Source organism: Nothobranchius furzeri, chromosome 5, assembly GCF_043380555.1.
Source record: "Nothobranchius furzeri strain GRZ-AD chromosome 5, NfurGRZ-RIMD1, whole genome shotgun sequence".
In the NCBI taxonomy this organism is placed as follows: Eukaryota; Metazoa; Chordata; class Actinopteri; order Cyprinodontiformes; family Nothobranchiidae; genus Nothobranchius; species Nothobranchius furzeri.
Genome location: NC_091745.1, coordinates 11,306,298 through 11,363,723, shown reverse-complemented (window position 1 = coordinate 11,363,723; position 57,426 = coordinate 11,306,298). Strand labels below are relative to the sequence as shown.

The 57,426-nt window shown below is 44.6% G+C and overlaps 2 protein-coding genes and 1 long non-coding RNA gene across 5 annotated transcripts; 1 reads left to right on the top strand and 2 right to left on the bottom strand.

The window, feature by feature from the left end:
* Window positions 1-13,261: 13,261 nt before the first annotated feature.
* Window positions 13,262-16,283, bottom strand: LOC139069956 (uncharacterized). The gene is made up of 2 exons (XM_070551415.1): window positions 15,948-16,283; window positions 13,262-15,887 (listed from the first exon to the last, which is right to left on the bottom strand). Exon 2 carries the CDS (start codon window positions 15,484-15,486, stop codon window positions 13,264-13,266), a length of 2,223 nt encoding a protein of 740 aa, XP_070407516.1. The 5' UTR covers window positions 15,487-15,887; window positions 15,948-16,283; the 3' UTR covers window positions 13,262-13,263.
* Window positions 16,284-29,217: 12,934 nt separating this feature from the next.
* Window positions 29,218-57,021, bottom strand: kcnj19a (potassium inwardly rectifying channel subfamily J member 19a). Of its 3 annotated transcripts, none has more exons than XM_054740244.2 (3): window positions 55,969-57,021; window positions 38,351-38,420; window positions 29,218-30,417 (listed from the first exon to the last, which is right to left on the bottom strand). In XM_054740244.2, exons 1-3 carry the CDS (start codon window positions 56,632-56,634, stop codon window positions 29,753-29,755), a joined length of 1,401 nt encoding a protein of 466 aa, XP_054596219.1. In that variant the 5' UTR covers window positions 56,635-57,021; the 3' UTR covers window positions 29,218-29,752. The 3 variants fall into 3 exon arrangements, with proteins under 3 accessions (XP_054596219.1, XP_054596220.1, XP_015804307.2); XM_054740245.2 differs by having other exon boundaries at window positions 38,378-38,420; XM_015948821.3 differs by having other exon boundaries at window positions 38,204-38,420; window positions 55,969-57,015.
* LOC129163285 (uncharacterized) lies at window positions 38,419-44,109 on the top strand. Its single transcript, XR_008563145.2, has 3 exons — window positions 38,419-41,923; window positions 42,013-42,066; window positions 42,380-44,109. It is a non-coding gene; the product is annotated as an uncharacterized lncRNA (long non-coding RNA).
* Window positions 57,022-57,426: the final 405 nt, after the last annotated feature.

Sequence of the window (57,426 nt, the reverse complement as noted above, 5' to 3'; positions counted from 1 at the left end):
GTGAGTGTGTGTGTGTGTGTGTGTCTGTATGTGTATCTGTGTGTGTGTCTGTGTGTGTGTGTGTGTGTGTGTTTGTGCATTAGTGTCTGTGTGTGTGTGTGTGTGTGTGTGTGTGTGTGTGTGTGTGTGTGTGTGTGTGTGTGTGTGTGTGTGTGTGTGTGTGTGTGTGTGTGTGTGTGTGTGTGTGTGTGTGTGTGTGACACAAGATTATGAGGACACACACACTGCAAATTAATAAAACAATGTGGTTCAGAGACTCCAAAAGCAACACAGCTATGCCCGCCTTTGTTTACCTTATTATAGAGAACACCACAGACTTTCCCACACGTAATAAACGCCGCTCACACGCTCGGGGATTTCTGCATTCCTAAGAAGTCCCTCGGGTTTTGATGTGAACACTACACCGCCCGTTCGAGACCAAACTCATGCCATCCAGTCCCACCAAACCCTGACCATGCCGACGCTGATGTGTAAGCGCCATATTGCTCTGGAGAAACGGTTTCTTCAGAGAAAGCTGGTTTAACACATCATAAGCAAGACACACCACCTTCAAATAACATGTCTATTGGCTACTTCAACAGACAGTGGCTAAATGTTAGTCACAGTAATGCTAACAGCAGAATAATGCTAGCTCAAGTCAGTGCTAATGTTGGACAAGAAGAAATCAATGACGAAGAATGTTGGAGCACCGCTCAGGTTCCAGGATGGGAACATCCAGACTGCATGAACACCAGATAGATCCACAGCTTGTGCTCAATCCAACAGAGTACAGCTGCGCACTTTCTTGCCCACACATCATTGTTACATCGGTCTTGTCTAATTTCTAACTTTTTTATTCAATTCAATTCAATTTTATTTATATAGCGCCAAATCACGACAAGAGTTGTCTCAAGGCACTTCACATAATAAACATTCCAATTCAGGTCAGTTCATTAAGCCAATCAGAAAAAATGCAGCAAAACCCAGCAAATTGCATCGAGTCTCTGACTAGTGTCAGTGACTTTACAGCAATCCTCATACTAAGCAAGTATGCAGCGACAGTGGAGAGGAAAACTCCCTTTTAACAGGAAGAAACCTCCAAATAATCCTGACTCAGTATAAGCAGCCATCCTCCACGACTCACTGGGGATCGAGAAGACAGAGCAGACACACACACACACACACACACACACACACACACACACACACACACACACACACACACACACACACACACACACACGCATAACATATACACCAAGTAATGTTTCTATGGTTACATTGTGATTTCTTAGTAAATATTCTATTCGGTGAGAGACAGGGGCAGATTTAGGACTGAAGAAGATCCGGGGCTTAACACACACACAGGCACATGACACGCACTAGTCAACATCATATATGTCTTATACCACATAATTTTTAATCTGAAGCTACACATTAAGCATTTTCAGGCCAGAGTATTGTTCCTGTTAGTGTTTAGTGTGAGATGATAGTAAATATTCCCTTTCTTTCTCCATCAACCTTACCTGATAGTAAGCTAACTTTAGGCAAACCAGCAGCAGAACAAATATTTTCAAATAAGACTCACAAACCTGAGTCAACACCAGTCTCATCAAAGCTGGGGTTCTGTTGTTGTACTTTTGGTCTAAAAAAACGTCCTTATGTCCATCTTCACTCATGCGTTTCAGGCAGAGTGTAGAAGAAGCCGGCTGCTGAAGGGCTTCTTCTGCAGTGGTGGAGGCTCAGGCAGGCTGTATACAAACTACTGCCAGCTGCTCCCTCTCTGTTGGACTTTGGTACTGCATGTTACTTCCGCGATTTAGATCCGGGGCTTTCCATGAAACATCTGGGGCTTCAGCCCAAGTAGCCGGGCCTAACGCCGCCCCTGGTGAGAGATAAACTTTATTGTATTTATCCTAGTGAATCTATTGTTAAACATGTAAACTAGCAGTAGCACCTCTGTATCACACAAAGATCCACATCAAGATTATTTATTCGTGTTTTGATAATATTTTGAGAAATAAGACAAGTGGTTCTTCTTTTTGTGAGGAAACTGACATTCAAACAAAATTTAAACTTAAACAGCGCTCTTCAAACTTCAACCCACACAATGGCTTGTTGACAGTCATAGAAAAGATGAGTTCAGCATTTGCATACATGAAACTAAACTGATCCATCCCATCTGGGGATGTGAAGACAACAATAATCGGCTTCCAGCAGAATGTCTCAAACATAATCTTGGGTTTCATCATGAGCTGTCTCCATGCTTGACTTGATCACCGTTCTTTTTTGTTATTTGGTAAATAACACACAACAAGAGGAATTGGATGAAGCCAGTAGAAATGTGCAAACACTCCGTGTTCTGTTTGCAGCTGAATTATCGGAGTCAACCACAGGAAGCTGATTTGGGTTGTGTGTAAAAGGAGTGGGCGGTCGAAGCTGTGGGTTGGTGATGGTCGGCGGGCTCTGTGAGTGTGGCGATGAAACAAAAAAAAGAGTTTTCTCTTTTTGCTGCTGTAGTAAATGCAACCCTCGTGTCCTGTTGGTGCTTGACATGTCTTTTGTAGGTTTACAGCTACGGGTTTAGACTTGGACAGTGGTAGCATCTTCTGCTTCTCACTCTCTGTATTACAAATTACTTTGAGACTGATTTTTAACTGAAGTTCTACCCTCTAAATTCACCTGTTGCACTACAATGAAAAAAGATCAGCAAATATCAATGTTGAATAAAAATCTCCCTGGACAATATACAAAAGGTCACACCCCCTCATCCAGCCTGGACTATTATGGTGTGTTTGCTGCACAGGATGACTTATCGACCACATTCCTACTCATTTCTGGTGCAGTGGATTGACCAAAATGTATCTACAAATAATAATAATAATAATAATAATAATAATAATAATAATGCATTGAACTTATATAGCACTTTTCTAGACACCCAAAGACGTTTTTCACACACTCTCACATTCACACACTGCTAATGATGGTAAGTTACTTGTAGCGCTTTGTGATTTATATCTGTGAAAGGCGCTATATAAATAAACTTTTACTTACTTACTTACTTACAGCCGCCCTGGGGAGGTCTGACAGAGGCGAGGCTGCCATTTGGCGCCGTTGGCCCCTCTGACCACCATTAACACAGGCAAGTTGGGTGAAGTGTCTTGCCCAAGGACACAACAGCAGGATACCCCTGTCAGGAGCTGGAACCGAACCCATGACCCTCCGATCATGAGGCAACCCGCTCTACCACCTGAGCTACTGCTGCCCCAAATCCCAATGAACCCTTTCAATTTTGAATTACGGTTAGTGCATCTCCTTTATGCATGAGGCTTTAGTGATGGACATTTTACCACACCTGCAAATGTGTCATGTTCTGTGTCACTGTGGTCTCCACCCCCTTCCAACGGCCTGTACGGGTCCGGGTTTTCCGACTCTGCTCCCGTCCAATCTCTTTCGGTGTGTATGGGACAGAAATCTAGTGGAGGCGCCAGGACTGCTATGCAGGTGGAGAGCCGTGGTGCCACGAAGAGGGACCAAGGGGACTTGTCACCGGATGGCGTAGTGGCGGATGGCACTGCTAAGCAGCTGAGATCTAGTGGCGTTGGAGCGTCGGCACTGGTCATTCGCTTGCGAGCGTCTGGAGGGGAGGGTTTCTCTTCCTCCAGTCTTCTTCGGGTGTCTAGGTAGCTGCAGGACAAGGTTGGTGATGTGGTGAACGTCACAGTACTGCCCGGTGCTGTGTTGTCTGTTGTGTTGTGTGTTGCCCACATTCCTAAGAAGCGTGTTCCTACTGGAAGGTCTTTGGTCCCCGTGGTGGTCTGAGGCCTGTGATGCAGCTATTTGGACAAGAAACAGGGCGTTTCAGAAACTCAGGGCGCATCCCTTGCAGGTTAACATCCTAGCTTATAAGAAGCTGAGTGCTCAAGCTCGCAGGGTGGGGAGAGCTGCAAAGTGGGCAAGATGGAGGGACTTCTGCAACGGGTTGGCCCCCCGGACCAATGTGCAGAAGTTGTGGGGCATGGTCCGTAGGATGTCAGGGGCACAGGCTCTTCCTGGATTTCCTGTGTTGGGAGATGGGGGTGGGTTGGCGATAAGGAATGTGGAAAATGTGAATCTGCTGGCCGTTCACTTCTATGGGGTTCATAGCTCGGCAGGCATCTCGGCTGAGCACCGTGCTACCAAAGAATGGTTGGTTGACAGTTATGCAGCTGACATGTGGGGGGCTGAGGACGTGCCCTGTGACTTGGTCTCTATTTTTCCATGGACGAACTGAAGTCGGCTGTTTAATCTGGGAGGGATACGTGTCCTGGGAGGGATGGTCTGGGGTATCCGCTGCTTCAGCATGCAGGCGACATCTTCTTGGAGGAACTTTTGGCCTTATATAACACTGTGTCGGATTCAGGTTATTTTACTTTTATTATATAATTGTTCTTCCTTTTTTTAAGCCGGGTAAGCCCTCAGGGCCCCTGGACTCCTACAGACCTATTGCTTTGACGTTCGTGGTCTGTAAAGCGATGGAGCACATGGTTTCCTGAAGGTTGGTGCATTTCCTGGAGCACAATGGCTTTTTTATGTGGTACCAGAGGGGGTTCTGAAAGGGGTGTTCCACGATGGATGCTGTAATGTCACTGGATTCGGAAATTAAGCGAGCTATGGTGAATAAGGAGGCAGTGTTGGTGGTGTTTGTTGACACTGAAAAGGCCAATGATATGCTGTGGAGGGACGGGCTTCTGATTTCCCTGTACAGGGCCGGAGTTCGTGGGAGGATGTTGCGCTGGGTTAGGGGGTTCTTGATGTTGGGGTTATTAGGAGCGAACAATTCGCAAGCGTTAACTTACTTTTGGATTCTTCAATAAATTCTGTAAATATGTAAATATTTACTGATTTATTAATTAATTAAGATATTCTTAGATATACGGGGCACCATTCCCCTTTTTCCGGGGAAAAATTGAATCCAAAACTCTTATCAGTCTTTCTTGAAGTTCGTAGAATCCTTGGAGCAGAGACTTCTCTTCGACACAACAAAGCTACTGGAGACGAAAATCTGAATTTTATAACGTTTAATTAACAATTTGTCAAATGAATAAACAGTGGAATAGATGAATAATAACCGTGTGATATGATTGAAGATGGATGTGTTTGCATGTGATGGAGGATGTATGAATGGGGTCCTTTGTTCTCACAAAGGAGTAGTGTGTATGTGTGTGTGTGTGTGTGCGTGTGTATGGATTCAAAATGGAGTCTTGAATACAAGATGGCTGACCCCTTTGTCTGGCTAAAGTGTGGGTGGCAACTTGCACTTTAACTTCCAAAGCACTTAGAATCAGTAGTAACTTAACCTTAAATCACTCAAAACATTTAAAAAGATCATGAAACAACACAAAAGATTAATCACAAATTAATATCTTTTAGTTTCAGCCTGGCCATGACAGAAACCATTTTAAGATACCAAACAATGATCAATAAGCAGTTTATTCTTTCAAAATGACCCGACGGACGTGTTTGGGACGAAAGAGGAAAACACGAAGCTACTTTTTAAGCAATAGACGCGGTTTATTGCTTATTTGAGACTATAGAGGAAACGGGAGAAGAAAAGGAGAGGAAAAAATGAGTTTCCTGATCACCAAAGCAGCAAGGCGTCCCCCGCTGTTATGACTTGACGGTTCTCCGTTTTTCTCCGCAGTTTCCGGCGTCATCCGTCGGTTTGATGCTTTCTCCGTTGTTTGGCGTTCACGAGTGTTTCTCCACGGGCTGGACAGAGACAGCAAAGTTTCTTTCTGTGCTGAGTTATAACTTACAGCGTTTCTGAGAGCTGGATGGAGTTGTTGTTTCCCTCCGCAGTTCTGTGTCCTCAAACATCAGCTGGAGGGGAGCAGAAACGAGCAGATCTGATGGGCTTGCAGTTTAGTTTCCAGCAGTTCCGTGGCTCAACTTGGCACTTAGAGCTTCCGCGTGCTCAAGTTGTCGGAGCGTCGATAAGCGTGTCCTTACCGCCAGGTATCCTGGGCAAAAGAACGAGGTTTCTTTGTCTCTGCTGAAGATTTATGGTCTTAGTTCGCGGGAAAAGTCCACGGCTTCCCGCACATGCGCAGAACGTGTTTCTGGTACTAGGCGGTGACGTCATCACAATGCTTCCGTGTGCAAAGCATCATGGGAAATGAAGTTTCTTGGCGCTGATGTGATTATTTGCTTTTCAGAGCAATTTAAGCACAGTCATTTTGGAGAAAATCACTGCATAGTAATTTCCTCATGAGGTCAGACCCTCAACATTCCCCCTTTTGGTTTCGGGGATCGCGCCCAAAGCTCGATCGTCGGAAGCACAGATGGGTTTGTTCCTCATGAACGTAGGTCGACTTGATTGTCGGAAGCACAGGTGGGTTTGTCCCTTAGGACATTGGTCTCCTTGGACGCCTTTGTCTTTGGTCTTTGTCTTGGATCCTGGCGCCTTTGGTCTTTGATCCTGGTCAGGCACAAAGAGGATAGGAAACGGGATAGTCCCCAACGCGCATAACGAGAAGAAGCCACTCACGCAGGTGGTACGCAATGATGATGTCGTCCATGCGAGAGGTAGTAGTGTAGAAGGAGGAAGGTCGGTGGGCGGTTAACTCCACGAGGGGACACAAAGGCATCTCACCGCCGGCCATACAGTTCAGTTTATGGAGCACGCGGTGATGTACGAGGTCCATAGTTCGCAAACGCGCATTGACCTATGTGGTCCCAAGATTCCCCCCTTTTTGGTCCAAAGGGTGGATCAGGACAGTCTTTGGGCTAAAACAAGGACCATAAAACTAAGAGGTACTACAATGTGCTGGTGCGTCAGACAGAGTCATTGACAGACTGAGCTGGGCCGGCACATAACCACTAGTTAATATGTGACCAAGTAAGAAACAAAAAAATACAGAAAACCCAAAAAAACAAACATATAACATATAACATCCAAGAAAATTCATAGCAACCTTGAGGTCTCATAAAATACATTCTTAGGTAATACATTCAGTGTGTAGCTTATAAAGAATGTGACATAATGCAACACTCAGATAAAAATGTGAGGTAGACTAAAATGAGAACTACTCTTAGGTTTACAGAATAACAAAGAAAATGTTGCTCACCCCCTTTAGACAGGTGTGGTACATTCACGCTTGGAGTCTCCCCGAACGCGGTTACGAGGCACACCGTAGGTGAGCAAGTGCATCTTATCTTGGAGTTTATTAACACGCCTGTAGGCGGAATAAGCAATCACGGCCGTGATGAGCCATTCCATCCCCAGGGCGACCAATGTGCAGATTAAGGTTGTATAATCTGTGTCAATGTAGCGTCTTGGGCGTCAAAGTAAGTTCACGCGGGTTTTGTGTGAACTTAGCAAATTTGGTTCCTTCAATCAGTAATTGTTGGTCAATTTCTAAATCGATGGTAAAGTTATAACCCTGGAAAGCGTCCATGATCTCAATCTCCGAATCATGCTGTTCGAGGTTGAGGTGATGGAGTGCCAGGTTTTTAGTTCAAGGTGGAAATGCCTACCGTCCTTTCAAATACCAATGTTCAGCATCGACCTAAACTTATAGATGTGAGGTGTCACAATTATGGGAACGTTTAACAGGAAACCGAGTTCTAATTTTTTTTTTCCAACGTGAATGGGCATTGCACTACTTAGGCTGTACGCTAGGTGGATTTGTGAAAGGTGCACAGTAGAGGGGTAGCAGCTGTCAAGCTAACTTTGAGCAGGTCCAGTGGTACCAAGTACGGGGAAATACGACTTTCAACCAAGCTGTCCAGCGTGGAACTTACTTCCCTGAGCAGGTCCTACATCAAATCTCTCACCACTCGTGTGTACACAATATCCTGAGGTATGGTTTCAGACAAAGTCTTGATTGCACGTAGAGATTCATTAATCAGAGCCTAGAATAGGTACCAGAGCACCCTGTAAGGTTTTAGTAGGTACATCCTGTTAGCGGTCTAGGAAGGAGTTTCTCTTGGTTAGTGAAAGTGACGGCGGGGGGGGGGGCCTGGTTCTTTGTCGGTTAGTACATGTTAGTGGGTTAAACGTGCACTTCCCCCCCTTTTTCATTTCCATGCATAGAACTATGTAGCGACTACGTCTACCTCCTGCGGGGAGTCTGGTCTCTGTACCCGCGGGGATGGTTTGACGTAGGGTTTGATTTGGTTTGCATGCACCCATTTGTAGACAGGCTCCTGTCTCGCTTTGGTGATGCGTAACCTGTATGCAACTGGAGAGAGTTTTGCCACGATCTCAAATGGTCCTGACCAGCAGGGCAGGAACTTCTTAGCTTTGCGTGCCGGTTGGGCGAACCGAAAGTAGAATACTTTGTCACCCACCTCGTATTCGCGGCTGGTTGTCTTTTGGTCGTAGTAGGCCTTAGCGCCTTCTACGTTGGTCTCCAGTTTCTTCTGAGCGTGCGCGAACGTAGCTCTGAGGTGTGTTTTCAAGTCTGCCACATACTGATGAGCGGTATAAGCAGTGGCAACACTGACATCCTCTGGGTGATACAGGAGGTGCAGTGGTAGAGTCATCAGTCTGCCGGTCATCATCTCAAAGGGCGTAACCCCCGTGGATCGCTGTGGAGTGGACCGTATGGCCATCAGGACCAGAGGGAGCTTGACGTCCCAGTCCTTCCCAGTGGAGCAGACGTACTTTTTGAGCATAGAGACGACCGTGCGGTTCATCCGTTCGACCTGTCCGGATGACTGTGGGTGATAGGGGAGGTGGAATCTCACTTCCACTCCCAGAAGTTCAAACAGGGACGTCATTACACTGGATGTGAAATGAGTTCCCCGGTCAGAGTCAATGCAGAGTGGAAGTCCCCATCGACTGAAAACGTGGTTAATCAGCAGTACAGCGGTTGTGACGGCTGTATCGTTTGGCGCTGGAAGGCATTCCACCCACTTTGTGAAACTGCAAGTTACAGTTAGCATATATTTGTTTCCTCTTGCCGATTTGGGAACCGGTCCAACCCAGTCGATCTGCAGGTGGGACCAAGGGAAGGTTATTCCCCTACGTTGTAGTGGTGCTCTAGCAAGCGGCTGGGAGGGTTGAAACTGGGCACAGATGAGGCAGCCTTGGACATAGCTGTGTACGTCCTTGGACATCGACGGCCAATATGCTACTTCTGTCAGTGACGCGAGGGTAGCTTTTGCTCCGCGGTGACCTCCAACCGGAGTGTCGTGGGCGTAGGCAAGCATCACTCCTCTGTGGTCGAGTGGAACAACCCAGCGCGGCGGGCTGTGATCGTCACGCATGTAAACTAACAAATCGTTTTGTAGTTTCAGGTGCGTGAGTTGACGATGCAGGTTTACCAAATCTTGGCTTGCACCAATAGGTGGTGATGGTTGTTTAGACGTCGGGCCCTTTTGGAGAAGCTCGCGGATGAGCTTCAGGTCAGGATCTTGTTCCTGCATGGTGACTAAGTCCGCGTCCTGTGGTTGTCTGCCTAGAAACACGGGTACCTCAACGGTCCGAGGTTCGTCTGCCTGTTTAGCATGGCGACGAGTAATCGTGCAGACCTTGTGAACGGCCTTGGGTGGAAGCCACTCGTCTTTGAATTCCCAGCAGGTTCCCTGGTCAGCACCGAGCTTAGCAAGGCGGTCAGCTTCGTCATTACCATCTTTCTCTGGACCTAGGGTCCTGGAGTGACCTTTGACCTTTTTCCAGTAGACCATTATGCCTTTCTCAGTGGTGAGCAGATCACACGCTAGGAATAACTCCGAGTGTTTCACGTCTCTGTTCCTGGCGTTTTTCATGTGGTTCTCCTTCCACATGGGGAAGTGAGAAATGAAGCTGTGTCTAGCGTAGTTTGAATCAGAGCAAAGGACGATTTGAGTGATGTCCAAGGCTGCCGCCTGCTGGAGGGTTATCAACACTGCAGCAATTTCGGCGTACTGACTAGACTTTTGGCCCAACCGGTAGTGATTTGGTTGCTTAGTGTCACAGTCCACCCAAACGACTCCAACCCCGGCACGGAGCTGGCCTTCGTGAAGGTAGGCGCATCCGTCAGTGTAAACTTTCGGAAGCCCTTGGCAAACATTCTCATCAAAGTAGCGATGATTGGATGCGGTTGGGTAGACTGCGGCAGGTGTGTCCAGGGGGCCCATGACGGAGTCAGAGTCACAGTGCTGGCAGCCTGCTAGCCCTTGTCCTAGTGCTAGCTTGGTGTTCTGACCATACTTGACCTCAATGTTGTATCCTTGGAGCACCATCATCCACGTCGCAATGCGGCTGTTTGACACTCTTCCTTCGCGCAGACGCTGGCTGTTTAGGAAGGTAACAGGCTGATGACACGTTTCAATGATCACTTTCTGTCCACCGATGTAACTACGAAAGTGTTCGACGGCCCAGACTGTAGAGAGGAGAGCTCTCTCGCAGTCTGAGAACTGGAGTTCCACCTTGCTCAGAGGCTTGCTGGCGTATGCCACAACTCTCATGTCCTGATCGTGTTTCTGCTTCAAAGCAGCGCTCAGGCAGTGAGAGGAGAAAGTAGCCTCTATGTAGAACTCTTTATCCTTGTCTGGGTAAGCCAGACAGGGTGCGGACGCCAACTTCTGTTTTAGGAACTGGAAGGAGTGTTCTTGGGGTCTGTCCCACACGAAAGGTGTGTCGTTCTGAAGCAGCTCAGTGAGGGGCCTCGCTATTTCAGCGTACTCCTCAATGAACTGCCTGGAGTAGTTGCAGACTCCGAGGAAGCTCCTGAGTTCGGTCAGATTAGCTGGGGCTTTGATGTCCTGAATGGCTCTAATGCGTCCCGCTTGGGGCTCGACTCCATTAGGGCCAACCAGCAGTCCAACATACTCCACTTTGGTTCGACACCACTGTCCCTTGAGAATCGCCAATTTAGCTCCGGCGTCAGCGAGCTGTTGCAGCACGTGACGGAGTTCGGCCAGGTGCTCCTCGAAGGTTCGACTCCTCATCAAGATGTCATCGACATATATGAGGTTCCCTCTGGAAGCAGCATCTGACATGGCTTTGTGGAGGAAGATGTTGAACTCGGCAGGTGAGTTAGAGTAGCCAAAGGGGCAGCGGTTCCAAGTATATTGGCGATTTCCAAAGGAGAAAGCTAGTTTATACTGGTCCGCCGGCTCAACCTTCATGGTCCAGAAGCCGTTGGCTACGTCAACCGTAGAGAAGAAACGAGCATCTCTGACTCTGGCTAGCTCTTGATCTAAATGGATCATAGGCCATCTGGAGAGAGGTACTTGTTTGTTCAGTGCATGATAGTCTATGGTGAGACGCCATTTCCCAGTCGGTTTCAGAACCGGCCAGATGGGAGAGTTGTAAGTGGAGTTACACTCTCTGATGATGTTTTTCTCCTTCAGCTGATCGAGGATCTCCTGGATCGACTCATAAGCAGCGAGGGGAATCTTGTACTGACGTACAAAAGTAGGAGGGGCATTCGGGTTCGTTGGAATGCGAACCGTGTGCAGGTTTGTGAGTCCACAGTCCAGGGAGTCCCTGGATAAGACGGACTGAAACTCATAGAACAGGCTTCTAAGCTCTGCTCTCTGCTCCTCTGACTCCAGCGCATCCGCTTTGTCAAGCTGCTGGCTGACTTCGGCCTCGAAGCCGTCATAAGGTTCAGAGGAGGAGGGTCTCTGGTGTTCCGGGCTTTCAACCGGTGACTCAGAGGGTTGAGTATTTATTGCAAAAACCGTTAGATACTGACCGCCGTCAGTATCTAAGGTTGCACTGCAAATAGGTTCCTCAGGAAGGGCTTCATGCCGCTTGATGGTAATCATTTGTGAAGGGAAAGTACTGAATGTGTCTACACCAACCTGTCTGTCGTTCAAGAACAACGGAAGTTGTCCGATCACGGGGACTGAAAGTTCGAAGTCATGGAATGAGCTATCTATCAGCATGCCCAAGGGCTTTCCTGCCGGCAGGTGGATAGGACTCTGGGTCGGATTTTCGACCAACAAGTACGCAGAACGATTGTTCAGCTCCAAGAGTGGCGTGCCACAGACGGCTAAGTTGAGCTCCAAGAAGTGTGGTGATGGCTGGAAGAAGGCCTGTGTGCCTGGCAGCTTCTGATGCTTCATCAGAGTCAGACGAACAGGCACCCCTTTGACCAATGGGGGCAGAACCGTGCTGGCTTCAACCACTGCACGGCAGGCCTGTGGAATGGTCTGACCGGACAGCAAGTGTTCAGGGCCTTCTGAGCGGGGCTCAGAGGATGGTGTGGCCCGGGCCCAAAGGACTTGATTGCAAGTGTCCAGCTGGGCACCGAGTCGGACCAGCAGATCTGCTCCAAAGAGTGCAGGTGGATCAAGCTGTGGTATGATGCTGAATGTATGTGTGAGCTGTCTTGCTCCAAGTTGGATAGTCAGAGAGCAGACCTCTGGCGCTTTCAGGAGCCTCTGCGGCCAAGTAGGTGACAAGAGCCGATGGCTACGTGTCACACTGACCAGAAGGGGGTCCTTCTGACGCAGGTGTTCAAACGTCTGCTGGCTGATGGCTGACTTTTCAGACCAAAGAGCAAGGCGAGCATCTGAGATGTGGGTGCAGTTGATGGTAAGACCACCAACTATGTGTGGTGCATATGGCTGCAGGCTGACGTTCTTCAGCGAGCAGAGAAAAGATGAATGTGTGCGGAACGGAGTTCCAGGAGCGGTTTCATGCCTTTGCAGGCGGTCATCGTCTGTGGGAGCCGTAGGGAGGGGCATGACCTTGGAACAAGGGATTTGCGGCTCACTTATGCTGACTTCAAGAATGGAGGATGGTCGGCTGCTATCTGGGTTCCAGGGCTTAGGTGTGTCCACCTGGGCCCACAGTTGACCCTTCTGGCAGTCGATGAGGGGAGCTAGACGTTCAAGCAGGTCCTGACCAACGAGAAGTGGTTCAGTGTCTAGCTGGCAGACATAAAACGGGTGAACCAGAGTCATGTCTTGGAAGGTGATGTCCAGCCACGCCCGGTGAGTGATACACTCCCGGGTCTGGGTGTAGCTGGTGATTTTCAGGTCACAGGGTTCTACCTGGACTGGTTTCCCGAGCGACCGCATGGTGTCAGACACGCGATGGAACAGTGTGGAGCACATCAGGGTGATTTCTGAGCCGGTATCCAGCAGAGCATCAACCTGTATGCATCCACCTACGTTGGTGCTACAGTACAAACGGCGAGCATGATCATGGTTTGTTAAGTCACCAAGGAACTTCAGAAATTTAGTATCAGGTTTCTCTGGGGGGTAGATTTCAGGAGACTCCTGTGATCTACCAGTAGTGTTCCCCCAGCTGATCAGGTAGGTCCTGGCCACGCTGGGAGGTTGAGCCACGCCTAGTCATGCTGACGTTGGCTCTGGGTCTGGCTTCTTAGAAGCAGACTTTGGTGCAGGGGTCTCATCTGCAGATCTCAGCTGTTCCTTCTGTTTAGCTAGGAACTGCTGAAACATCTCCTGGAGGTCGGCTTTGGTCAAGTACTCACCTGCGGACTTGTGTTCGGGACCTACCTGTGGGCGGCGCTCCTTAAACCTTCCACTGTTCCGACCTGCCTGCCGTTGGTTTTGGTTGGGCCACTTCCTGTCTGATTGTCCAGACCTAGGCGGCCAATCAGCACCCCCCTTCCCCTGTTGAGGAGATTGGGACTGCTCTCGCGGTTTAACAGGTCTAGGTTTAGCAGATTTTGGCTTAGTGGGTGGAGCTTCTGTGCCTTCAAGCTCCAAACGCGGCTCGGCGTCGGGAGCTAGGTGCATGACGCGGTGATGTGCGTCAGGCTTTTGGGGCTTTCCGCCGGCTTCCCAAGCCTGTTGAGCGTATCTCCTAATCTCCTGAGTTGTCAGTTTTTTCATCCGACAATACATTGAGACTTCGGAGCGAACACACTCGTGCAGGTTGTGAATGAACAGGGATCTGAAGGCAGGGTCTTCCTCGAGCCCAGGGCCGTTTCGACCTTGGAAATAAGCACTTTTGAGTCGGCGATAATACTCTCTGGGGGGTTCGTTCCTCCCGTGTTTGATGGAGAAGGCCCCCATTGTAGCTGACGCAGAGTCTGCATACGTGGCGTATTCATCTCTCAACGCTCGGCAGAGCGAGGAGTACCGATCACGAATGTCAGGTGGTAGAGTTTCCATGAAACCGTGCACCGTTCTAGATGTGGTTTTCCAAATTAGCTTGAGCTTTTCCCTTGAAGAGGGTGCTGGAAGATCAAGCAGACAACGTTCTATCTCCCTGAGATAATCGTCGACATTGGATTCATTGGTGTTAGGATCAAAGCGTTCTATGTCTTTAGCTAGCGATTCAATTTGACGTACACGGAGCCCTGACTCACGGTACGGCGCGTCATCCTCTGACTCTGACCCACGGTCTGTCTCAGAGGGCGCTGGATATCGCTGGTGTGCTCTGGGCTCCCAATGTTGACTCCTGGGGCCCAAATCGGGGTCCGGCATGTTGTGGCGGGCTGCTGGCACGTCACGTGGGTGTCTTGGGAGGTCCTCCTCCCGGGGCACGTCTGCGAAGTGCAGCCTGCGTCTTTCAACTGGGGCTTCTGCGTAATACGCTCTGTCCGGGTACGGACTGGCGTATGATGCTTTGTCCCGCAGCTGGTTATCGGCATGCCGAATACCGGAGTAGCTAGGATGGGTGGATGGTGGAGGTGCAGCTTGGGGTGCATAACCCCAATCGGCACCTTGCACCCTTCGTGGACTGGGGGAGCGGTCTAAATAGAGGTGCCGCTCAGCTGGTCGACTTCTCACTGATTGAGAAGGCCGTGAAGATGAGGGTGGTGGTCCAACCTGGGGTTCGAGGGCGAACTGCCCTCGGCCCCTAGATGGTCCTGAATGCCCTATAGTGTGTGTAGGGAACGGGGCCGAAGGTTGGGACAGATAAGCTTCATCTCTCCCCTGCGGCGTGCGTCCGTCCAGAGAGTCCCACACCACATACTGTTGATTATCGTATGGAGCCGTATCAGGAGGTAGCCTACCTTTACGGCGGGACGGCGGTCCCTCGCTACCTTGGGTGGAGGGAACCAATTGGTCTTTGGCGATCGTCCTGGGCGGACCCTGGTTGGCTTTGCCGGCTTGCTTTCGTACCGGTGTGGGAGAGCACTCTGGCTCAGCCTCAGAGTCACGGTGTTCCCCCCCTTCCCACTGTCTGTTGTCATCAGCAGAAGGGGGCGGGGTCTTCTCCCCATCTTCCCCAGAATCGGTGCTGGCTTCCTCCTCGTCATCCTTCTGCCTTCCATTTTGCTGCCTTTCAGCTAGCATGCTCTGGAGCTTCATGATCTCTCGATCATGTTGGAGTTCTCTCTGATAGAGGATCAAGGCTAACTTAGCTAAGTGAACCTGGATTGGTTTTGTACCATCCGGGTTTTCTATTTGATCAATTACAGCTTCTAGCTCGTCGCTACGCTGTTCTTCAGTGAAATCCCTAGAAGGGTAGTCGGGTTCTCGAGCAACCGCGACCAGTTTGGACAATATTTGTCCAGAAAGTAGGCCAGGTTCATAGTCGTGGGCCGCAGCGCCACCTGGTTGCCGGGAGTTGGTCAGTTCACTACTCTGTCCCTCCATTTTAACAACCGAACCAAAAATAGCCTAGTAGAGCTTCTGCAGATAGCTCAAGCTGCACCTTTTGGGCAGCAACTGCTAGCTTTGTAGCAGAAAAACACTAAATTAACCTTTGTGCGCACAGGTTTTAGCGTTTTAAGATTGCACGGAATGCCGTGACTGATGCTTAAAATACTATTCCTTTCAGTATTTTAGCAAAAGCTGGTGCGTTGCCGTAGCAACGTCTTACAACACTTGCAGTGTTAAATATGCTAGTTATTCCTTCAGAATATTAGCAAACAAGGTGTTATCAGTCTTTGAGTGAAGGTTTCAGTTAGTTACAATAGCCACTGTGAGTTAAAGTCGCTAAATTAGCAGTTAATTTTAGCCTAAAAGGGTTAGTCAGAATTACTTACACGCTGCACCTTTAATGAGGAACTGAATTTTAACCTAAAAGGTTAGCCAGAATTAATTACACGTTGCACCTTTAAGGAAAAACTGAATTTTAACCTAAAAGGTTAGCCAGAATTAATTACACGTTGCACCTTTAAGGAAAAGCTGAATTTTAACCTAAAAGGTTAACCAGAATTAATTTACACGTTGCACCTTTAAAGAAGCACTGAGTTACTGGTGAGAGTTCGATGCAGCTTCCTGCTCAGCGAAATCAGCACCACTCTGTTGCTGGTTCAAGGCTGAACAACGGATTATTTTTAATTCAAGCTCTTTGGATTTATTTGTTTGTTTGTGCCGGATAGAAATCTCTGTGTATCCAAGCCTCACACGGGGCACCAATAAAATGTTGGGGTTATTAGGAGCGAACAATTCGCAAGCGTTAACTTACTTTTGGATTCTTCAATAAATTCTGTAAATATGTAAATATTTACTGATTTATTAATTAATTAAGATATTCTTAGATATACGGGGCACCATTCCCCTTTTTCCGGGGAAAAATTGAATCCAAAACTCTTATCAGTCTTTCTTGAAGTTCGTAGAATCCTTGGAGCAGAGACTTCTCTTCGACACAACAAAGCTACTGGAGACGAAAATCTGAATTTTATAACGTTTAATTAACAATTTGTCAAATGAATAAACAGTGGAATAGATGAATAATAACCGTGTGATATGATTGAAGATGGATGTGTTTGCATGTGATGGAGGATGTATGAATGGGGTCCTTTGTTCTCACAAAGGAGTAGTGTGTATGTGTGTGTGTGTGTGTGCGTGTGTATGGATTCAAAATGGAGTCTTGAATACAAGATGGCTGACCCCTTTGTCTGGCTAAAGTGTGGGTGGCAACTTGCACTTTAACTTCCAAAGCACTTAGAATCAGTAGTAACTTAACCTTAAATCACTCAAAACATTTAAAAAGATCATGAAACAACACAAAAGATTAATCACAAATTAATATCTTTTAGTTTCAGCCTGGCCATGACAGAAACCATTTTAAGATACCAAACAATGATCAATAAGCAGTTTATTCTTTCAAAATGACCCGACGGACGTGTTTGGGACGAAAGAGGAAAACACGAAGCTACTTTTTAAGCAATAGACGCGGTTTATTGCTTATTTGAGACTATAGAGGAAACGGGAGAAGAAAAGGAGAGGAAAAAATGAGTTTCCTGATCACCAAAGCAGCAAGGCGTCCCCCGCTGTTATGACTTGACGGTTCTCCGTTTTTCTCCGCAGTTTCCGGCGTCATCCGTCGGTTTGATGCTTTCTCCGTTGTTTGGCGTTCACGAGTGTTTCTCCACGGGCTGGACAGAGACAGCAAAGTTTCTTTCTGTGCTGAGTTATAACTTACAGCGTTTCTGAGAGCTGGATGGAGTTGTTGTTTCCCTCCGCAGTTCTGTGTCCTCAAACATCAGCTGGAGGGGAGCAGAAACGAGCAGATCTGATGGGCTTGCAGTTTAGTTTCCAGCAGTTCCGTGGCTCAACTTGGCACTTAGAGCTTCCGCGTGCTCAAGTTGTCGGAGCGTCGATAAGCGTGTCCTTACCGCCAGGTATCCTGGGCAAAAGAACGAGGTTTCTTTGTCTCTGCTGAAGATTTATGGTCTTAGTTCGCGGGAAAAGTCCACGGCTTCCCGCACATGCGCAGAACGTGTTTCTGGTACTAGGCGGTGACGTCATCACAATGCTTCCGTGTGCAAAGCATCATGGGAAATGAAGTTTCTTGGCGCTGATGTGATTATTTGCTTTTCAGAGCAATTTAAGCACAGTCATTTTGGAGAAAATCACTGCATAGTAATTTCCTCATGAGGTCAGACCCTCAACATTGAGTAATAGGACGATCCGGGTTATGGTGGGTTCTGAGTTATCACTCTCTGTGGGGGTGGAGAACAGGGTTCCTCAGGGGAGCGTGATTAGCCCGGTGCTTTTTAATGTAATGGTGAATGGCTTGTTCGACATCTCGGGCGGTGTTGTAGGGAGGTCCTTGTTCGCAGATGAAGGAATGTTTTGGATGCGGGGCAGGAACCTTCAATTTTTGTTCTGATGGATGCAGGATGGATTGGATGATGTAGTGGCTTGGTCGAGGTGTTGGGGCTTTAGGTTGTCCCCAGCCAAATCTCAGTTTATGGTTTTTGGGTTTAAATGGAACGTCCCGTCGGTGGGTTTGAGATTGGGTGGGCAGCAGCTGGAACGCGTGTCCACTTATAGGTACCTGGGCATATGGCTGGATGAGAGGCTGACCTGGGCTGTCCATGTTCATTACCTTGAGGCCAGATATGGATGTGTCTTGAATGTGATGTGGTGTTTGGCTGTAACTGATTGGGGGATGAGCCGGAGCACCTTGTTGATGGTGTACAGAGGTGTGATTAGGTCAGCCCTGGATTATGAGTGTGTCCTGTATGGGTCGGCTGCCCCTACTGCCCTAAAAAGGTTGGACGTCTTACAGGCATCAGCTTTGAGGGTGTGTGGTGGTGCGTTTCGGTCGACCCCAGTGGAGGCACTGCTGGTGGAGGTGGGCGAGATGCCTCTGCATTTTCGTTGGATCAAACTGGGTCTTCAGTACTTGATGAGGATCAGGAGTATGGGAGTGGCTTCCCCTGTGTTGGGTCTGTTGGACTGGCATTGGGGATTTGGAAGGCGGGGTCGGTCGGGTGGGGGTGGATTTTCTGTCTGGTTAAGGGACAAGGCAGACTCACTGGGCTTCCTCAGTTGGCCCGTTAGCTTGCACGTGGTCTGGTCTGACGTTCCGCCATGGATGTTGCTTGTGCCGGAGGTGGATTTGTCCTCTATGAAGCATGGCCGCGGAGGTGGGGTGGATGGAAATTTTCGGGATGTTATGGGGTTGAAATGGGGCTCTTATTTGTAGCTATATACAGACAGTTCAAAAGATCCTGACAGTAGACGGGTGACGGTGGGTTTGGTGGTACCGCACATGTGCTTTAGCTATGGTAGTCGGCAGGGGCGTAGCACCAAATTCTGGGCCCTAGGTACAAGTCTTCTAGGTGGGCCCCATGCTCAATTGTGTAATATCTCTCTTACACATTTTATGCCATGCTATAAGACAAGATAATAAATATGATCTCAGTTTAACCTCTATATTGAGCAAATACAAATGCCAGCATAATAAAAGTGAAATGCCCAGACTTCACATATAATTATTTTTATTTGCCAACAATGTGTTCAAACATTAATCCTGGAATTTATTTTCCAGTAAATGCCCACTGACGGGTCTTCATGTTAGCAAAATCCCTTATGAGATCTTTAAAGTCCAATCCTTTGGCTAATTGGCTTTCAATAGAAAGAAGAGCTAGGCTGTTCAGTCTATCCTGGGACATTGTTGATCTCAAATAATTTTTCACCAGTTTCAGTTAGCTAAAAGCCCGTTCACCCCCAGCAACAGTCACAGGTAGTGTGCAAAAAATCCTCAGTCCAATACAAACTTCTCCAAAAATGCTCTGTAATTGCATCCTGTAGATGGAATTAAGCAGCTCAAGAGGAGACATGGGATGCAGTACAGAGCCTTTGCACTTTCACTGTAAATAAGCCAGTCTCTTCTTATCTTCTCATGCCCATTGGCTGACTTAGCATATTGAAGATAATTTGGAAATGGCTTGCCCTCCATATCTTTGGGTGTTATTTTGTCGATTCCTGGTGTTTGATCACTTTTATTCGCCAGTCTTCTGACAACTGTATCTCCTTGTTGACCAGTGAGCTTCTCTGGCCATAGTCCTGGATCCTCTGGCAGACACTCATCTGTGTTGCTCAGCCTCTCACTTTCTTCTTCTTCTGGCCTCTCCTCATCATCCTCACTACCTTCAGAGCAACCATCCCCTTCCCTATCTTCACTTACATCATCCTCTTTCACATATTCTATCTCTTTCTCTGCTGCAAGGGGGACAGACACCACACAAGCAAAATGGATCATGAATTAGGTCAGCAAAATATAACCTAACTTGTCCTTTCAGATAAATCTGTTGCTAATGATTGCTTGTAAATTGAATAACTTAATTGTATCGTGAGCTCAGGGGCGGATTTAGGACTGAAGAAGATCCGGGGCTTAACACACAAACACGCGCGCACACACACGTGACACGCACTAGTCAACATCATATATATTTGTCTTGTACCACATAATTTTTTAATCTAAAGCTACATATTAAGCATATTCAGGGCAGAATATTGTTCCTGTTAGTGTTTAGTGTGAGATGAAAGTAAATATTCACTTTCCAGCAACTTTACCTGAGAAGCTAACTTTAGGCAAACCAGCAACACAACAAATATTTTCAAATAAGACTCACAAACCTGAGTCAACACCAGTCTCATCAAAGCTGGGGTTCTGTCATTGTACTTTTTGTCTAAAAAAAAGTCCTTATGTCCATCTTCACTCATGCATTTCAGGCAGAGACTGCAGAAGAAGCTGGCTGCTGAAGGGCTTCTTCTTCAGTGGTGGAGGCTCAGGCAGGCTGTATACAAACTACTGCCAGCTGCTCCCTCTCTGTTGGACTTTGTTACTGCATGTTACTTCCACGTTTCAGATCCGGGGCTTTTCATAAAACATCCGGGGCTTCAGCCCAAGTAGCTGGGCCTAACGCCGCCCCTGAGTGAGCTCACCTTGTCTCATCTCCTCAGTGCTTTCTGGAGACAATGAGGGCCCTGCTGCTGCTGCTACTGCGTCTAAAGGGCCATGTGGTTCATGATGTTAAGCTTTGCTAATACTGATATATATTGATATATTAAATACATATGACATGAAATAAACCAGGTTCTCTCTGTGAATGTAATGTACTCTAAATTTTATAATCCCTGCATTATCAGCCAAATTATAAGGTTGTCCGTTTTCAAGATCAAATATAAAGAAATTTAAAATAGGCTTAAAATATCTAACCAAGTCAATAACAATCCTCTAACACCAGTGTCATCATGCTATACGAAAAACAGTGGCAGCTTCCCATTCCTGAGATTACCACGAATCCATCGATACCAAGTTTGTCCTGGTCCATGACTGGGAAGGAGCTGAAATATCCACACAGAGTGAACCTGTTTTTACTGTGAGGTCCGCAAATTAATTGGCGGCAGCCGCCCGCGATAATAATTCTGATTAATATATATATAAATTAATTAGTGTTATCACTGATAACACTAATTAATTTATATTTGATCTTGATGGTGAAACTAAAGGCGTTTAACACTTTCTTTCTTCTTTCTTTCGGTCTTTATTTTGGTTTATAGCATTAACATAAAATTTTTCTTTTCAAACAAAACAATATTAACAATTTGAATTTAAACCAAAGAAGGAATAGGCAGAAGCAATGCTTATTTTAGCCTACCCTATTTTCCACCTAATATACATAACCAATATACATTTCTTTTATTTTCCCCAATATAAATATCCACAATGAAAATTCATTAATGTCTATACATACTTTTCGTACCCTGTAAATATGTGACACTTTACACCTGCTTTAAACTTTAGTAAAGAAGTACATTTCTTCAAATCATCATCTAACTCATTCCACAATTTCACACCAACAACAGAAACACATCTTGATTTCACATTAGTTCTGGCTTTTACACATTCAAACATAAATACACCTCTGAGATTATAATGATCATCTCTTGGTTTGAAATAAACTTTTATGCAATTTGGGATATTATTATTAACTACTTTATGAAGAATCTCTAAGATTTTTACTTTAATAATGTCTCCTAATTTTAGCGTTTTCGTTTGACTAAATAGATAATGGGTTGGTTCGAGGTATCCCAATTTATTAACTATTTTAATCGCCTTTTTTTGTAATTTAAATACAGTCTCAACACACGTTTTACCTGCATTTCCCCAAACCTCTGCACAGTAAGACAAATAAGGCATAACTAAAGAGCTATAAATCAAAAACAAGGCTTTTTTATTTAGTATATCAATAGTTTTATAAAGTATAGCAATAGATTTAGACACTTGCTGTTTGATATATTCAATGTGTGGTTTCCAACTGAGTTTACTATCAATAGTCACACCTAGGAATTTAGTTTCATGTACTTGTTCAATTGGGACTCCATTTAAATACAGCTTAGCACCGTCATTGTCCCTTTTCCCTGAAAATATCATAAATTTGGTTTTATTTTCATTTAGTGATAGCTTGTTGTAATCAAACCATTTTTTAACCCTTTGATACATAATGGTCACTACAGTGGACAGGTACTCAAAATTGTTATTTCTTTATTTTTGCTATTAAGCACAGCTGTTGAAGACTTTATTGCATTTGAGCCCCTCCATTTGGACTTCAGTAAGTCAAGCCAACATATTCCATGTTCAGAATGCACGCTGTCCACTGAGATGGACATGTAATAAATTATTTGTAAATTAACAAAATGTTACAAAAAATATTTGTTGAAATTTGTTTCATTCACACCTAAAGATGAATGAAAAAAATTGTTTAAAAAATCTTGGTTGAAGATTTCATAATCCATGCATCAGAGGGTTAATTGAATCCAATTCGTTTTCAACCTCTTGTAATAATTTACTCATATCTTTTCCCATACAAATGAAATTTGTATCATCTGCAAACATAATAAATTTTAACCGAGACGATACAGAAAAGATGTCGTTCAGGTATAGGTTGAATAATTTCGGTCCTAGCACCGAGCCTTGCGGTACACCACATATTACTCTTTCAAGCTGTGAATCTATATCATTAACATTTACATATTGAAATCTACTGCTTAAATAACTTTCAAGCCATTGATTGGTTTTACCACGAAGACCATAGTATTCACATTTCTTGAGCAGGTATATGTGATCAATTGTATCAAATGCCTTACTCAAGTCAATCAAGACAGCCACTACATGAAGTTTTTGATCCACTGCTGTTGCAATCTGCTCTACCAAATCCATAACTGCTAATGAGGTTGAACGATTCTTCCTAAACCCATACTGATGGTCATTTAAAAGATCAAACTTGTTGGTAAATGCTTCAAATCTAATTACAAAAAGTTTCTCAAGTATATTTGAAAACTGTGGCAGTAAAGAGATAGGTCTATAGTTACAAGCTAATAATTTATCACCACTTTAATAAATAGGAATAACTCTGGCTATTTTCATTTTTTCAGGGACTGTGCCACTTGAAAATGATTTATTACAAATATAAGTAAAAGGTTCAATAATGCAATGGATAACCTCCTTCATGAGAGACATATCTATCCCATGAAAATCTAAGGACTTTTTACTTTTGAAACTATGTACCGCTTGGATCACATCACTTTGGCTTACACTGCTCAAAAACATTGTATTATTATTTTTATTTATTTCATGGTTAATGTCAACTTCTGGCAGCTTTTTAGCTAGATTAGGGCCAACATTCACAAAATATTTATTAAACTCATTTGCAATGTTCTTTCCATTTTTATTGTGAATATCTATACCTGCTTCTTTTGTATTTCTTATTAATTTATTTAACACATTCCATGTACCTTTAATATTATTTTTGTGTTTTAGGAAAAGCTGATCATAATATTCCTTTTTTTGCTTCCTTATTATTGTAGTTAATTTGTTTTTATATTCCTTATACCTTTTTTCTTTTTCCTTTGTTGGATTTTTTATAAAATCCAGATACAGTGATTTCTTTTTCTGGCAAGCCCTTTCCAATCCCCTAACAATCCAGGGTGGGGACTTTTTTTTAAGTTTTGCTTATGATATTTTAGAGGACAATGTCTATCATAAGCTCCCAAAATGAACACTGAACACCTAACATGAATGCAGCTTCTGAGAGCTAGCTAATATCAGCTAAAACTGTGTTCTGCTGCTCACCTTCCTTCTTGAAGAATCTAGTCAATACTTGCTTCTGTTCGATTAACTTTTTCTCCTTCTCCTTCTTTTCTTTTCTGGAAGTCAGATTTCCCTTTCTTGGGAAAAGACATGACTGACTCTCCTGCCTCCAGCTCTGGCTGTCGGCATCTGCGATGTCTCACTAGCACATGCGGCAGTGCAGCCCCTGGCCGCTGGTGTGGACTAAACCACTTTGCACATTTTTAAGGGGTGATAGATGCCTCAGAGATTATTCAGTTATTATTTTTAAGGCGAAATTCTGTTTCTTAACCTCTTTATCCAGGTAAAGGGAAGTTTATTAAGACATTAAGTAAGTTGGGGGGAAAAAACAACAACAATAAAACATTTTTATTCAAAGCTGTCTCAGGGCCCCTCCCTGCAGTGGGCCCTGGGTAAACGGTACCCTTTCCCCCCCCAGTCCGACGCCCCTGGTAGTCGGATCTGGAACCATTGCTCAGTGTTTACAGGTGAAATAGTGGCTATCATCTCTGTCTTGCGGTGGGTGGGGGAATGTTTCCGAGAGCGTGCTGCGGTCTACTCTGATTCTGCGGCTGCATTGGAAGCAGTGGCGGTTCTACATGGAATTACTCCCCGGGCGAGGCCCCCTTTGAGCCCCCCCACCCCCACCACCACCACCACCACCACCACCCCACCTGCACGCACACATGCATGTTTTCTACAAACAGGCATGTTTTATTAGAACGACTATTGAACATTCGTTTTTCTAAGTTGCACATGTTTACATTAATTACTATGAAGTTGTCAGAATGTAAAGCAATATACATTATATACTGTATCAAAATTTATAGAATCAAATATACAAAAACAAACAATAACTAAATATTAAGAATATATGAACATAATATATAATAAATATTCTAAATAGCAAAAATATTTCACACGTAACAAACTAAAGATAATCACTACAGCATTGCACTTAGAACAGAAAACACAAACTAAAATTAAAACCTAACCTCGATGCAAAGTCATCAATAATGTCATCATATGAAATCTGCTCCCCTACTGAGTGATTGATACTAATCAGAGACAGGTTAGTGAGCCGCCCCTGAAACATAGTTGACCTCAGGTATGACTTGATCAAGTTTTGAAAAGCTCCTCTCAGCTTGAGCCACAGTGACTGGCAGAGCAGTCCAAAAGTTGGGGTAGATCTCCAATAGATCTTTATCATGATCCATAATATTTTAGAATGGCCTCTGAAATTGTAATTTAAACTGACATAAAAAACTGTAGACTACCAAAAATGTCAACTTTTACAGAACAAATCAGGTAAAAAATAATCAGTGCAGCCATCTGCAATAAATAAACAGGATAGTTAGTGGTGACTGGGGAGTTTTCTTCTGCTTGTACAGTTGTTTTATTTATTATTATGTGAACATGATCAACATGTGTTTGTTGTTGTTCAGGCAGGCCACAGGCTGCAGCGAGCATTTAACAAATCCTAGTTTGAATCAGTAAAAAACGATTCAAGGACTTTTTTCCAACCGTTTGAATATTCGTTTCAATATTTCAGCCCTATTAGCTCTGTTAGCAATTAGTTGACCGAATTTAACCGTTAAAATCCCAGTTAACTGGTTCAAAAAATTGAAAACATGCATCATGAGAGTGTACATACCTTTATCTTTCTCCTCTTTTTTTCTTTTTATTCCTGAATCGGGCACCTGGTGGTTTTAGCCTTTTTATGTTCATCTCTTCTGTTTGGCTCTTGACTCAATACGTTTCCTTTAGTCAGGACTAAACAGTTCGACCTTGATGGGGGGGTGACCACAAAATCGTTTTGTTTTTCCTTTTTTTATTCGGTCATTTCACACAATTCAGAAAAACCTGAAAGAATGATAGGCCTGTGTTTATGATGTTATGAATGAAATGTGCGTTAAATGGAAGAACATCAAGATGTGATTGACTTTAGCCATGTCAATACAGTTGATTCAGCCCCTACCCGCTCATTTCATTTGGGAAAGACCCAGAGGTGAATTCCCCCGCCGCACCCCTCCTCTTCCTCTTCTTCATACACACACGGTGCATGTGAACCCGAGCGCCTGTAGCTGCAGGGGGCACCAACTTCCTGTTTCCAATCCAGACACTGTGATATGACAGATAGAATAGAAAACCTCGGAGCGGCGCAGATTTCTTTCTTTTTTATTTTTTACTCAGCGCTTCTGTGCCCCTTTTGTGTCATGAAAAAATGCCACCCTATTCAACTGCCCTGTCTGCCCGTGCCTAAAACCGCTACTGATTGGAGGATCTGTTGGGGGCGGGATTCGGCTCTAGACCCGATCTGGTGTTTTTAGCCAGGGTATTGCTCCATGAGCTGCGGGCTCGTGGTAGTGAGGTTTGTTTTGTTGGGTCTCCGCACATTTGGGGGTGGTGGGCAACAAACAGGTGGACTCAGTGGCCAAGGCAGCGCTTACGAATGGTACAGGTTGGAGGTCGATATGGGATACCCTGAGTATTGTTCTGCAATAGGCAGGGAGGTCTTGAAGCTGTGGCAGGCCTCCTGGGATGGTGGGGTGGTAGGCAGGGGGTTTTATAAGTTGCACCGGATGGTGGGTGGACGTGAGTTGGACCTTGATTTTGGGAGGAGGGACTCGGTGGTCCTGACTCGGTTAAAGTTGGGCCATTGTGGTCTTTGTGGCAGCTTGTTTTTAGGGGGAAACACCGAGATGGGGGGTGTGATTGTGGAGAGCTGGAGACAGTGACTCATGTTCTGCTGCGTTGTGGGAGGTACGACCATGAGCGGGGGACCTATTATAGGAGGTTGGGGTCAACAGGCCTTGCTGTTTTTTCCCTGCAGACCTTGTTGGGAGTGGAGGATCGATGTAGAGTGAGGGCGCTGCTGTGCTTTTTACGAGAGATGGGGGGTTTATTACAGGCTGTGACATCTATTGGCAGTGAGTAGTGCGGTTGCGGCAGCAATATGCCTCGTGGGCGTCCTGCCATTCCCCCATTGCAGAAGAAGAAGACATTCTGGGAGCTTCTTGTAAACAAGTAGTCTCCTGGGTTTGTTTGAAGGCTTTAGGTCTGAGATGTGGCTTTGCTTCTGTGGTGTTTGGACTCCATTTGCATTTGAGATGTACTACTTAGCTGTAGTTTTTGACCCAAGGTTCTCTGAGTGATGTAAACGGTTGTTTTGTCTTGTTTGCCCCTGCTCCTGTTGAACTCCTCATGTGAACTAAATTCTACTCTCTTGTCCTGATGACAAGTTCAATTTTGGTTTAATTGTCCAGCAAGGGATTCAATATTTGCTGGTTGTTGGTTCTCTTTTTTTACCCTTTTATTTTTACTTTGAGACTGTGTCTAGTATTATTTATGTTAGTATTTCCAGTCCTTTGGCTGATGCATTTATCCTTATGACTACAAAGGATTAAATCCTTTGTTAAACAAGTTCTTTCTCCCCCGTGTTCGTTATTACTACATGTTCTGGGTCAGACTAAGGGATTCCCCAAACCGAGCCAAGTCAGTGTCTGTTAACAAGACCATAACGCCCCATCTTTCCGTCACTTCACTTTACATTTAGTTTTCCCATCCCTATTACTAAGTTCCCCAGTATTAATAATAATAATAATACATTTTATTTCAACAGTGCCTTTCTGAACACTCAAGGACACTTTACAGAGATAAAATACACAACAATAAAAGATAAAACAGCATATTACATGTCCTCTTTTGGTTTTTGTTTCTAGTTTCAGGGTTATTAGTTCTCCTACCTTAAAGTGTTGTTTGTTTACAGTATTTAGATTAGTTTTCCCCTTCAGTGTTTTATGTTCCTTCCCCACTTGGGCCTAGTCCACACGTAGCCGGGTTTTTTTTAAACGAATATCCGCCCCTCCAAAAACTTGCATCCACACCACCTCGTTTAAAAAAAAAACTCTGTCCACACGTACCCGGATAAATACGTTGTTAAGGACATGCCAGACCTGTAGGCGGCAGTACTTCCCCCGTTCTTAACCTCGTCCTTCGTCTGTGGTCTTCCGCAAGGAGCAGTAATTCCGCTTGCAAAAACAAACAAGCAAAAAGCGCTTGGACAATTGATAAAGCGAGCGCAGCTCTGAGGGCATCCATGCTGTCGGCTAGTGTAAACACAGGTCGCACACGTGATGTCAGCATTTTTTTATCGCGGAAAGTGACGTTGCGGACCTTAAAACTCCGGTTATGTCTGTCCACACGCAGACACCCAAAACGGAGAAAACGCAGATCTTCACTTTGGCCGGAGTTTTTAAAAAGATCCGTTTTCGTGTGAAAAAACCCTGTTTTCGTGTGGATGACTGGCTAAAATGTAGAAAAATATCTATGTTTTGGCAGATCCCCGGCTACGTGTGGACAGGGCCTTAGTTAATTAGTCTCTCCTGCCTCCCTTCAGCTCTCGCTCCCCACACACCTGCTACCTGTTTCCCTGATTGCTTTCCTCTGTGTATAAAGCCCTGTCTTGTCTCACTGTTTGTTGGTTCAATGTCTTTGTCAGTGTGACTTGTTGCCTCCTGTGCTCTCGAGCGTCCCTCAGTAAGTTTGGATCTCTCGTTCTGCTCCTTGTGTCTTTGCTAAATCCATTTTTTTGGGGGGGGGGATTATCTCCTTTATTGATCTGCTCAGCTCCTCCTAAAATAAAGGATTCTTATTTTAGCAACTGCTCCTTGTTGTGTTGTTCTGGGTTCCTGCATTTGGGTCCAAACCTCCTACCAACACTGACACAAATCAGTATGTTCAGCCTCCTTCATACTGACTGCAGAATGGATGCAGTCTGGTTTCCATGCAGCTTCCATACATCGATTCTAGATGTGGAGCTCCGTAAGGTTTTGGCATGGAGTCTATTTATTTTTTATTTTTTCCAGCATGCAGATTGCTGTAAAGTTAGAGAAATCACATGAGCCAGACAGGAAGCGAGACGTGGAGCAGCATGGTGCATCTGGTAAACTTCATAATAAACCCCATGTTGCATCATCCATGCCGGCTTTTGTTATTGATGACAGCGACATGACTTCAGTGTATGATAGTTCACGTCATTTTTGCAGGTTTGTTTTTAAAAGTGCATTATGTAGAAATGCAGCAAAAATGACATCCTGTAGTAAAATTTGGTTACTGCAACCACTTTAAGCAACTCTGGAGCTTTTTGCTGGCCATTGTCAAATTACAGTTGTCGGCGCTGCAGCATTATCTCACAGGAGGCACGGCACCCCCACACTCGTGATGGTAAACGGTTGTTATGTCCCTCGTTCCTTTGTTTTGAAAGGAGAAAAACTGACAATCCCTGCAGCCAGCTGGATATGAAATATGTTTCAGTATAATCTTCCTTCCAAAATGACTGAAACATTACGCCCTTGGGATTTTCTCACTGTAAAAACTTATTCTTAGACACTGCACCTTTAAACATGTCAAATGTGTAATCAGTTGGTGCTCTTGTTAAAGCAGATATCTGGAGACGTTCAACACACGAACCACAGCCAGTGTGAATGAGGTAGTCCGGTCCGCTGAAAGAGGCTTTGTGAGCATGTTAGTTTATTTTTCGTTTTATAAATGAATTATTTTAACAACAGCTCTGTAAAATTATTTTCCATTACACAACTGGATCCCTTAGCCAGCAGGATTATTAATGATTATCACTGATCGATTATAGAATAAACCCCTCTTTTCTTCCTAATGTGGCAGTAAACAAAACTCAAGAAAAACAAAGTCAAAAATCATTTATTTTCATAATATAGTTGATATTTCATTAAAACTATGATTGACTATGAAGTACAATGGTTTTACAAGAGACTGTGTACACATGCTCTAGTCCTGATAAAGTAAGCACTAAACTGATGTTTGTTTAACAAAGCCTTCGTGGATGCAGAAGCTATGAAACATAAAATCACAGTAGATCCAGTGAAGGTTCTGTCTAAAAACCAGTCTCTAAATTATTTAATAAGCCATCCGTTTGTTTGTTTGTTTGTTGTTTCGTGATGCCGCCTCTTCTGTTTCTGAACCCGTTCCCATGTGAGTCCCCTTGTGTGTGTTTTTGAAGTCTGGATTTCAGCGGTCAGCATTCATTTTTCGTAGTTTTGGTGGCAGATTGTCTTCTAATCTCCCTCCAGCTGAGAGAAGAGGGCTGTGCATGAGAACTGGAGTGGGCGACAGCGTTGATGGTGGGCTGCGCTGGTACAGGTCTCCTGTGGACTGTGTCATGGGCTCAAAACCCACCTTGAGGGATTTGAGTTGCAGCCGATTCTGCGCCACGGGACTGGGAGAGGAGCTGAGCCTCTGCAGCTTTAGGGGAAGGTCTCCTGTGCTGCAGGCCTTCTCCGAGTGCTGTGAGCCGAGCAGAAGCACCTTCCTCTGTAGGTCCTCTTTCCCAGATGAGCTCATCCTCTGCAGCTTGCTCGGCAGCCGTCCTCCAATTCCTCCATGACGACCTTTTTCCTCCGAAGTGTTGATGCAGTCCACAGAAAACACCCGGTCCCGTCGAGCGCTGCGGCTCTCAGTCAGTGCGGGGGTGGGAGTGGACATAGGGGAGGGCAATGAGTTCTTCTCTTCCAGCTCTTTGACGCTGTACGGGGGTGTTGGGACCTCAAATGTGCTGTGAAACTGAGAGTAGTCCACCCGGAAGAAACCTTCCTCCAGGGACATCACAGGGAGGAAACGGTGGCCCCATAACACCTCGTCCTCAGTGTAGGACGTCCTCGCCTGGCACGTCATACCTACGAGAGTAACAGGACAGTAATTATCTTAAAACCAGCGGCTGCAAACATGCAAACAAAACAGTTAGTGGATTTTTGGAGGAACAGGTCATCACCCCCTCCCATCCTCTCTTCATTTTTACATTGGGCTGTTTTTTTCTGCAGTCATTTAGTTCGATTCAAAGATGACAGTAAAACCAATTTAAAGGTTTTGGGCTCATAAAAGCAACATTAAAGCTTTTACATTTTATTATTGTCTTTCTGGTCTCAAAGCCCAGCTAAATGGTCTTTAATGGAAGCTAGAGAAATATTTCATTACGGAAAACGGCTTTTGGTTTGCAGTGGAAAAAAAGCAAATCTAATGTCAAATGGTGTTTCACGATAATCATATTTGGTGTTGTTAATGTTTGTAGAAGAAGACTAATGTTCATGATCATCTTAGTTTATGGAGGACAAGGGAAGGCTAAGCAGAACAGGGCCAGTTCTGTCCACTGAGGTCCGTCGAGTGGGTTAGGGAGGAGAGGATGTCCAAGCAGACGTCCATCCTACATCACGCCTTCCACCCCCTGAATGAGACAGCGGTGTAAAACAAGTCACTACTGCAGGTCATTCTCATCAGACTTTAGGGAAACTATTCAGCATCTTCTGACCGACGTCTGTTTTGTTACCCTTTACTCTGCAATCCCTATCACGAGTGGGGTTCAGCGGGTTACCCACGCCTCTCGGTGAAGGGTAGACACACGCTGATCCACTCAGTGTGGCGCGCGTGCAGCCCCGGACATCTCAGGGCATCACAGACCTGTTATTGCTCAATCTCGTGTGGCTGAACGCCACTTGTCCCTCTAAGAAGTTGGACGCCGACCGCACGGGGCCGCGTAACTAGTTAGCATGCCGGAGTCTCGTTCGTTATCGGAGTTAACCAGACAAATCGCTCCACCAACTAAGAACAGCCATGCACCACCACCCACAGAATCGAGAAAGAGCCATCAATCTGTCAATCCTTTCCGTGTCCTTACAGGGTCCCTCTGTCCATTTTCTTCTGATGTTCCTCTCCTTAGCAACGCTCTCTAGCTCCTCCAGGATCTTAAGGCAACTCTGGCCAGACGGGACATGTATTCTCTCCTGGGCGCATCGTAGTCGGATACCAAAACCACCACAGCTGCAGGAACTCTACTCTGAGTTCCTCATGGAAAAACGTCTCCCTTTCCTCCCCAGGAGCTTCTCTGTTCTCACACCTTAGTCCAAAAAAAAACCACCATTGGTTTTGAAGTCAGTGAGAAGTTTAAACATCTTGATGATAAAGAAGGAGGTTAAACGATTGATTTTAACAATTAACACAAGTTTTCATTCACTTATGTCAATTTTTGCATGATTACAACTGTTAGCAGGCAACTATGGAACCATTTTAATTGTAACCTCAGTTCTGCTAAAAGGATTTTGTGTATACTTCTCTTCGTGATCACCATATTCCACCTTTTTGTGAACCACTGGCTTCTGTTAAGCAGAAGAGGAGCCGCTGAGGGATGATATGGGCAGTTTTGTCCTAGCCCAATGCTATTCCAGGTTCAGTCTTTCCCCAGAAATCCTTTACCAGTCCTGCATCATCTCAGAGGGGATTGCTATGCTAATTTAGCCCAGAGGCTTGTCTGTAATCACAGCAGTGAGCAGAGGGTAATGTTCCATCCTTTTTCTGTTCTCTTATCACGAGAACGACCGTGTTTCTTGTGACTGCTGCTGATGCACCTGACAACAGCAATACAAGCGAAGTGGACATTTGTGGGGTTTGAGCCTGACAGGCATGCCATTTTGGTTTCATCTTTCAGGCGTCGTTTCCACGTACCTGGATAATGTTCACTGCATCTTGCATAAAAATAAAAGCCTTCAGCAAAACAAAGACTCTGCAGAAAGCAAGCAGGACATCCCTGAATAAGGTCTTATATAAGCATCCTGGCAGTAGGTCTTACTGGGTCAGTTCACAGTGAAAGTTACCGGTGAATCATATGAACTAAAGCTCTGGCACTCATGCTCGGTTTTGAATGAACACTCTGAATTAGACATTTTGAGGTGTTTATGTTTATGTGCTTAGCAGACGCTTTTACCCAAAGCGACTTACAATTTTTTTAACCTATAGGGCATGCTGTGATCTGTGGGGGAAACCGGAGTACACGGAGACAACCCACGCATGCATGGGGAGAACACGCAAGTCCACGCAGAAAGGCCGCAGCCGAGTTTCGAACCTACAACCTTCGTGCTGCGAGGCAACAGTGCTAACCACTGCGCCACCATGCAGCCAGGTGTGTATCCTATAGACCTGATTGACTTCTGTTTAGAGGAAAAAAAAAGTTCACGCCTTTCAGGACTGATAAGTGCAGCCAAAACCAAAGTGCCCTCCTCACTTTTAAAATATTCTCCAATTGTTGAAATGTTCATAAACCTTCATGCTGCTGTCATCATCACATTACCCTGTAATCTTTTAGAGGAATAATGTGCATTTCCTGTAGGCCTCTCTGGATGTGCCAGAACTGCTACATTTTGCTTGTAAATAACCATGCATGTAAATAACTCTATCATAGAGGGGTATATGACGGGCTAATCAGTAATGGAAGGAATCACAACAAATATTTAAGTCATCATTAAAAATGAGAAATAGTTTTTACTTGATATTTTTAAAACATGATCGGCCACTCTGAGTTTCACACGCGGGCTAAACGTGAAAGTAGTCTTCTACCCGTTTCCTGCAGCTGATAGAAGACTGACGGGGAAACACTCGGAAAAATCCGCTTAGATCTGTATCACATTGAAATTTAGCATTCTTGAACTCAACCATCCTGACGTGTGATGGGGAAGGCTGTTGTTGATTTAGCGTCCAGGAGAGGACCAAGTGTGTCTCATCTAGTAGAAGCTAACTGTTAGCATTAGCAACTCCACCCCACAGCAGAACTCCTTCAGGCTTGTGTTATTTGTGGAGATAAAACACCAATGATGCAAAGCAAACAGAGTTAGTGCTAGAGTTGTGCTGATGTCATCCAATCAGAGGCCAGATGTGAGAACATCAAGAAATAAAACTCCAAATTCTGCCATCTTCTACTCCCTTCTACTCTGGCTCACTTCTACTTCCTGAAACAGGAGTGCCTTAGTTGTTTTTTCTTCACACAGAGATCAACTCCCAAGGCATTCATTTGTACTAGAGACCACAGTAAATGTGTTGGAAAACAAGTGAACTTGGACTTTAATAAAATAATAATGGAGTCTGGAACCACGTTGCATCCATTTCTCCTCCCCACTGATTTTAATTAGGAGCTGAAATGTAAAATAAAATACATGTCTGATTAATTGCATAGCTCTGGTGTAAAAATCAACTAAATATCATCTGCAAAAAGTAAAAGTTACATTTTGGAGATTGACAGTAGTAGACTTTGCTTTTGGCTGCTCTCTTGTTGTTGCCTTGCAAACTCAAGTTGTCTCAACAGAGACCAGTCAGGGAACTAGGAAAGTACTTATTTATATCCTTTATACAGAAAGACACTTTAAATACCTGAAAACCCCTATTAAGTGCAATTTAAAATAATTGGATGATTGAGGTTGTCATTGCTCTGCTAGAAATCAAGTAACCAATTAGCAAAATGTTAAAACACCACAGGTTCGTGTTTCTGACTCATGGACTGGTGTTGATAGATGGGGCGTTTCATCAAGAGTTCAACACAAATGTGGAGTTTTCTTTTAAATGTTGTCCAGTAAGTGTCGTCATGTATTTGCCTAGTGTTAAAGGGCTGGTATTAATCAGATTAATCTTACTTTTTACTCTAGTTGTTCTCCCTTTTCACCTTGACAACAAGCACATCTGAAGAATTTAGCTTTGCTATGTTTTTAGATCCATCACTTCGAGCAGAAACAGAAGTCATGAGTCAACAGTTCAGTTTGAAAATCAGTCATTAGTAAATTTGTACTTATCACAAAGATACAATTTAACTTTGATCTGCCTTCATTGGTGTATTCATTCAGTGCATTTCTATCAGCAGGGGATAAGTTAAAATATCAATCACCTTTCTGGGTGATGACAGAGCTAGAAACACAAAGACAGGATGATCATTTCTGACTTAAGGTTTAATGAACCTTATAAAAACCCTAGTTGATTCAGCAGGTATTGTTTCAGATCTGGAACACAGTCTGATCGCTAACCCTCTGGCTTTTACAGAGAGTTTTAAGTACATCTGCCTCCTCTTAATTCTCAGCTGCAGCTGAGTGTGCAGAAAAAGCTGCTTTAAAGACATTTTATTGAACCAATGACAGAGTATTCTTTTTCTGCACCTCAGCTCAAGGTGCAACAGCTCTATTGACCTTAAACCTTCTGTCTGCACCCAGATGAACGGTTTAAGCAGCTGAGCAGAGAGTGGGCTGCCTCCCTGTCTCTATTCACGTTGATCCTTCTCTCCTGCTCATCCTGAGCCTGCTCTGCTCTCCCTCAGCAGCGACAGAGCGCACTTCTGAAGAGGAGCTACAGAGAAAAGAGGAATATCTGTTTTGGACTTCAGCAGAGAATTATGCTGTTAAATATGCGACAGGGAGCTGAGGGTTCTCCAGAGTGGCTGCCTTTATGAACAGAGCAGAGCTTCAACTGAAACCTCACCTCATTCATCATGGTCACACGTGCATCTATGACCTGTCCACGGCAATCTATAATCAATCTATCCTTAGGAAATGGCTACGTACCACAGGATTTTAAGGTTGCTGTAATCAAACCTTTACTTAAGAAGCCTTCTCTGGATCCAGATGACCCAATGAATTATAGACCAATATCTAACCTTCCATTTTTATCCAAAGTCCTGGAGAAAATAGTGGCCATCCAAGTATGTGAGCATCTAAACACTAATGCTCTGTTTGAGGAATTTCAGTCTGGTTTTAGAGAGTATCACAGCACTGAAACTGCATTAGTGAGAGTTACAAATGATATTCTCATGGCCTCAGATAAGAATCTTGTGTCTGTTCTAGACTTGTTAGATCTCAGTGCTGCCTTTGACACAGTTAATCACACCAGCACCCTCTGCTCATCCCTTCAGCTCGCTATAGGGCACGTGGCGAACGGGCTTTTTCAGTTTGTGCGCCTAAGCTTTGGAACCAACTCCCCCTGACGGTCTGACTCGCCCCCTCCCTTCCAGCTTTTAAAGTACGTCTGAAGACATATTTTTATTCCCTGGCTTATCCAGCTGAGATTGTTTAACCCTTAAGTTTGTCTGTTATTTTAGTTTTTTTATCTAATGACGCCACTGTTTTCTAGTTTGGTGATCTGTTACTTTAGTTTTTAGGTGTTTTTATCTATTCTATGCTGCTGTCTTCTAGTTTGGTGTCCTATCGTCTTGTACAGCAGTTTGGTTGGCGTAAATGCCGTTTAAACATGCTTTATAAATAAAGAATGATGATGATGAATGTTCTTTTAGAAAGACTTGAACATGTTGAAGGGATAAAAGGAACAGCGTTAGGCTGGTTTAAATCCTACCTGTCTGATAGATTTCATTTTGTAAATTAACATGACAAATCGTCTTCACACTCCAGGGTTACTTGTGGAGTACCACAGGGTTCAGTGCTTGGACCAATTCTTTTTACTAAAAATATACTTCCAATTGGTAAAATCATTAGACAGCATAGGATAAACTTTCACTGTTATGCTGACGATACTCAGTTATATTTATCCATTAACCCTGATGAACCTAATTGATTAATTAGATTACAGGCTTGTCTTGAAGACCTCAAAAATTGGATGACTCAAAACTTTCTGCTTTTAAATCAAGACAAGACTGAAGTTCTCATCTTTGGACCTGAAATTCAGAAAAAGAAATTGCTTAGTCAATCACCTGACCTGAATGGAGTCAAATAAATCTCCGAGAACAAAGTAAGGAACTTTGGTGTGATCTTCGACCGCAGGACATGTAATTCAAATCCCAGGTTAAACAGGTTTTTACGATTTCCTTTTTCCACCTCCAGAATATTGCTAAAACTAGAAGCATACCTTCCAGGAGTGATGCTGAAAAACTAGTTCATGCATTTATTACATCAAGACTGGATTACTGTAATTCATTACTCTCAGGAAGTCCACAGAATGTAGTTAAAAGTCTTCAGCTTGTCCAAAATGCTGCAGCTAGAGTTCTGATGAGAATTTAAAAAAGCGATCATATCTCTCCTGTCTTGGCTTCCCTACATTGGCTACCTGTTAAATTCAGAATAGATTTTAAGATCCTTCTTCTCACATATAAAGCTCTTAATAATCAAGCTCCATCATACATCAGTGATCTGATAGTTCCTTACGTTCCTAACCAAGCACTTCGCTCTCAGACTGCAGGTTTACTGGTGGTTCCCAGAATATCTAAAATTAGGATGGGAGGCAGATCTTTTAGTTATCAAGCTCCTCTCCTGTGGAACCAGCTCCCAGCCTTAGTCCGTGAGGCAGACACCTTGGCTACCTTTAAGACTAGGCTTAAAACATTTTTATTTGATAGGGCCTATGGTTAAAATCTGATGTTAGCCTAAATCTGGACAAGTGGGGGAGTAGAGGGAGGTGGAGTGTACAGTCCGTAAAGACGGCTCTCCCTTGCTCTGACTCCAACATGCCTCCATCTAAAAAGTTAGGTTATCCAGAGTTATCTCTGTAGTTATGCTGCTATAGGCTTAGACTGCTGGAGGATACACTGACCACTTCTCACACTCTACTGCTTTATTCTACAGTCTGCTCTTTAACTGTATTATTTTCTGCAATTTCAGCTGTTAACTTTATTTTCTCTCTAAGTGTTTTTCTTCCCAGAAGAAGCTACAATGATGTTCTGCTGAGCTTTGGTGGCCTCGGGGAGGGGACCATGGGCTTGAACACTGCTGCTAACCACTTAAACATTCTCCCTCTCCTGATAATAACTTTTTGATTTCCTTGACGTTGGACGTGTTACTACTAGTTTACCCGTTTAATTATAGATTCACTAGGATAAATACAATAAAGTTTATCTCTCACCAAATAGAATATTTACTAAGAAATCACAATGTAACCATAGAAACATTTCTTGGTGTAAATGGTGTGTGTGTGTGTGTGTGTGTGTGTGTGTGTGTGTGTGTGTGTGTGTGTGTGTGTGTGTGTGTGTGTGTGTGTGTGTGTGTGTGTGTGTGTGTGTGTGTGTGTGTGTGTGTGTGTGTGTGTGTGTGTGTGTGTGTGTGTGTGCTCTGTTTTCTTGATCCCCAGTGAGTCGTGGAGGATGGCTGCTTATACTGAGCCAAAATCCTCTGGAGGTTTCTTCCTGTTAAAAGGGAGTTTTCCTCTCCACTGTCACTAAATGCTTGCTTAGTATGAGGATTGCATCAAGTCACTGACACTAGTCAGTGACTTGATGCAATCTGCTGGGTTCCTTATATAGGACACTTTTTACTGATTGGCTTAATTAACTGACCTGTATTGGAATGTTTATTATGTGAAGTGCCTTGAGACGACTCTTGTCGTGATTTGGTGCTATATAAATAAACTTGAATTGAATTGAATGACCACAGGCTTTTATTATGCATGGAGTGGACATAAACTGAATGCGGAGTAATAAAATATTCCTCATGATTCAGCAGGTTCATGATTGAATCCTTCACATGTGCTGCTCTTCCTGATTGTTTTTCATCTGATTTTAAAAATGCAAAGCAAAGCTAAAGAAAGAGAAATCAGTTTAGATTTCAGTCTTTCAGGGAGTATTTTTACTATGTATGGATCTTTACTGATGTTTATGTTCTGACTTGGAAAAAGAAAAAGAATAAAAGGGGGAGAGAGGTGATAGGAAAGGTTTCTCACCGGTGGTCTCCACGATGCCCTCCAGGATAACAACTATTTCAAACTGTTCGTTCATAAGAGAGCGCTGCGATAAGTCAAAAAACGGGCTCTTGGGATTTATTTCGTGGCAAATTGTGAGAGGCGACACCAGGAAAAGCTGATCTGCACCTGTCCCAAAACCGACATCCAACTCACACTGGTCCAGAGGCAGGAACTCCCCCTCAGGCGTCTGACGAGACTGGAGGGTACAGAATTAAAGGAGGGCAGAGACAGAAAGAGGGTCGTAGAGGAATAAAAGAAGACACAGAGAGAGATGATTAGAAACACATTTTTACAATACAGGATAAAAGCTTATTCTCACATCCCAAAAAGTGTGGTTCTTCTGTTTAGCTAGACAAAATGTCTTTCAAAATATACGTAAATGTATTATTTTTTTAAAAATCACTAAAAAGAAAATAAGCTCAAACTGTTGAAATAATTACTTAAGGTGGACATTACAGATTACTTGGATAAAATATCAGTAAAACTGCTCATCTACACATGAGAGAATCTTGTTTATATGGAAATTAGGTTTATGTATCAAAATGAGGTGTGTTCAAGTATCAAAGAAGCTGGTTACATATGTCCACTCTTTACTATTCAGCTGATTCAGCTCTTCTACGTGGAACATTTTATGCTTCCAGGTGTTTTCTTTAGCTGTTGGTCGTTTTGCCCACATCTAGCATTTTTGTTATTAATGTTGTGCTATAATGTATGGAAAGGTAGATTAATCCTTCACAGTTGTTAAACAGTGTTACTGTTTTAGTTCAGATTTTAAAATGTCCTTTTATTCTTTAAAAACATTTTTCCAAAATTAATTTTCCTCCAAATATATCTTAAATTATTTCAGTGTTATGTGGGAGGGAGAAATAACTATCAGAATGATTAATAGGATGAACATCATCATGTAAAAATTATTTCATCCCATTAATTATTATTATGACATACATTTTGATTTCTTCCTACAAAATGTTTCATTGTTTTACTACCAATAACCTGAATGTGTCGAGCCAAACTCCTACACACACACACACACCTGCACCCCACAGCCGTTATTAGCCTCCCACGCTGACATACCTGCAGTCTCATTCTATCAAGCACTCAACCAATCAAAAAAAAAAGTCTATTAATCACATAAATCCCAAATTATCACATAACATTGTTTGATTTCAGACTTTCAACTTTTCATTTCATTACAAGACTATTTAAACCCATCTGACCTCGTATTTTACAGAAGAACTGTTTAACCTAATTTTTAGAGTTGTGATAAAGAAGTCACGACTGACTTTGAGCAGAAACTTCAATTCAATGAGAAGTCCAAGCTGCTATAGTTGGTCTAAAATTGGCCTTCTTTACCTTGATATGGTGGCATAAAGAGCGTTAACAGATGTACCGTAAATCCTCTAATATTAGTCTGTATTTAATTAACTGCTGGGTATCGTATTTTGGCCAGTGTCGGAGTCGGCGGAGGTGAATAATGGCCGTTTTTTTATTGTGGCCGGGTGGAATGTGGAAACAAGCAACTACGGGGGGTGGGGGGTTGTCATCCGTCTCACTTTTGATTTGCCAGTGATAGACCGCGAGGGTAACTTTAACCGTGGGGAGACGAAGAGGAGGCGAAAATTTAATATCAAGTTCAAAGAGAACGTGCTGATTATGCTGCAGAACACTCTGGGGAGCAGTAGTAGGGGTTGTATGAACTAGTCACTAGTCAACTTCACCGCTCTATAGTGACTTTTTATGCCTGTCATCGACTAGTCGCTGTCACGTGATAATGACCGGCAAAATGCAGTCCACGGAAAAGACAGCAACCTGTTGTCAGCAGGTGACAAGCTCCTGCGCGTCGGGAGGCAACGCGCTGTACCAGAGCGTCGGTACTGACACCCGCCGTAAAACGGACATTTAACCAAATTGTGACGTTTACCCTCTTGCAATTTAACCTTCCCCTCACCCCCATCCTAACCTTAACCAGCTTGCGCATGCAAAGCTCTGATTGTTGACGCGCTCCAGACATATGCGTCCTGAGCACGGCCACAGTAACATTATCAAATCAGGTGTCGCCACCTCAAAAACTAATTCAACACGCGAACGTTCATGTCGGCTCATTTCCTTTTATGTTTTCTGTTTTTTAGTCTTTTATTTGTGCCTGATGCGTTTCGCTGCTGTGGATTGGGGCGCATCACCTGTTTTGTCCTCGGTGACGCACCGATCACTGATGCGACCGGCGAGCACTCCGCTGTTTTTGCGGTCGGTAGATCTTTTAGAACTGCAGTTCAAAGGTAACTCATAAGGTGAATATATATGAACCCAGGTAGCAGTTTTTCTTTAGGATTGAGAGGAGATGCAGTAAGATAATAAACAGGCAGGACAGAAAAATAGTCAAATAAAAACAAGTTAGTTTTTGTACCTGGTGGCTGCAACAAACAAACACCATCGAAGGTAATCAGAAGTGAGGAACAGAAAATGAAATAATTATTTTAATGTTTAGAGCAGCAGGAACTCCGAGAGGCTGCAGGCGCATCAGTGAGTTTGCGGCCGCTGCGCAGGGGGAGGGGGGAGAGGGCTGAAGCAGAAACTACCGTTGTTAAAAGAAATGTGTTTAACTTTGAAAATGTGGGCGCAAATTTAACTGTCAAAAACTCCAGCGAACCATTAGTTCATTTTGCTCAAATAGAAATTGAGGCCTGCCTCTAATTCTGGTCCTCCTTCCAATAAAGGCCTGGAGCTTGATGAGCTTGTATCCTGTATTAGAGGATTTACGGTATTAGTATATGCAAATAGGCAATTCATAGCACCAACTTAAGTATAAGTAAGGATAAAACAAACTTTTATTGCACAGGGCAGCTTTTTGCTTTTACTCTTTTTAACATTTGGAAATGAAAGAGGCCTAGTTATTATTGTGCAAACCCAGGAAAGTTTTGTTTACATGTATTTCCCACAGAAAGTTCAGCTTACACTAACTTTTGAAGTCTCTAAAGGTTTCTGCTTATTGCAAACAAGCACCTTCCTTTTACTACACATAAATCATTCACCAGAACAGACAGTTTTGTCTGCCAGTGCAACATAACATGGTTTCCTCCCCTCTTAGTGCAGAGTGCACACACAAGCTTTCATAAAATAAACTCAGTGTTGACCTTATCTTTCTGGATACTGGAAATTAAATGTCTGCATAAAACACCACAAGCATGCAACAATTCACACCAATTCCTCCCAATGCTCACTGTTTAAGCCTCTGTTTTAGTAAAACTGAAATGTGACAAGGTGCAGGAAACACAAGTGTGCAATCAGCTTAAATGCCTCATTCACTAGTTTTTAAATAAATCTACTGAGGTGTGAATTTATGAGTCAATTTCTGTGGGAAAAATAGTTCTGGGGCTCCTGCTTCAGAGGGTGGAGGTTTGTCGGAGGAGTGGGGAGCAGAAAACGTCAGGATTATGAGTCTCGCTCAATAATATTCACAACATTCAAACATCTCTCCTCTGCTGGCGAATTGCAACGCAACTCTTCTACTGCCTTCATTATAAAACTCAGAATATAAAACATATTTTCTTGAGTGAAAAATGTAATGTTGATGTTTTATCTCCACATAACACAAGCCTGAAGGAGTTCTGCCATGTTGTGGAGTAGCTGGTGCTAAAGCTTAGCTTCTGCTAGCCAAGACGTGCTCTGCTTTCACCCTTTCGTGATTGCACGCCAAGATGGGTAAGACAATGGACACCAGTTTTTCCTTTAATGTAGAAGAGACGGCTTTTTCTGACCCCATCGTTTTGCCCTCTCTGTTCTTTCTGCAGCTAAAGCAGCAAATGGGGCTGAAGAAAATGTTTATGTTCAGCATCCATCTGAAAGTGAGAGCGCCTGATCATATTTGAATAGGAACTACCGTAACACCTTCACATTATTTAGTTTTGGGTACATAATTCTCATAATTCAACTCTCAGGACTCCCTCAGATTACATCTGGCTTTCAGTCGTACACCTGTAAAATTTCCACCAATTGCTTTTGTATTCATGCAACCTGTCCAGAGAGGCAAACACCTGCCTAAGTGTTGAAGTGCTTGCGCTAGTTTCTCACACCCAGAATGAAAACAATACCAGCAGGTGGTAGTGGGCCAGGTTTCAGCCTTATCACATTTTCATAAAGCCTTCATCTGTGTTTCAGCTTTAAATCCCAGTTTCATCCTGACCTACTGGCGAATTCCCCCCGTACTTCATCCATCTGAGAGCCAAACTGTGAATGAAGCGTGAGTAAACAAGCGTTGCATTGCCAGAAGACAGTGAATTGTTTTCCTTACTCCTGTGCATTTCAATGAGATGCTCCTCGGGATTTGCGTTGGAGTGGGACCGTCATGCCAGTTGGGGGTTTGTTCACACACAATGTGCTCACAGGCCACTGAGTACCGTTAGCATCAGCCCTCTGTGAGGGTTATCTCTGGCTAGTTTACAGAAAATCTACATTTTAGTTTCTGTCTTTGTCGCTTAAGATGTAGAAGATGGATGACTGTATGCAAATACTGACAGGAAAATCTCCTCACACAGGAACCGTCGGCAATCTGCTCCACTCCTCTATGCACAAAGACCCAGAGATATTTGAGCTTGTCTGCCTCTTTTTTTTAAAAACTTGACATGCTGTCCTAACAAATAAATAATTTGGATCCTGGAACACAAAGCTCTTATTTGTTTTATGCAATGCTTTTAGAGAAGACGTTGTAGAAGAAGCTAATTATTTTCTACCTTAAAGTGACAGTGTGTATTTTCCCTGGCGATAGGGTCAGTACATACCTAAATCACTGCAAGCAAGCATTATTTTTATGTTCAAATAAAACCTTCCTATGGATGGCCATTAGGGTCAAAAATCCCTGGGAGTGCAACCTCCAGCAAAATAACAAGAGCATCAGACTCCCTTTCATCACTGGCAACGAGTGAAGAAATAAATGTGTAAAACAACAATGTTAATTAATGGTGAAGGTTTTGTAACCATTTGTTACAAATCAGTAAATGCATTTTGTCCTCGCAGACTTCCGTAGAGGAAACGTGGCATCCAATATGGCGTCGCCCAGAGACTTAGACCCGCTCCGTGTATTTTAGAACAGATTTTTATGGTTATATGTTATGAAACTGCCAATATTTTTCAAAAACTTGACATCTTTTAATTAATTTACAACAACATTTTGATCTATATTTCCAGAGATTAATGGTGAAAATTACACATTGTCACTTTAAAGGTGCATTATTTAATGAATGAAGGAGACACTCTGTGGTGTAACTTGGGTACTGCAGCCCCTTTTCTAAACACACAAGTGACAATCTCACATTGTGTGAGTTTCATTGCTATTGCCAGAATTAGCACCAGAAGATTCTAGATGACAATCAAAGACGGGTCAAACACAGTAAGTTCTTGAGTAGATAAATACGTTTCACTGTAATATGGAGTGTTGGTCATTGAAAAATTTGCTTGACATATCTCTAGAGCTGACTGTTTACCCTTCTTTATTCCAGGGGGTCCATATAGTGTCCTGCTTTACCCTCTGTGGATAGAGCAGATAAAGTAGTCGGCCACTATATGGGGACATTATTTACCATTTCTAATAAAGCAGCCAGTGCTGATGTACCTTTATAGTAGAGCTTATTTAAAGTCAGGCACATCTGTGGGCCACCTGATGCTTCTGCCCAATTTAACTTTCATCCTTGAAAAACACCGGCTTTATAAATGCATTAAACACTGTTATCTTCTTTACCTGTTTGTCAGCTTGTTTGATTACCTTTGGTAAAATGCCAAGCATTAATACTGAGCAGTGTACAAAATTACGATTTAACCGTTGGTTGGTGGGAATGTAGACCAGTTTAGCATCACTTAACTGCAAACTACCCCCCCCCCCCGCCCACCTCCCACCCCCCAACCTGGAGTAGATCAATTAATTTTTGTTTTTAATCAAAGTAAATATGTCTGTTATGGCAACTCTGTAAACAAGCTTTTGAATGCAAACACGGTCACAGAACACTAACACCTTCACCTCGGGTGTCTTCCCAACCAGAAACCCGCAATGCTGGACGAAAGGAGATAGCGCTAAACACCAGTCGCCGTTTTCTACATCCAAACTTCTTTTGCTGTCCGCAACGTTAAATGCTGTTTTTCCTTTTGGGACACTGGTAGTTTGTCCTAAAGTTGAAGTGGTAACAGCCGGCTGTTTTTCCTTCTCTGGTATTACTGAGTGGAGAACCTCTCACACCAGTGGTGTTCTGTTGCTAAATACATGAGTGTGAATGAATAGAAGTCCCAGGGAAGTGAGGAAGTGCGGCGGGTTTGGCGAGACCGACAACCGGATGACCTGATGGTTGCTTTCGGTCTGAATCATGTTATTGGTGGAGCTTTCTAGACAAATGCAAGAGAACCACTTTATTAACGTTTTTTTTTTACTTCACACACAATATATTTATAGCTATACTATGATGGAAGGAAGTTAGAGGAATGAAAAAAAACATTTTTAAGCTAGATGAATGCACCTCCTATTTATTATTTGGAGACTACATTTACTGCAGCTGGCAGAGGCAGAGATTGTCTCTATTGATACACGGAATTTACAGAATCATTTTAAATATTAACGGGGAAGACTGCAGGAGGGAGTGGTAAAATACAGGGGGTCCCCAGCAAAAACAAGAAACTTTACGAGTCTGATGAAACCCGCTGGTTTTCCATCAGGCAGTCAGGGGGCATCTCCAACGACCCAGTGGCTGTGCTGGGTCAATGTTATCGAGCTCAGTCCGGCTCGGCCGTGAACGAGCCGAGGCGATGTCGTGCTCTGCTTAAGAAGAAGTGTTATTTTCCTGCTTCAGAAGAAGCGTCCAACATGTTTTTATGCTTTCTCCGAGACACGTCACGTCGCTAAGTCGTTAGCGCTGCGCGCTAACACATCAATAGTGCAGCGTAGCCTGCTGGAGGTTTTAAGGGTTCAGATGAAAACACCCGACCTCTCAGGCTGCTCACCCATCGATCTAAAGTTGTCACTGTTAGTGCTGTACGATACTGCAAAATCTGGTATAGATCCGATACCAAGTAAATACAGGGGCTAGTGTTGCCGATACCGATACCAATACCGATACTTTTTACTCCTAGTGTAGTACCATCTAGTTTTGTGGGATTTATTAAGATAAATAGGATCAATAAAACTCAAGTTTTATTGATTACTTAATTTTTTGTAATTTTTCCTTTAATAAATCATGTGTACGATGATAATAAAATTCAGGGAACATTTTCAGGCAAAGAAAGTTTTCATTAGGAAACTCAAAATGGTTTAAAATGGTGAACAAGATTTTTTTCTATTTGAAATCTATAAAGCTGTGTAAAAAAAATTCCAAACGGCGCTCCTTTTTCGGTCTGCCATCACGCAGCCACAACAGTGCTTTCTGCTGTTCTGTGCTTGTCTTGTGCTGGCGCGCTGTTTTACTTTTTTTTATGTAACAGCGGACTGCCCCGGTGACTGACATCCGTGGTGTTCCAATCACAGTGCTTTACTGGTTTGTTGGGCCAATCACAGTGCTCTTTTAGCGAGGTAGGCGGGATGTCCCTGCAAACAAACATGGCTGCCGCTCGAAACGGTCCAATCACAGGTATCAGCCAGGTAAACTACAAATCAAGATGGCTTCCGTTCTGTAGTGGTCCAATCATGGCGCTATATAGATTTCATGGGCCAATCGCAACACTAAGTAGGCAGGATGTTATTGTAAAAAAAACAAACGTGACTAGTCGGCGGTCAGCCACTCGTTTGAAACGGCTTTGGCATCAAGTTTGGACTATTATGACTTTAGCTTTTGTTTGAGTCAAGATCAGATAGAAGTACAAACGTTTATTTAGGGAAAGGATGTGTTTTGCATCTTTGACGGAGTTTGGTGGACTGCCTCGTTGACCGACATCTGTAGCAGTGAGTACGTCATGGCTTGCCAGGCTAGAAGAAACGGAATCGATACCATCACGCAGGTATCTGGTAAATACTCAATACCAACGTTAGATCGATACTATCGATATTTTAGATCGATCCGCCCAGCCCTAGTCGCTGTTGCGCTCACGCCGTAATACAGTATTAGATGCGGTTAAAGTCAGACATGAAAAAATAAATAAAGTTTACATGAATAAGTGATGCTTAGCCTGGCGGGGGGAGAACCTGGCCTAGTAAGCACTGGAGGAAACCCTGTCAAGATCGTCAACACTCGTTTATCTTAATGCTATTGAAACATGTAAACCAAAAAGCATTACAGTATATCCACTGCTACCTTTCTAATTTTAAACTCAGTAACTTATGCTGTAACTTCACCTTGCCCTGCCTCCTCCTTGCTGCCCGCCGGCTGTGATCACAAGCGACAACATAGTAGTTCCCGCTGCTTCTTTGGGAAACAGCGCCAAAATAAATAAATAAATAAAGGGATCTTGTAGGCGTGGCGGTGGGATTTCAGCCGTGGCGGGCCGCCACGGCTACGCCTATGTAAGGGAAACCTTGAGCAAATTTATTTTCCAAATCTACCATTTTAGTTTTAATTGAACATTTACTGTGATGGACAGCCATTGAGCTGTGATTGTTTGGGACTAGTTGGCCCGGTTGTACTGTTCCTTTTCCTCACACATCCGGAGAATAATAACCAAATTCCACGAGTTTTATACCTGTATGCGTAGGAACGCTCTGTGTGTCACTGTGTGGCAGAGGTGGGCACAAATGTCATAAATGTTCTTTACCTGTCATTGGAAATTACAGGGCACACAGGCTGCATAACTCAGGAATAAAAAGGTGTATTTTAGTTTTTGACTTGAAATCTTGACTCTGAAGTCTCCTGCGCACCTTTGTTGTTTTTGAACAAGTGTGTGGGAAGAAATACCTGCAGGCAAGAGTGAATCAAACACCTGCATTCTCTCTAGTTAAATGATGATTTTTCATAAGAAGCACAATGCAAATATCTCTATCTCCTCACTAAAACTTACATTTTGATGCAAATAAAGACGTGCATCTTTTTGTGCATTTTATTCCTCCAACAAAGAGTAGTAGAAGTGTAAAACGAGAAGCAAGTGAGCAGCTCAGACTCTCTTTCTCTCTCCAGCTCTGCTCAGTCTGATTGCAAATTTGAATCTCCTCTTAATGGAAAAACATGGAAATCAATTCCAGTTCTAGTGGTTTTGCAGCCATCTAAGCAATCCTTAGTAGAGATGTACAGCAGAGAGGATTTCATCCTCTTATTAATCTCTGAATGCACCGCCACTCGAGTCATTTACATTCAGCTTCTCTACTTGTTCACCTTCCATCCAGCCTCCCAGTAAAACCAGTGCTTATTTCAGGAAGGATGTTCCACCACGATGCCCACTGAGGCTGTCACGGATGCCTAGCTGAGATCCGTGTCAGTGGGATTCTGGTTGACAGCTCCCATTGGTGTGTTTCACCAGGATTCCTGATTCCTGTCATCCATCAGTCGTCCGCTGCAGCGAGATAAGATTCTGCTGCACTGATCCAAACTCAGCCATGCACGCAACAGGTTGTGCAATTTTAGAAAAGATTCAGATATAGCCATTTAATCTTGTGACTTATTTATTTAATGTTTTAATTAGCTTAATAGATCAAGGTTTTGGTTTATTTAATTCATCTTACCGTTGTAAACCTACTGAGATTCTGTTTAGATTTTATATAACCAGTTAGAAGATATATTATTTGTTAAAATTGTCATTTTTATGATGTCCATAGTGGACGCCACTGGAAACCGTCCACTGGGTCTCCTCTGCAGACCAGCTGTGCAGCAGATTGCTGCCCAGCTCAGCAGACATGAAAGCAAGCCGCCAAAGAAGGAACCAGTGGTTTCCAGGGCATCACCAAGGGGAAAGGGAAAACCAAAACTGTGTGAGCTGCCGTGGGCAGATGGCTATAAACCCACTTGAAACCAAAGGTCAGCTCATCTCTGAATTGCAGTCGGAGTGGAGGAAGACTGGTGCTTTTATCCTACACAGTTCGACACTTCAGTCTGTAGGATCCACACACCACAAGAGCATGATGGGAGTTATTTTAGCTGACGCGCTGATTAATGACAGTCTTGCTGCTGCACTCTTTGCCCTCTTTGCCTCTAAACAAAGTCCCTGTACAATGAGTGATTACACACTTCATCCTGTTTTTGTTGGAGAAAAGTGGAGGCTCATCTTAAGTGCCATTGGCTCTGCAGTTGATTGCTTCTTTCTGTCTTTAACTTGAATTTTTTATGTGAAGAGACAATTCAACTCTTCTTCTCTATCTTATCCCCATGGCTCTGTGTCTGTCTTTGGGTGCACGGCTGCTTCTGCATTTTTTCTGGAAACTGGAAATGATTAAAAATGGACCTAGTCAGTTGGTCACTCAACGCGATTGATAACATTTTTTCAACGATGGGAACAGGAGGAGGGGCTCCCAGATACCCCTCTGGGACGGACCCAGCTGGTCATATCATGGACTCCTGGAAACAGCGGAACCTGATTTGCTTATCTCAGCTGTCTGTGGAGGATTCTGAAGACGTCTGGATATCCGTGGTGTTGGTGTCAGGTTTCCTGCTCTTTGGCCTAGGAGGCTTTCTGGCTTACCAGAAAATTAACGAGCTGTCGAGGAATATTGGCGCTCACCCCGAGCTCAGGGATGGATTACACCGCGATGTGAATTCACAGACTCATGCAATTGTCGATATGAGTCGTAAGCTTGGAACTTTGGCTGAGATTCATGCGTTGGCACAAAAGATGGATACCATCAAGGAGAAAGTGGACGAATCAGCATGGATTGGGATAGATTCATTTACACCATTATTGGGATTTCGAGAAGTTGAGGACCAGCGGAACTCTAAGACAGAGAGGAAATGATCTCTGTCTGGCCCCAAAACAATTTCTAATCTGAATCTGGTGCCCTTGAGCCTGTGAGGCTGCAACGAATTCTCCCCCCTCTGAAGAAATGTGGAATGCTGCCGTCGCTATGGCAACTCTGTCTCCTTTCCCAGCCTGGGTCGGACTGCAGGCTGTGAATGCTGCCGAATCGTTCCAGGAGTCGCTGTGCCCTCCAAACGCCAACTACCTCCCTCCCCTGTTCAGTCTGAGGTGACGTGCGCTGCTTGTCGTGGCTGCATGCACTGACGTGTGGAGAGTCCCAAACTCTACCACCCCACCTAGTGGACACTTATGTTGTGTAATGTCTGAAGTCTGTTGTATTTCTGTCTGAGGTGTTTTTTTGCAGAGCTAAGCTGCCCTCCCTGTGGAGGGTAACTCTGAAGTGCCTTTTTTCCCTCCACCTGAACCAATCCTCATGTAAACCCTCTTATCTCTATTAAGGTAGCACTACTCAGGGTTGCGAATGACCACAGTCACCAATTCTTGTCATGTGTCTTGCCCATGTATGTTTGATCTCTGAAATGTGTGTACTGAAACTCAAATTTCCCTCTGGGATTAATAAAGTATTTTTGAATTTGCTCCTCCTTGAACCGTCACCTTATCGTGGTGGAGGAGTTTGAGTGCCCTAATGATCCTAGGAGCTATGTTGTCTGGGGCACTTAGTGCCCCTGGTAGGGTCTCCCATGACAAATTGGTCTTAGGTGAAGGGTGAGACAAAGAACGGTTCGAAGGATCTTTCATGGCGGTTAAAACGAAGAGTCGGAGTACCCGGCCCGGAGGGTTGCCGGGGTCCCACCCTGGAGCCAGGCCTGGGGTTGGGGCCCGTGAGCGAGCGCCTGGTGGCCGGGCTTTTGCCCATGGGGCCCGGCCAGGCCCAGCCCGAACCGGATACATGGGCTCGTCCAACTGTGGACCCACCACCCGCAGGAGGAACATGAAGGGTCCGGTGCAATGCAAATCGGGTGGCAGACCAAGGCGGGAGCCTTGGCGGTCCAATCCCCGGACAAGAAAACTAGTTTTTGGGACATGGAACGTCACCTCGCTGGCGGGGAAGGAGCCAGAGCTTGTGGCAGAGGTTGAGCGGTACCGGCTAGATATAGTCGGACTCACCTCGACACATTGCATTGGCTCTGGAACCCGAGACTTGGAGAGGGGTTGGACACTCTACTTTGCTGGAGTTGCTCCGGGTGAGAGGCGGAGGGCTGGGGTTGGCTTTTTGTTAGCCCCGAGACTCTCTGCCTGTGTGTTGGGGTTTACCCCGGGGGACAAGAGGGTAGCTTCCTTGCGCCTTCGGGTCGGGGAACGGGTCCTGACTGTTGTTTGTGCTTATGGGCCAAATATCAGTTCAGAGTACCCACCCTTTTTGGAGTCCCTGGGACGAGTGCTAGATAGTGCTCCATCAGGGGACTCCATTGTCCTGCTGGGGGACTTCAATGCTCACGTGGGCAATGACAGCTTGACCTGGAGGGGTGTGATTGGGAGGAACGGCCCACCTAATCTGAACTCGAGCGGTGTTTTGTTATTGGACTTCTGTGCAAGCCGCAGTTTGGCCATAACGAACACCATGTTCGAACATAAGGATGCCCACCGGTACACTTGGTACCAGGGCAGCCTAGGTCACAGGTCGATGATAGATTTTGTAGTCGTATCATCTGACCTGCGGCCGTATGTTTTGGACACCCGAGTGAAGAGAGGGGCGGAGCTGTCAACTGATCACCACCTGGTGGTGAGTTGGATCAGATGGCAAGGGAACATGCCGCGTAGACCTGGCAGACCCAAACGCATAGTGAGGGTCTGCTGGGAACGCCTGGCAGAAGAACCTGTCAAGACGGTCTTCAACTCCCACCTCCGGCAGAGCTTTGACCACGTCCCGAGAGCAGTGGGGGACATTGAGTCCGAGTGGGCCTTGTTCCACTCTGCGATTGTCGAGGCGGCTGTTGCTAGCTGTGGTCGTAAGGTGGCCGGTGCCAGTCGTGGTGGCAACCCCCGTACCCGCTGGTGGACACTAGAGGTTCGGGGAGCCGTCAGGCTGAAGAAGGAGGCCTACAGGGCGTGGCTGGTCTGTGGGTCTCCGGAGGCAGCAGACAGGTACCGGATAGCCAAGCGGGGTGCAGCAGTGGCAGTTGCCGAGGCAAAATCTCGGGCGTGGGAGGAGTTTGGTGAGGCCATGGAGAAAGACTATCGATCGGCTCCAAAGAGGTTCTGGCAAACTGTCCGGCGCCTCAGGAGAGGAAGGCAGCAACTCGCTCACACTGTTTACAGTGGGGATGGGGAGCTGCTGACGTCAACTGAGGCTATAGTCGGACGGTGGAAGGAATTCTTTGAGGAGCTCCTCAATCCCACCAATGCGCATTCCGAGGAGGAACCAGAGCTGGGAGGCCTGGGGATGGACTGTCCGATCTCGGGGGCAGAAGTGGCTGAGGTAGTCAAACAACTACACAGCGGCGGAGCCCCGGGGGGCGGATGAGGTTCGTCCTGGGTATCTCAAGGCTATGGATGTTTTAGGGCTGTCATGGTTGACACGTCTCTACAACATTGCGTGGTCATCGGGGGCAGTTCCTAGGGAGTGGCAGACCGGGGTGGTGGTCCCCATCTTTAAGAAGGGTGACCTGAGGGTGTGTTCCAACTATAGGGGGATCACACTCCTCAGCCTCCCTGGAAAGGTCTACTCCAAGGTACTGGAGAGGAGGGTCAGATCGATAGTTGAATCTCAGATAGAGGAGGAGCAATGTGGTTTTCGTCCTGGCCGTGGAACTGTGGACCAGCTCTATACCCTTGCAAGGGTGATGGAGGGGGCATGGGAGTTTGCCCAACCAATCCACATGTGCTTTGTGGATTTGGAGAAGGCTTATGACCGTGTCCCCAGGGGCACCCTGTGGGGGACGCTCCAGGAGTATGGGGTGGGTGGCTTTCTGTTAAGGGCCATTCAGTCCCTTTACCAGAGGAGCGTGAGTTTGGTCCGCATAGCCGGTAGTAAGTCGGACCTGTTCCCAGTGAGGGTTGGACTCCGCCAGGGCTGCCCTTTGTCACCGGTTCTGTTCATCACTTTTATGGACAGAATTTCTAGACGCAGCCGTGGTGTGGAGTGTGTCGAGTTTGGTGGCAGGAGAATCTCGTCTCTGCTTTTTGCGGATGATGTGGTCCTCCTAGCTTCATCCAGCTCTGACCTTCAGCTCTTGCTGGGTAGGTTCGCGGCCGAATGTGAAGCGGCTGGGATGAGGATCAGCACCTCCAAATCTGAGACCATGGTTCTCGACCGGAAAAGGGTGGCTTGCCACCTCAGGGTCGGGGGAGAGGTCCTACCTCAAGTGGAGGAGTTTAAGTATCTCGGGGTCTTGTTCACGAGTGAGGGTAGGAGGGATCGGGAGATCGACAGGCGGATTGGTTCGGCGTCTGCAGTGATGCGGACGCTGAGCCGATCTGTCGTGGGGAAGAGGGAGCTGAGCCAGAAAGCCAGGCTCTCGATTTACCGGTCGATCTACGCCCCAATCCTCACCTATGGTCATGAGCTTTGGGTAATGACCGAAAGAACAAGATCGCGGATACAAGCGGCCGAAATGAGTTTCCTCCGTAGGGTGGCCGGGCTCAGCCTTAGAGATAAGGTGAGGAGCTCGGACATTCGGGAGGGACTCGGAGTAGAACCGCTGCTCCTCCGGATCGAAAGGAGCCAGTTGAGATGGTTTGGGCATCTGGTCAGGATGCCTCCTGGACGCCTCCCCGGGGAGGTGTTTCGGGCATGTCCTGCCGGCAGAAGGCCCCCGGGTCGACCCAGGACACGTTGGAGAGGTTACATCTCCAATCTGGTCCGGGAACGCCTTGGGGTCCTGCCGGAGGAGCTGGTGGACAAGGCCGGGGAAAGGACGGCCTGGAGCTCCCTAGTTGGGATGCTGCCCCCGCGACCCGGACCCGGATAAGCGGAGGAAGACGAGACGAGACGAGATCTTTGAATTTGAATTTGAATTTGAAAGTAAAAGATTTGGATGTCCTCAAGTTTTAAAACCTGTGATGGAAAAACAACTGTTAACAAGTTTTCAGAACAAAGTCAAAACGTCAAGATAAAAGTTGAAAAACTACAATTCAGAAATAAAAACAGGAAGTTGGCCATTTAGTATTAGCCCAAGATATTAAATCCCAGTGAGCTTCTGGAGGTATTTAACGTTTTAAACCGAGGGTTCTAGGTGTGTTATTACAGGGTAAACTATAAATAAGTACAGAAAAGATCATATACTTTGGCTACTGCAGATGCAGCATCCACAGAGGAGCTAAGAGCGCGTTTGTCCTTCACAATAAGGGTCTCAAACACATACCTTGTGACAACTGATGCTTTTAAGACAGTTTATTACTGAGTTTTAGCAAAGACCAGAAAAAAAGGCTCTGTACCAAATCAAACCCACTCTAACTATTGAACATGAAGTGTCTCAGCACTGTGCCAAACCTGCACCAGTTTCAACATTTCTGTGGACTTTAAGAAAATTGTTTGTAGGGAAAACAGATAATTTCCAGATAATGTTTTATATATATATATATATATATATATATATATATATATATATATATATATATATATTCTTTTGTTTATTCTAATGAAATCCTTGTTCACATAACGGATCAAATGCAAAGTCAAAACAGGAAATTCCTTCAGATTTTGTAGTAATTTTCATCCCTACTTTTACAGATTTTTTGAAAGAATGTGGGTACATCATAATTCCTGACCACGATTACAGTAAAAATAAAGTTGTTGTCGTATTTTTCAAAAAATTGTATCAATACAAATGAAGCTTTTTTAAATACTTCATTGCAACATATATTCCCTAATGTAAGATGTTGGTTGGATCTTATTGAAAAGATTGATTAAAAAATACAGGTTTGCCTTCAGAAACAATAATAAACAATACAATAAGCATAAAACAACAACATTTACTCTGTCTGAGGGATTACTGATTAAGAAAATTGAATGAGGTCAAAAGATAGTTTTCAAAGTGAATTAACGGTCTAAAAAAATCTACAAGTGAAGCCATTTATCACGGGTTTAGTGGCTCTGCGTCGTCGGAACGATGTTTGCTCCTCACAGAAAACAGGGTAACAAGTTTTTAGTCACAAATGACTAAAACTGATTTTCGTGGTCAATTCTGTCACCTTTTCATCTTTAAGTTACAACTTTATCAAGAACCCAAATAAAAGAGACTTTTGGAAGCATTTCAGTTTAAATTAATGTAATCCAACTCAACAACAGCTCTTTTCAGGATTTAAAACAAGCGAACCCCTGTACCAACACCTGTACAGAAGCTAGAACTAAACCTGACGTTATACATACAAGGAGTTTTGCTCACATATCTGCACTTTAGACCGCATTTATGTACCCTGTCAGGATTAGAGCTGTTAGAAATGACTCAAACGCTTCTTTATATTTGAAGGTTTTTTATTCACAGATGAGTTTATCAGCTGTTTCCTCTATCTTAGTTACAGATTTATGACTACGTCATGTTCTCCACCTGCTTTTGTCCCTGAAAATCAGCTTTTAGCATCAAAGGATTTTCTGGTGACCCATGAGTGAAAGAGGGCTGCAGTTCAACAGCACCACCACCACCTCCTAACAGGGACTGCATTCCAGATACTCAACTTATCTGCATCACATATGATGCTACATGCAATCTGAACAGTGCTTTTGTCTCTGCAGTGACTCACCTGATGAGAGAGAGAAGTGAAAGAACAAGGTTGGACCAAAGGCCCATAGATGATGCTGTTTACTGTTTTCCTCAAACAGGAGGAGTGTAAAACATTGTGACGCTTCAGGAGAGGCCTTTAGGAGTTTAAAGGGGGGGTTTAAGTACAGAAAAAAGTTAATTTAGCATAAAGATGCATTTCTGGTCTTTTTACAAGCTGCTTTTTGAAATAAAACAAAACCTCATTCCTTCATGACCTGGCTTTCATTTGTTTAAAAAAATAATCTGAGGAGTAGCAGGACCAATCAGGTGCGAGCTACAACTGGGAGGTTTTACAAAGACCAAAATCAGTCGTGCAGTTGTTGGTTGTACTCAAAGCCTTTGGGACTGTTCAGTCCTCCTTGCTTGTAAATGTGGTCCTCCCCCTCTGCCTGCATGCATCAGGCGGACCAACTCTGGCTGTGGAGGGGAACACAGACGTCAACCAGCTCCAAGCACCTCACTGATGCTGTTTGTCTTCTTTATGGCCCATTTTGCTCACTGAACGTGCTTGTAGCTGAAAGGAGCTCTATAACGATAATTAAAAGACAGGCTGTTGGACCTTGCTGCTGTTTGTGGTAATTTTCTGCACTGCTGCCTGTTTTCAGAGTGTGAGGTTCATCAGCTGTATTCTGCTTCAGAAATCTGCTGAGCTCTTTATTAGTGTGGGGGATTCAAAACAGCTTTTAATGCTTCTGTTATCACCTTTGGAGTTCTTCAGCCTGTTTATTTATTTATTTATTTTATTTATTTATTTACATTTAAATTCCATGTTAATGAATTATAAACATGTTGTTTGTTATTTTTTTCCTCATTGAGCTCAGATTTTCTCTCAAAAATGATTGATTGATTTTTTTTATGTTGACAGTTGATGATGAGCTACAGCGCCCCTAAACCCCAGCGCCATTTCTCTCTCATCTCAAAGATTTAAGGTACATCTCACAGCTCTGAGCTGAGGATTATGTTAATACCACCTTAAGCCCCCTTTGTTAAACAAGGATCATATTGGCTTTCTCCACTTTCCCTTGTGCACTCAGAGGAGAAAGTCAAGAGTGTCGGATGTGCCCCCAAAAGTGTGTTTTAAGTTTCCTTAAGCTTTGCATGATCTGACAGGGAGGAAGTTGATTGTGTTGTAGAAAAAAAATGCGCTTTACGTTAACTTTTACGGTTGCGTCCTACCTTGATGACTTTGCACCTGATCTGCGCCGAAACCATGTGGCTGTTCCGCAGGTTGCCAACTCGGAACATGAGGCACAGCTTCCCATCCCTCTGGGAGATGACCGCGTCCTGGCTGAACATGAGCGTCTCCGCGCGTTTCTTGGGCTGGGACATTTTGATGAACATGCAGCCTATGAGAAAAGCGTCCACTATGGAGCCCAGCAGCGACTGGAACAGGAAGAGGATGATCCCCTCCGGGCACTTCTCCGTGATGTACCGGTGGCCGTACCCGATGGTGGCTTCGGTCTCGATGAAGAATAGAAAAGCTGAAGGGAAGTTGTAAACATTTGCTACGCAGGGGGTGTAGGACGGGTCGTGTCCGTGATTCAGGTCGCCCCTGACGTAAGCGATGATCCACCACATCGATGCCATGACCAGCCAGGCGATGGTGTAAGTCAGGATGAAGATGAGCAAGTTCCACCTCCACTTTAGATCCACCAGAGTGGTGAAGAGGTCTGACAGGTACCTGCTGGTCTCCCCGCCGAGGTTCCCGTGCTGCACGTTGCAGCGGCCGTTCTTCTCCACAAAGCGCTGTCGTTTCTTCTTCACCGGAGCAGAAAAAGTGGTGGCTCGGTTCGTGTTCACCACCTGGTAGTCTTCTCCAAATTTTCTACGAAGTGCTGCCATATCAGCTGGCGTAAAGAGAAGGCAGCACTCACAGTTTAATGCATGTTGTTTGCGCTTTAGTCTCCAGAACACTGGTTACCTGCAGTGCGTAAAACGCGCCATGGTCCTCTCGGCGCGCTCGGTGAACCTGTGATCACTGTTTTAAAAACCACTGGTGCTCCAGCGCTTTTAAGTCACGGAAGTTATCATCTTGCTGAAAAGGTCCACTTTTCTCCCGGCTGATCTACATGGCAGCAGAGGCTCTCCGGGTCTGTCTGTGCGCTCTGCGCAGCCTTCGCTCAGCTGGCTGCTCCGGTGCTGACCAGCTGAGCAGCGGTCCACCACCATCCAGCTTCAACTGGGACGGTGAGAATAAAGAGGGACGAGAGAGAGAGAGTGGAGAGAGGGAGGGACAGGGGGATTGAGAGAGGAGGGGGGAGCAAACCCGGACTGCCCTCCCACCCGAGGATCAGCTGGGTCAGAGGGGCAAACGCGCGGTGGCAAAAGTAGATTATTTATTTCTTATGAGAGTTTGAAACGACTTTACATTAAACGTGATCCTATTGTATGAAACAGAATATTCTAACAAACTCACAGGGTCACGTAAGGGAAACTGCGCCATCTAGTGGAGGAACAAGCACGCGCATAATGGAATGTGAGGGTTCTTGACTGCGAGAGGGTTTAGACAAACCTTTATTGGAAAATGATCAAGCGAGGAGTTTTTATTTTATTGTTGAATGTTTCTTATTTATTACAATTTCTGGCCTGTAACTTTAAACATGAAGCCCACATCATCTGAATAGTTCGTGTATT

Excerpts from the sequence above, each read along its gene's own strand:
- kcnj19a (XM_015948821.3), bottom strand. The coding sequence starts at position 56,634 with ATGGCAGCACTTCGTAGAAAATTTGGAGAAGACTACCAGGTGGTGAAC. Across the intron at positions 38,421-55,968 it reads TCAGGTGCAAAGTCATCAAG|TCTCGTCAGACGCCTGAGGG; the intron begins GTAGGACGCAAC and ends TGTACCCTCCAG. Across the intron at positions 30,418-38,203 it reads GGGCATCGTGGAGACCACCG|GTATGACGTGCCAGGCGAGG; the intron begins GTGAGAAACCTT and ends TTACTCTCGTAG.
- LOC139069956 (XM_070551415.1), bottom strand. The coding sequence starts at position 15,486 with ATGGAGGGACAGAGTAGTGAACTGACCAACTCCCGGCAACCAGGTGGC.